Below are 72089 nucleotides of genomic sequence, written 5' to 3' on the forward strand. Positions count from 1 at the left end.
TAAGCCTAATTTTTTTTTGTTTTAAGAACACATTAGCACTCTGACAGTTTGCGCTGATATGGGACCCACCTCTCTGGAGGGGTATGTTCTCTGAGAATAAGCCAGATGTTAGAAAGACAGGGAGACCTCTGGTTTTGGGTGCAAGGTCTCTTATGTAGCAGGAGTGGCTCTGTACTTGCAAGTGTGTGGTCTGTGCTTGAGGCAGCATACTGTACCAGTGAATGATGCCTCTGGTCTCTGTTGTGCCTTACATAAACAAAAATACTTTGCATACTTTAATTAAACTGTATGCTGAATCATTTTGCACAGTAATATTAATCCTTCAGTCTATGACATTAGTGTGCTTTCCTTGTTTAGAATATTAATGATGTCATTGTGCATTTGCAAGTATGTTGGCAGTTTATGTGATAATTGTCTAATTGTCAAAACTAGAAATTGCCCCTGATAGCATGGGATGCAAAGGCTGCAAGATTTATTTTGTGCCTCTGAGCGGAGCATTTTATTTGACATGACCGTCTCCATAATTGTGGTCTCACTAAGGCATGCATCTTTAAGTTTGGGTGACTGAAAGAGGTCGCTGCACTTTCCAATGAAACTGGTGGGGTCTTTCTTCCAGGGAGATGGATTTTTGGAGAGTCCAGCTCATTGCTAGAGAGAGAATACAGGTTAGATCTTGATAGAAAAGACAGCTGTCCCACAATGAAGCTTTCCAAGTTCACATTCATGTATTTTATTTTCATAGTTCCACTGTACAAGTGGTGGAGGCAAACCATTAATTGCACTTAGTCTTTTCTTTAGCCCCTTGCTCTGACCTGATGCTCCAATATGTTCTGGCTCTTCTTGTCTATCAAGGTGTCTGTGATGGACAATGCGAGAGAAGCTCTCTCATCTACATCTTCACTTGCATACAGTGCTCTGTCTCTTCAGACCCTTTTAGGTTTTTTTTTTTCCCCTTTTATTTCCAGAAGAATAAACTTTCTTTTTCTAGCTTTCCTACAGACTTGCCTTTCACACCTTTCCTTTCACATACAGCAGGTTGGTTGTACCCAGATACTGCTCTTCAAGCTTTCCTCACTGTGTCATCACACAGCACCTTCACATTGAGCTCTTTGGTCTTTCCCATGCTCTCATGCACGTTCTTTGTGCCTGCTGAATACCTGCCTTTCTATTCCTATGAACGCTTGGAGCTAGACCAAAGTTCGGTTTTCTCTTCCAAAGGCTGAAATGGGGACAAAGTCTGAGACTTTGCTAGATCCTAAGCCAGCTTCTTACCACCTGGCAAAAAGAAATGAGATGCAGTTTTTCCACCTCACGCTTCCAAGCTTCATCTTGCACTGAATCCCAATTGCAATCTGCGGTTCGCCCTACATTCTTAGCAAAGACAGCAAACAACATCATTTCCATGGAAAGCCTATGCTCCGTGATGTCCTGGCGAAGTCTTTGGTATAAATGGGGTGGGTGTGCAAATTGCCACCTACTTTTAAAATACTTAATGGATTCCACGATTGCAGGTTGTAAATCAACTCCTTTGTTGAACTTGGTCTTATATACCAGTAATTTTCCTATATTGTGATGAAGAATAAACAATACTCAGGGAAATAAATGTGTATAAAAAGAATGAAACTAGGAATTACGTGTACAGCTAATATAGTGTACTAACGTTGTTCAGTGATAAAGTTAACCAATGGAGCCAAGACGTGAAAAGATGAATTACAGCATCGCCTGGCAAAAAACATACGATGAAAATTTGCCCTTGCCTTCAAAAATGTTCCAACTCAAGTTGCTTTTCTGGGGTTTATGGCTACATTTTGGAGCATTGTTCCCTAAATTTGAAGGTGTCCTTTGTTTCCGTGTGTGATTCTGAGCCCTGGAGCTGACTTCCAGAGTATATAGACTTCTACAGACTTCAGCAGGTTGACTTGCAGCCATAGCAAAGCCCTAGGTGAAAAGTCCTTGAACTTTCTATTCATTGTCTGTCGTCTTCTTTATTACATTTAAATTGATTGACTCTCCAATGCCATTATAAGTATAATATTTCCCAGGTTATTTAGCTGTGGTCTATTTTTGCTGGGGACTTGTAATATATTGAATACTCAGCCTGACAGACCCCCTTCTTTATCGAAGTCTGAGAGATTTCAGGTCACGGGTGCAAAGGTCTCCCTGATAAATACCTTTGTTTTGGGAAACCCATTTCACGTGTGTACTTATGACAGTGAAAAAAAGAAGAGAAGCGGAATCTGAAGAGTATGTTGTCTTGAGCTAAAAGATAACTATCGTGTCTAATTTAGTAATTGTTATAGAGACAATGTGAGTGCAATCAACAGATCTCTCCAGTCAGAGAGGAAATGTCATTGCGCAAATAAAGACCTCGGAATACTTTTGTTTGCTCTTGGGGCTCAGGCAACTCTACTTTGGAAATTAGTCTCAGCTATAGGCTGGTGTTATACAAATTACAACAAGAAAATTTCCCTTTTTCTCCCCCAGGCACCAGCATGCAGCACTGCCAGCACCCTGGGGTCCACACAGGCAGGGTTAGGGGTCCCCAGGCTTTGCTTTCCCACCTGAAATAGGCTTAGCTACCACCATTTCGTACGTTAGCAGGATGACAGCTAACAGACCAAACATAATGCTTAGATAATGTCATCTCTTGGTCAAAATAGTAGCCGTATGATCAAGTGTATTTCAGTGCACACAGCAATATACAGAACTGTTTGCTTGGGCTTTTTTTGTTGGGTTCTTTTTTTTTGTTTGTTGGTTTTTGGTTTTTTTTACATATAGCTGTAATAATGAAATATAAAAGTGACCCTTTTGGCTTGTTTGTTTGGACATACGTTTTAATCTTGACCCTCCTGACAAAGCAAAGACAATAACCAGGTACCACTGAGCACATTCTGCCTTTGCTTTATCTGTGCAGGTATCTGTCCTTCCCTTCCTCTGTGCATCCTCACATCTGTAAGACAGTTGACATTAACAAGACACACACACACACAAATTGCACTCAGAAGTGATTAAAAGGCATTGCATTATGTTTTAAAAGGTGGCTTAAGTCATTTAGTTACTTTCTGTAAATTCAGCTCTTGGATCTCCAAACTTTCCACCCCCTCATAGCCCCTGTGCTTTGCCAGTGGGAGCCACAGCAGCTTTCCCACCTCAGCCGAGGCGGGGGAGGGAGGGGGGAGCTGGAGAGGAGGTGCCGCGTGCCCCAGTGCGCACAGAGAGATCACCAAGTCTTTGAAAAATAAAAGTGGTACGATTTCAACTCAGCACAAAAATGTAAGAAAAAGTTGCTCTTTTTCTGACATATTTTTTACATCTCCACGTGAATACAGATGTGTGTGTGAGTCACCACAATGTAAATACACATCTTTTGGCTATAAGACAAAACTGACGTCTTGATCATTAAAGATTGCCTGACATTTTTAGAGTGGTACAGCTGTTAACCTTTATGTCTTCACTGGGTGCAAATGTGGGTAATTACATCGTAAGCGATTCTAAGATGGGCTGAGGGCTTCCTGACAGCGCCGAGCACTTCCAGTCCATGCCAACACCAGGATCCACTGGTCCGGCAGGACAGGGCTCTGCACTGAGCATCACTTCAGGAAAAGGTCTGTATTCATCTGAAACTATATAGTCAGCTTCAACTGGGGGCCCAATGTGTGCTGGCTTAAGTTTGACTTGGTTTAAGTTACAGGGGAACAATTATCTCCTGTGGAAAAGGCCCAGGTGATGAAGGAACGCCGTAACCATCTTGGCAGCTGCTGAGAAGCAAAGTCGGTGCCTGTTATTGCAACAGCGAGTGCATCAGACCATCTTATCACCAGCCAGAGCGGGTGAGATAATGCCGATAATCTCGAGTTTCTTGGTTATATCTGATGTGTTTTTAACACCTCGCCGAGTTTTGAGATGGAAAGAACCATGAGGGAAGAAAAAGATATGTACATATATGTATATGCAGAGTATCTTCTACCCTTTATTATGCAGGTATTTTCAGAAGTTTTAAATGCCGTCTTTGGAGCAGATGATTCAGATAGCACGTGGAGGGAAGGGAGAGAAGCTGGGAGGACCTTCTTTTCAAGCTGACTTGAAAGAGCACAATATAGGTAAATTAATTGCCACAACATTGCTGTCGGCCATGGATGAGATGATACCTTCCTCTGGTTGAGGGCCTGTAAGCCTCTATGGATGGTGCACGAGGCGTGCATGATTAAGGGCATCTCTAACAGCTTTTCTACTTTGGAAGACTGTGGATTCACAAGTGCCATCTTTACATCTGCTCGCTTTCGCTCACGTAGCGCTATGTTAATTGCAATACAATTTAGAAAATTCAAAAGTACCGTTTGAGCAAAGTCCTTTTTCCCTACTCAGGGTAACCTCCCGTGTGAGAGTACACTTGACTGCTGGGTTTTTTTAAATAAATTAGGACTGGTTTTAATAGGGTTTAAGCAATGAAAGCACCTGGTTCTGGGTATCACTGTGGCCAAGAGTAGCCTTACAAAGACATGCTGAGGAGAAGCTGCATTGGCTCTGAAGTTAACAGCCTTTCACCACAGCGTTTAAATTGAGATGTTTTTACCCTGTGTTTTCCTTCCCATATTTTATTTTATTCTTCTCTCATAGTTTCCTCATCCATGCAGTGATCAGCCCTGATATATGATAGGGATTTTCACTTGAAGGACTGTGCATCTTTAAAATGTCTTCCCTTTATTCTTCCTAGTTCTTACACATGTAATTTCCCCTTTAATTTGACATCATTTAACGGCACATTACACGTCAATGATGTGATCTGTGAATATTTACAATGTTCGTGTCATTTTTATTTTCTAATCCAATTTAAGTAGCTCTGCTTTTTATGACATCATGAATTCTTCAGTCTTTTTAGTCTTTTTGGAACTAATTATTCCATTAGTTCCTTTGAACTAGCTCCGTGTTGTCAGTCATTTTCTTCCCGTTTGATCATAAGACCTTTGCTGCCCTCCTTTGCATCTGCTGCCAGAGCTGGAGGAGGAGGTGACCACTGCTAATAACTGCGCCAGGGGCCTCACCCCCACCCCCAACACATTTTTACAACTGAAACAAAATTATATATAAAGTCTTTTAAATATATTTGACTGAGCAACTTTCTTCCGATTCAAACTTTTATGTCTTGACAGTAAATGTCGTTGTGTTGTACTTTATGAGGCACGGTCTCCAAGCTGTAGAGGACACTCTTCCCAGCTGTTTGGCTTTTTGCTTCTTCATCTACCCAGGGATGTAACAGAAAACAAAGCAACTGGTTTTGAGTGTAAAGTGGAGAAGAAAACACAAAATGAATTTAACTTGCTGCCATATGGCCCAGCTCATATATTATGACTCATGGTTATGCTTATTTCTAATATCTGGGTTTGAGAAATTAACAGAAGATAGCCTTAACTTATTAAGCAGTCCAGGATTCCCTAAGACTTTCCAAACCTGCTTGCCTGTTAGCATCCAAAGGAGGCTGAAACGTGTAATAAACGGTCTCGGACCACACACCAGCAAAGATCCCTGATCTGCCCACAGGACCAGCCTCTCCTATCTCCCTTGTTTACTGGGAATGTTTAACATTTCCTCTGTAATGCTAAAGAGCTCTGTTGTCTGTTGCTGCCCTCTGTAGTGATAGAGTAGAGACCACAAGATTTCTCTTGTGCAGCAATAACTCTGTTTATTAGCAGTTGCAAATACATTATGAAATTAACTGTCACTGCAGATCGAGGGTTTTCCTAGTTTTTGATTCTGTTGCTTGCTTTTGTTTGGGATTACTTGATCTCCACAAAATTACCAGGTTGATGGGTCTTTATGTTTGGTTTTTTTTTTTTAATTATTATTATTTTCCCAGTTAATGTTTAGAATAAGGCAGGTTGATATTTTTAGTATGTTGACCTGCTTTAAATACAGTATCTTAAAAAACATAAAAACTCAAATCATTTTACACAGACCATAGAAAAGAGAGAGGCTGCTGTAGATTTCACAACATAACATTTTTTTTTCTAAAAGAAAAGGGAAAATTCACAGAAAATCCCATTGCCTCATTTCTTCAAAACTTGTAACTAGATAAGTAACTTTTTTTGTAAAGTCGGATGTAAAATGCACACTACTTGGGGAATAAAAAGCAAATATTGACATGTCTGTTGTCTGGCCTCTTACATTGTTAAACAGATTTCTCCTCTGGACAGTGGCTCGCTGATAACCATCAGTATTTTATGGTAGCAGCAAGTGCAATATAAACTGTGTCTGCTGAGAAAATAATGCTACCAGGTAGTGTAACTACCCTACCTCCCCATATTGCACTAATTATTTTATTTTCTCGTGGTATAAAAACCAAGAATAATTAATCTTTGAATAGAGAAGAGTTTATAAAACTTTGAGTAAAATTAGACTGTGAATGATAAACAGCAATCCTCACAGTTGGTGGAAGTAGAAGTCTCCTATGCTGTTGTCTTAGAGAGATTTTCGAAGAGTGGTAGCTGTGGACTCTTAATTTTTGTATAATGGCAAATAACTTTATTTGCAAAAGACAATCTCGAAAGTCCACCCTGGCCATCTTCCAGGTAATACAGCAAACTTAACGTGAGCTAATGATTCATTTCCAAAGTCCAGAGTGTGTGGGTTCTGATGTTTGGAACACAGGCACTTTGTTGCATTCAATGACACAGGGTGTTTTCATCTGGAGATCAGAATGACTGCGCTCCTCAAAGGGGATCGTGTGTTGTGTCAGCCACACGTTAAAGAAGTTTAAGTGTCTGTGATGTCCATATGCTTGCAGCGTTTGAAATGGCTCTTCAGTGTCTGTGACTGGTGCAGTTGAAGTGGCAGAGTTCACATGTGGAAATGACTTTTAAGTTTAAACCACAATAGAGGAAAATTTACCTGAGAACTCCAGAACAACTGGTTTTTCTGTGTCTTTTTTTTCACAGCCCCCAGTTTTCTGCAAGATAAATTTCACACTCAGATCTTCTATTAAATTTCCTCTCTATTTCCATTGTCCTCCTCCAGTTCCACCTCTTTCCTCTGTTCTGACGTTACTCTTTTCTTCTCAATCTTTCATCTTTTATTCCCTCTTTGCTTACAAAAATGTTTTTCTTTTTATCTTCCTAAATGGTGCTAGTAGTTAGAAAGAAAAGCCACCTGTATCATTTATGGTGGCTCAACTTGTATTAGATGTAGATGCTGTCCATACTGCTGTCTTGCCCTCGTAGGTATAATACGTAGAAAACGAAGCGGTGTGGGGGGGTGGGGGATGAGGGGTGGGGTAGAAAAGAAAAAAAGGAGGGAAAGCAGAAAGCTTATAGTACTTTTCTTTCAATTTCTTTCTGTCTCCCTGAATGTACCAGCCAGGAACCTCTCTTTCTCCTGGTGAAAATGGTGATTCTCATGAGCTGCAGATCTTTGTCTATGGACGAGGGAGGGATGATATGTCTCCTTCAAGTTCTGCATGCTGCTGTGTCCCAGCTGCATCTCGTCTGCACCAGGGATCTGCTGCTCCTTTTTCCTTCCATGCTGCCTTGCCTGGTGAGCTCATGCTTGGCAGGCATTGAGAAGGTGAAGAAAGAGTGAATTTGTATGATTTGCCCACCGAGACAGTGTCTTTAGGCAGGTGAGGCCTGTTATTGAATAACCTACACGCAGAATGAAGAGAGATGGTGGACCAGACTCCTTCACCCAGAGCTGAGGTTGTTTTTATGGTGGGGTGGTGGGTATAAGCATCTTCTCGGAGGCTGTCATGATTTCCACCCACAGGTGAACCTTCTGTGGGCTGTGTCAGCGCTTTGGACTTTGCAGGCCAGGAGCAGCTTTCAGACCCCCCAGCCCAAGAGCATCTTGACATGCTTGTAGACCAGCCCAAAGCTTCTTAGGAACGTGTCTTCAAGGGTGTGTACAGATAGAGGTGCCCAACTTTGTCTGGGCTCCCAGGTGGTTGACTTTGCACCCAGTCCATCGTGGTCTGAAACGGGTGCAGGAGCTCCTGGACAGTGGCCTGACACCCAAAAGCAGGGCATGCCAGCTCCAGCCTGATATTTCCACTCATTGTCTCTTACAAGACTCATCAACTTAAGCTTTGCTGTCTTTGATTTAAAGCTATGAACATGTAACAACTACATAAAGAGTTCTTCTTGGCAGGGAAGTAGGTACATTGAGCAGTTGCCAGAAGTTCTCTTTCCAGTTCCCAGTTGAGCTTCCTCTTATTTTTGCTTGTACTACAGCAACAGCTACAATATTTAAGCATGTCCAGCATGTCCCTGTCGTTGGAAAACAGGATTTGTGTCCCCAGACGTTAACAACTAGACAAGATATAACATTTTCGCCAAAGCAATGTTCACGCTGGACTAAAGTCTAATTCTTCTCACTCTTAGACTGGTGCTCAGCCAGGAGAGCACATGGTCTCACAACAGACCACAGTACATCCAACACTGTTCTCCTCCTAAAGTAGTGGAGAAGAAAAGGGAATGTATGTCTGAATACTCAAGAGCAAGGTATCAAAAAACCCCAGATTTGGACAATTATCCTCAATCTTATAACATTATTTTAAAGATATCAAAAATTCAAATCTACAGGTATGTGAAAGCTAATGGTATTTTGAGGATTAAATAACATTCAACAATAAACCCCAGAAAACAATAATGCCAGACAAATAACTTTCCATATTAAGTAAATAAAGGAAATAAATTGTCATTATAGCATAGCTAGGTGTTAAATTTATATGCTAATAATTACGTAGTTGTTAGAAAGAATAGTTCAGTCTGATCATGTAGAATCAAAAGCAGTAAGATGCATTGTGGAAAGGGTTTTCTTTAATCCTCCTTGCCTAGCCTATATGTATGTGTGTGTTTGTGCTCTCTGGGAAAGAGTGATGCCCCCCACCAAGCAGAGTAGCTTCCTTTTCCTTTCAGGAGGTATCTTTTGAAATATTTCCTGTGCTCAGAAGTTTAAAAGAGAGCCACCAGATCCTACTGAATTTGTTAATAAATATGGAGAACAGGGTGGATTTTTTTTCCTCCACCAAATTGTCTGCAGTGGGAGTAGGAAAAGGAAAAAACAAACCCTCAACAGAATAAAATTTTTGTAACCGAGTTACAATGTCAAAATCTTTATTGATGACATATTGCAAAAATAACCCTGTGTGTTAGTCTTTCACGTGCAAATGGGAAAAAGCACATATGCTTCTTCTAAACTGAGGGTATTTAGTTTGTAATCATTTAGGAGCAATGAAGTGGAACTCCATTAGGTCCATGGCCATTTCAATGCAGCCATGCTGATGCTCAGGGTAGACAGTGCTCAGCACAGAGGCAGATTAAACAGAAAAAGAAATGACAGCAACTATCTTATAAAAAAGTCTATTTTGTGTCATTAACCCAGCTCTTGCATTCATAATAATCACTGTGATGGCCGCAGGTAAAGCAAGCTGCTTGGTTAAGTCCCTCTGTAAAATTTCCATGCGTTTACATTGGGTGTTTTGTGTTGAAAAATTATCAAACAATCTGGTGAACCCAACCTTCATCTCACATGGGACGAAGAGAAGTACCAAAAGTTAGTTTGGAATAAGACATTTTAAATTCAGGCAGTTATTGAATTCCTTTTCTGTGCTGTTTTGATGAAAACAGGATTACTAGGAGATCTAGACACCATAAGACCCATAAAATTTCTCTTAACTTAAGGGAAAGCTTATACGCATAAAATCGCACACGCATAAATCTAGCCAAAGCATTCAAGTATCCCAATTTTTAAATTTCAAATGTATTACAAATAATTTCTCGTATTATAAATCCAATCCTCAGCGTGCACTGAAATGCATTTATATTATCTGAATATCGATTGTTTTCCCAGAGGAATTGCAATCCGGATTTTTCGTTTTATATATATACCTGTCTCTGTATTTTGCTATTTATTGATTGAACCCACTGGCAAATTAACTGTATTTTTATTTCCCTGAAGTTATGTAAATTAGTCAGGAAAGTGTGAAAAGCAAACCATCACTTGGCTGCCCGTGGCTGGCTAGAAGAGCGAAATCCTGGATGGCTTTGGTATGCGGTGCCGTGCCAGAGGTCTGGCTGTGCGGCACAATGTGGGTCCGGGGCGGTGGGGCAGGTGGTTGGGGTGGTGGGGCAGGGGTGTGCCCTGGGGCACTGGGTATCCTTGGCACCTGTGTGTCCATCGGACCCCAGTGCTGGAGATAAGCTCATATGGGAGGGTGGGCCGCTTGTGCAGGGGTTTAAAGCATGTGCTTTGGACATGGGCGTGCTCTTAAGCAGTTTAATTATAAGCAGTTTAATTATTTGTGGTAGAGAGGATTTACTATTTTCCTCCTTAATGAAATAAATCGCTTTCCAGCCGGTCTGCCTGAAGGGCCCAGGGTGATCGAACGGTGCTGAAAGTTTTGAGGACGTTTTCTTGCAGTTTTCCTCAGCTGCAAAATGCATCAAATAAACAGTTTTCAACACTCCCAGCTTCAGGAAATGCTTGAATCTCAGAAAAGCATATAATTGAGTGTACCTGTGGTACAGGACTATGTCTAATCAGTCGGCTGTGTAGGTGGGTAGTGTCAAGTGCCATTCAACTGCTTCCCCTGAGGTCTGGGGAAACAAGGAGGAGGGGTAGTGATAAGACAAAGATATATAACCATGTTGACCACTGAAGTACATGGTTAACAACTTAATTATCTGAGTTCAGCTATCAGTCAGAAACAAACCTGTACAATTTAGACATACTTTATAATTTGCTATAAAAACGGCATGATAAGGACAGTGTTTCTAGAATTAGAATCTGCATTAAGTGTGTTTAATTTAATTTTTCTAATTATATTTCTAATAGCTTAAATATGTGCACTGATAAAATGGTTAGCCACCTGCATTTAAATGCCACCTGATGCGTTTATTTTGGAACAGTGGAAGATTGATATAATTTGAGCTCAAGTTCCTCTGAAAATTCCTTTATTAATGGGTGTTAAATGATTCTTTGTGGCTATGCTGCACGTGAAATTATAGAGCTGCTATCATTGTGGGAATTGCTGTGAAATGCTTTAAATCTGAAAACATTTATTATGTTTTCTGAGCTGTGGATATGAGTCTGTTTAATTAAAAACTAAAAGTTGCGTTGGCATTTCACAGTTCTTCAGTGTTCATTAATTGTGGGATTTTTTTTTTTTAATCAGGTGAGTTAAAATTTTTGTATAGTAGTATGCGGATTAAGTGTATTTCCATATTAAGCATCCCCATAAGACACAGATTTATCAAATTATTTTAATAGCCAAAAATACAACTAACTATATGTTACAGCTTCGGTGATAGCTGCCTGTGTTCATATGTTTGAGGTTTACTAAATAATTCCTCTTTTAAGGTGAAATTGTGCACTTTTGCCTAGATCTCTGCATCAGATCAAAGTGAGTATTAAAAAAGTGGTTAGAAAAACATGAAAAAAAATCTCTCTTCCTTTCATATGAGTAAATGAAAATTGACTTTTATAAAAACTTCTGCGCAGCTGATACTGAGAGAGGATGTCTCCAGGCCAATTTGAAAGGTATAATAAATTACAAATAAAATAATGATCTAGAAAACGTTATTTAAAAAAAAATCAAAATAACTTAATTTCATGAATTGTACACTGCAGATACTGTTTACAAGGCTATGAGAGAAACATAAATCCATAAAATCAATGTTTATTAATTGTTTATTTGTACGCTGAGCTCCATTTATTTTTCTGTATTTTACCACCAAATGATGAGGTTGTGCCGTGATTGCAACGTGGAGGAAACCCAGCAGAGCAGGTGCCTTTCTGCTGAGACAAATTAAACACAGAATTGGTGTGAAAGTAGAACTTAAGTTTTATGAAACAAGGTCAGATAAAAAAAAAAAAAAACAAACAACAAACCCAACTCTTTAACGAGTATCCTAAAAGACCTGACAAAATGAAACTAGGCACATCCTAGCAGCCCCCACAGCTGCCCTATGCACCTAGGCTGGGCTCTGCTGTGGTACCCATAATAACTGGTAAGCTGGTAACTGGTAATCATGGTTACTAGCTGCAGGCAGAGCTCAAGCAGGGCAGATGGGCGAAGCAATTGGTATCTGCTCCCAGGATGCTGCTGGAGAAGCTGTGCTCGTGCAACGAGGGGCCAGACCACACGCCCCTGGTCTTTCTTTGAAGTTAAATACTTATTTTCTGCTTTCCCCAGAGAACTTCACCATCTGATGTGGCCTCAGTGAACAGTTTTCTCTCTCTCTTGTGTCTTAGGGTGCTGGCTGGCTTGGTGCGGGAGCTGCTTGCTCCATTGGTTCTGCTGTGTGTCCATGTTCTTCATTTTTAAATGCTTGACATGGTGCAAGATTTTAAAAAAACACCCAGGAACTAACTTATTTGATTCAAGAGCCAGTGTTGGAAAAAGCCAAAGTGTGCAAATCTCATCTTAAGCACTTTAAACAAGAGGAACACTGATTTTTCAAAACAAAACATGACAAAACTGTGGGCTCCCTCTAAGCCCCTTGAAGTCACTGGGATTCCTTTTATTGACTTGGCTGAGCACTGGATAAGGCAGCAGAAGTGAATGCCACACGTACAAAAGGACCCCGACTACTTGGCATATGATTGTTTTCAATTTCATGGCCCTTTGATCTTGTATGGATTCCCTTAACATTTACCTTGATAGAAGAAGTATTTTCAGTTGCTTGCACCAGGGGCGTGTTAATCTTTACATATTTATATTTTGACTGAGGGTACATGCATAAGCTGCTGGGGGTGTTGGGGTACAAACCTGTGGCAAGGCAGTGGGGCATCAGCAGCTGTACCCGTATGTGGTGTCAGAATTCGGGGTACGGCGGAGGCAGCCCCAGCATCTCGCCCTGCCATGGGCAGGATGCTGTCCCTGTGTGCATGATCACCTCTGCCAGCCCAAACCCCTGCTTACTTTGCAGTATTTTCCTCATTTCCCTGCAGCCATGTTACAGTTTTTCTGGTTTTCTGGTCTATCGATATATTTTCTTTTCAAATCAATCCCATAGTTGGTTAAAATTGATAAACTCACTGGCAGAGACTAACGCTTTTTTTTTTTTTTCTGAGCCCTTAGCCAATCTTACCTATCATTGAAGTTCTGCCATAAAAGATCATGTAGAAGCCGATCTTTTGAGTGCGATGCCAGAATGTAATTGGCCATTATTATGCCCACACCTGGGTTTTCTGGGCTGCATGCAATGCTAGCCCATGGCACGGCATTAGAAAAAATAGGCAGTTTAGATCATCTGGCAGAGAAGGATGATAAACCATAACTAAGCTTTATTGTCTTTTTTTATGAATTATAATGAAATGAATTAATCTCCATAGAAAAGTAGAAGTTTTTATAGCTGTAAATGTATATCTGAAATGAACTACAAATTCGCCGAGCCTGGCATAGGGCAGGTGCTTTCTCACACCAAGGATTTTGCCTCCAGCCCTGTTACTGTTTGGTCATGTTCTCTGTCTTTTTGGCAGTAACATGCTTTATTTGAAAGACTTTATTAGATGATGCTTTATGCCTATGCAATATGGCCAACAGTGTCTGTCCTAAACACTTCCTACCAGAGAAGCTTTGAATCATTGCCAAAAAAATGGTTTGCATCTCAGGGTGCTGTTATCCAGGTATTACCAGGAGTTTAAACATCGGAGTGGAGCTGTGGTGTGGCATAGGCTTCCTCCCCAGCACCCAAGGGATGCTTTGCTGCAAGTTATCCCCAGCCGCGGGCTGACGCTAACAAATTCCCCAATGAGGACAAGGATGCTGGGGAACACGCTGCCTGTTGAAACGTGCTGAGCCGGGGGAAAGCCTTGGGTGTACATGGGATGTTTCCGCAGCTCAGCTGTGCTTAAATCCTTAACGATGTGATGTTGCTTTGCTCAGCGCCTTCTCTGCCCGCTGGCTAAACGATCCCTGTCCTGCGCTTCCGTGACAAACACTTTTATAATGCTTCATTATAACAGACGGCTGAGAGACAAGTGAGATGTACAAGTACAAGAAAATGAAATCAGTATTTAATTACTAAATATTCTACATCTAAAATAAAAAAAGCTTAAATAATTCAGTTTGATTTGGTCTAATTAGCCTGATTTCCTAGTATTTAGCCCTAATTATGTGATACATAAGCCCTAATTATGTGGTACGTATACAGTGTGCTCTCTAAAGTTAAAGATCAGAACGGATACTGACTTAAATGATAAAATATGTTAAATTATTAATTATAATTAATCTTACAAAATAGGCATAATTAGTTTAAGTACTTTAGATATTCTACTTAATAGCATTACGCATTATATGCAAGGTTTGAACATTTTACGAATACTGTATCAAATGGAAAATACTGGTGAGTACTTTGGTTTGATGATAATCTTCCCCTGTAGCAGGCTGGGCTGCTGCGGCGTGCCGGGCTCTCCCTGCTGAACTGGGCTGTGTGTCTGAACACCTTTGGTGCCCTGCCCTCTCCCACCGCTGACGAGGGCTTGCAAAGCCTGTTCTGTTTCCCCTCTCGGTTTATCAGATGGCGTTGTGTTAGAAAAGCCATGGAGGATACCAGCCTGCCTCGCAGTACCCAGTGTAGCAGGGCTCTAGGTGTTCAGAAACCACTCCTTCCTTTTGCTGCTTTCATTGAGGTTACGGCAGATTTGCTGGCGGCGGGAGGAGATCAGCTCACGAACGCCTTTAAATTCTTATTTACCGAAGCGACTTGTTGCTGATGCGTGCTCGGCATGCAGCCAGCGGGATTGCTCGAACTGGTACAGGCTTTACCTTTGAATCATTTGTCTCTTTGCTCAGGAAACAGCAGAGCTGCACCAGAGTTGAGGCTGAAAGGTAAAGCCCTAACCCCCCTGGGACGGGGAGCCCAGCAAGGCACAAGCTGAAGGCCATGGCAGCACCGGGTAGCATCGTCCAGGGGAGCCCCAGCCTGCAGAGGTGGGAACGGTCCCTCGAACAGGGCTTGTTCTTTACAACAACTGCAGGAGCTGCTGTTAGTTGAAATCAATCAGTGCACTAAAAAAAAATGGTGAGATATTTATAGTTCTTCTACTTAAAATGTGCTTTACAACTCGTTTCTCTAATATAATGTAGGCAAAATTGGGCTGGAATTACTGTGAAAACTATGTCTCACCAGAATTCTTTTTTTATAGTTCTGTCTTTTGATTAGGTCAGAAGTTTGTGGGGTCAGCTTTGCTGTGGTGCTTCAGCACAGCCCTTGTCAGGAGAATGCAGTAATATGCACTAGGGTCAAAAAGAGGGGATTCCAAAATCACCTGAAAAAGGGAAGGGGAGGGAAAAAAAAAAAAGTTATGAGGTTTTCCATTTCAACATTTTCAGAAACAAGGGCAGCAGGAATACATTCAAGAATATTTTTATAAACAGATTCGCTCCTTATTAAAACCAGTGTCAATGATTTACAACACTTTCGCTGCATTCGGGCAGTAACCCTTTGTGTACTTAATGAAAGATCGTAATGAGTTCACCTTACAAACAGTCACATTATGAATATTACAAAAGCTCTGTTTATTTTTTATCTTTAAATTGACTACTGTAAAAAAAAGACCCAAAATATGCTTGAAAACATTACTTGAAGATTTTCTTTTGTTAGATTTTGATTGCATTTATAGCAAAAAAATCCCACACTGTAATCCATTGCAACTTCCTTTCTTTTATGGCAAAACTTGTAAATAATTCTTTTCCTTTTTATCTTTTCATGAGTGCTTGCATACGTATCCTAACACAATGTAAAATGCACGTGCTTTGTATTGATATGTATTGCAAATTGTGCATGCATACAGCTAAATTCTCATCTCTACCATCATATCTTCATCTCAGGTAAGCAGGCAAAGCGGGCAGTACAGGCAAGCCAGGCTCAGAAGCCTGAAGATGTACTATAAAACATAAGGGATTTTATTTGCCATGCGTTTCTGTTTCCTATATAACAGCAAACAAAATTAAATTATGGTGCAGAAGACTTGCAGATAGGAAACTAAGTATAGTAACACTGTACGCGTATGTGTTAGAAATCGCTTTAAATAGTTCAGACTATTTATACCGATGCAAGATTCGAGGTGTTGGCAGTGCTGGGAGCGTGAAAGGGGGTGTGGGGGTCATTGGGAGGGGGTTCAGGACCTGGGACCCGTGGGTCAGCAACCAGCCTGGCCCAGGGCACCCAAGCCCCTGCCACTACTGGGACACCCTGGGAAGATCCCATGACCAGGGGAAATTGCTCACAAATACAATCTGTTGCACTTCTGGGAACATTAAACCTCAAATCTTTCGGATGTTGCAGAAGATATGAATAGCTTTCTTCTTATTTATTCAAAATTAGTAACAGTGTGGGGGCTAGATGCGGAAATCACAGAGTACTAGAAAGAGTGGTTTTGCAGAACTTGTTTTTCAAATATTATAAATGAGATTTTTTGTTACATATCCAGCTAAATTTTTACAGACTGAGGGTTTCACAGATGCACTTGAGTAAGTATAGAAAATACAGATTAACTAAAGGATGTGTTGAAACTGTTCCAATGGACCACGGAGTACATCCATGAGAAAAATAAATTTTCAAATAAATAAATTTTCAATAAATTTTCAACTTTGAAACACCTTCAAAGCTCCATTAAAAAGCACATCGTATGAGCTACATTTCCATATGAAGCCAATGCCACATGCACGCTCCTCTCGTGCCTGTTCTTCAGCTGGTTTTAGGCACCTGATTTACTAATGCACTTTCACTTGCATTATTTCCTGTGTGAGCTAAATTGAATTTTTCTGAAGAAAAATTATTTTTTAAAATGAGCTTCTGTACAGAGCAGTGTTCTGCCTGAAGTCCATCATGTCTTGCGGGGAACAGCCCATCCCCCCACCGTAAAGCCCACTGGGAGGTGATCTGTGGGACCGGGATGCAGTGCGGTGGTGCCAGGTGTGGTGATTTCTTCTGTCTGTATCTAGTGAAGGAACAATTTGTAGATAAAAAATTAAAGGCGCTAAAACTGTAGTAAAAATGCTTCGAGTGTATGACTAGATGATAAGCATTACTTTGAAGTTTTTGAAGATAAATTCAAGAGAGAGTTAAATGGCTCTGGGTTTCCTTTGCTATGAAAAAAATCTTCAAGACAAGGGGGACGACCTGTGGTTTAAGTGCAGTGGGCTTTTAAAAAATGGCTATTTAATGACTATCTTTGCTCCAAATCCCTTCCAATATTTGCAGTGGAGAGAGATGAGTGCATTTGGACTTGTGGGCTGGCCGTCCTCCCTTGGCTGATACTAGCAAAATGTTTTCCTTTAATTTTCTTTGGATATCTTTTAGTGCAAAGTAAGTCTCTGCTTCTTTGCAGTCATTACAATTTATTTGTCTGAACTGTGGTGATACCAGGGACTGTGACCCCATTGTGGTAGATCCTGCATGAGTAGACAGAGGAGACCGGGGGAGGCTCATGTTGAGCCTCTCTCTTGCATACAGTGTGCTCACTGGAAAATAATTTGGGAGCCAGTCAAACAGGGCATGATTTCCAGCTAAATGGCTCCTTTCTCCATTAGATACAGGTCGCAGCAGATGGGGCAAGTTGGAGATGCAGTGAGTGATGTCTTCTCCTGTCCAGAATGATGTGGAAGAAGGAAGAGTGAAGTGTTGCAAAGCAGCGTAAGGCAGTGAGATTCTGGGCTCAGGATGCTTTGGGCCAAAAAAAAAAAGCAAAACAAAAATAGCCTTGTTTAGTGGAATTAGACTGGGACTCTGTACTTTTGGCTTGGGATTTGGGAGAACTGGATTTAGCTCTCTCAGCAAACCTTGCCTATATGTTCTCTTTTCCTCCTCAATTTTTGTCCACTCTTTCATGAAACAGTTTGGTTTCATTAGAGTTGGTGTGAGTGTGGGTGGAAGTGAATTACATCCTGGAGAAGATGCCCACCCAGACACAGGGGCCACTGCTTCCCAGCATCCCTCCCTGCCGTGGTGCTGGCATCCTGCACAGCCGGGGACATCTACACGCACCAGTTCCTGAACAGTTCAGCAAATATGATATCGTTTCATACGATCCTTATCATATCCTTGCAGGGGTAACCCAGACAAATGCTAGCCCATTCTCTTTTTATTTTGCTGATGCCTTCCTGTTTCTGCTCCATGCCGTATTCACTGTCTTCTCACCCTGTAGCAATTTATGCATTTGAATAATGGAAGGGACACCTTAAATTACGTTGTCTTCAAATATTACATGGAAGGATAGGATTTGCCATTGTGGATCAGAGCACTGGTCGATCTCACCGGGGCTTCTGCCCTGCAGCAGCCGCTGGTGACCAAGGCACGGTGCCTCCTCCTTGTGTCTGCCGCCACAGCATCCTACCTGCCCCTGCGCAGCGATGGCACTGTGCAGGGGATCTGCTTTCCCAAAACATGCCACGAGCACCTCACGCCCTTCAGCAGGGTATGTATCTGTACTTTAAGACCTGTTTCTAAGCTGGTAATTTGACCCCAAATAGCTTCTCCTTCTTAATTAAGCTCTCTTTAGGATTTTCTCAGATGTTCACGATTTACAAAGTATTTCTTAATAATCTTTGCCCCGCATATACATTGATTTAATAGTTTAACTGAGTTGGATTTTCTGGCTTGTCCTTTTGCAATATGAACTGTATTTTCAAGCAGATGTAAAATAAATATGACAAACCAATACAGTGCTTTAAATTTTACTGGGAATACTGGTGAGTGAGCCTGCAACGGCTGACATGTCTGAACGTTTCTGCGCACATGGATGCACAAAAGGGCTCGTTGCAGTGTTACATGTAACACTTGATCTTTTCTGAATTTTCTCATTCCTATTTGGGTCTCTCTTCATCACCTCTTGCATAATGAAGTCTTTCTCTCCTCTGTCAAACCAATCTTTCCTTAGGCTTCAGCCCCTCCCATAGACGCTGGTGGAACTCCAACAAGAAGGCTTATTTGCCATGGGTTGGGTTTATGTTTCATATCCATTTCAGTTCTTTCCCTGTGCTGCAGAAGGCGAGCAGCGTGCACGGTGCTAAGCAGTGTATGGGAATCGAAGCTGCCTGCAGATTTGCTTTTTACCTTGAGAAAGAGAGAGGATTTCCTTAAAGTAGCTCTGATGAATGCTGATAAATGATTGAAGGAGTTTTCTTGCTGGGGTTTAAGATGGGCAGGGACTGTGTGGAGAAGTCGTCCCTAGTGTTAGCTCTGTCTTTGTTTTTCCCTGAGCAAAGCCCCTCTGTAGAAGCAGATGGCCATGTGCAGAGGGACGTGGTGCAGCACTGAGTGTGGGACTCCAGCTAAGACCATGTGTAAACACTGTCATAAGCTGTGCTTTACCGGGGCGCTAATCCATGAAGATATTAAAAATGTTACCTGCATCACGTTGCAGAGGTCTAATTGCTGATCGGGGCTGCTGTGTGCTCTGCGGGATGAGTCCCAGGCTTTCCGTCCTGCTGCTGCCCAGGGCAGGGGCTGTGCTTGCAGGCTGCCCGTGGTGAGGCGTGTACCTGGGCTTGGGCTGGGGTTTCTGCTGCCGTTCCTGATGGTCATCAATAGCCACCTCGTCACTGCGCGTCCCCCATGGGTGGTTCCTTTGCTCCCGCGGCTCTGCCAGGGGGCTGCAGCACCAGGGCAGCCACCTGCTGAGGACATGTTTTGGGAGTAGGCAAAGGTTTTAGAAGATGCAGCTTTTTCTTTATCTAGAATAAATATCTTATACCACTTTCTAATGTAGAGTGGCATAGCCAACACAAAGCTGCAGAGATGCAAATGCACACAAGTATTAAGTGAACCCACTACCAGGAGGGGATTCATACAGTCCCAGATATAAAAATTCCTTCCCATCCTCTCCCGCCCGCCCTCCTTGCCGTCTACATAGATTTTTATTTTCTTCTTTGTATAACAAATGCAATCCAATACAAGATGAGCAGAAACAGGAGTTTAATTATGTAAAATGTTGCGTACAGTCAACAAAACTTCAGGCTCCTCTGGCTGCAATTTTAAGTAGGAATTGTATGTAATTGGGGAGCTGTGTGCTGAAGTTCATGGCTCTTTGTCAATGTCCAAGCTAGAAACCCATACATGGCGTAAACTCCAGGTGAGGCCATCTCTGTAGTGTCTGTGAGCCGCCTTTGACATCATGGGTTGTTCGTCAACATCAGAGAGACATTAACAAGTTAGAGAGCTGCAGCGCACTTTTGTTAAACAATTTTGAGCTTTCCAGTCTCTGCTGGTTATTTATTTAAAGGAAAATAATTTTTCTCCTTGACAACTATATGCGACTACTCAAAGTCCATCTACAACTTGGGTAAATAAATATTAGTTGAGTGGGTTATCCCACAAACCAGACATGAAACCAAGCATCTGATCCAGTGGCACATTTGCAAATACCTGGGGCTGAACCAGGAAGCACGGCGACCAGAAGTTTACCTCTGTTTTAAAAAACAGAAGTAAATCGACTAACCAGCATTTTCAGCTTAGTGGGGTGTATTTTTCCACAAGTTTTGGACAGGATGGATTTATTTCAGTAAATATTTTCCACATTACTTGGATAGTAGCAGGTAGTAGCACATGATGGGCTCTTTGTTCTTGCCCACGGGGTGTCGGGTTACCGTCTTCCATGTGTTTATGTACTTTTTAATCTATTGTTTGTTTTATTAAGTGGATGAATATAACAAAGTGGGTTTTTTTGTTGTTTTATTGAAACTGCGTAAGAAAAATCATTTAAACCAATGCACAAAGGGATTTCTAAATCTTGGTTTAATTTTTTTTATATTCTGCATTACAATACAGAAAAAAATCTGTCCTTCTGTCTGACTAATGTTAGTTTGATGATTATAGTAATATTAACTGCTTTACTTGAGTAAGCAAAGAAAAAGTAAAATACCAGTCAGACCAGCTGCTAATTCACAGTGTGTTGTACTATGGTTATTAAAAATACCCCAAAGATGTACCTTTGTGATTCAGTCTTTTGAATTAGAAGCAGAATATTAATTTAGGCCTGAAGCATGATTAAACATTGTAAAACCCCTTAAGAATTTTCACCAAATTTTCTTGGATTTCTCTTTATTGGGTCTTCCTTGACTGTGTTTAGCTCTGTAATTGCTTTGCTCCTTTGTTGATAGGTTAAAGCACAATGTGATTTTCTCCATGTCATAATATTTAAGAGGATGGTTCAATGTTCCGCATGTATGATGTGCAGCTGAGGCACACGGAGACATGACGGGGGGAGTGGGCTTTAGGGTTTTTGTGTTTTTTTCCCTTTTCTTTTTTTAATTCTGGTTTTTGTTTTCCCCCTTCTATTTATGAAACTATGCAGAAGTTGCAAGATTTCTGCATTTGGGCCACAACACAGAAGATGGAATAAACATCTGGGGGGGGGGGGGGGGGGGAAAAGGAGAATCTGTGATGGTGCTTAGAGCTGGGGGGGTCAGTCCCCACCAGGAGGCACTTCCATGTCCCAGCCACTTCCCTGCCTGCCGCCTGCTTTCGCTTCCCCAGCCTGCTCAGGGGGACCGCTACTGGGCTGCAAATTTACCCACCCTTCCACTGCGGGTGCAGGCTTACTGGAAGTTCAGGAGGGCTTTTGTGGAACAGAGAAACTCCTAATGACAGATAAAATGGGGTAAAAAAATCCAGCTCCTTCCCTACTCTCAAGGATAAATTCAAAACATTACATTTTTTATATTCCTCAGTGAAAATGAAGAGTTCAAATGTAATTCTTGAAATCCATTGCTTGTATGCACCAAAACAACAACAAAAAATGTTATTTGGCATAAAGAAGATAAAAAAGATTGCAGAGCATGAATTGTATGCCACCAGTGCATAAAGCAAAATAATTTGGGGTCTAACACTGAGATAAGCAAACTGTTATGCCAGGACCTTCAGCGCGGGTGCAGCCTTCTCACCGTCCAGGCTTGGGGTGGCGGTGGCGGTGGTGGTGGTGGTCTGTACTCACAGAGCAAACATCTCACTGGGCTTCTGCCCCACCAGGAATGAGGTGAGAGAGGTGGGACTGCCCTCCTGGGCACAGGCTGTGGGTTGGGGACATCCAGGTTTCACCAGAGCTGCCTGGCTGGCCCCTGTGCAAGACAGAAGGTTGACAAGATCAAAATTTGCTACTCTGGAGCTGGATCTGTAAAATAGACATTGTCCATTGGAATGCTTAAGATACAAGCTTTGAGCAGGAGCTGCTGGCTCCTGGGGTATCAGTGGCTCGGGGAGAGGTGAGACCGTGCTGTAGATGCTTGGATTGGCCAGTGGTGCACAAGTACTGCCAGAGCAAGGGGTGGGAAAAGAACAAGCATCGGCTGGCAGACCTTCCCATCTCTCCAGGAAGGTGCCTGAGGGACATGGTCTTCAGCAAGAGCCTCGGTAACACCATGGAGGTCCAAGTAGTTTGGGAGAATGCATTGCAGCTTCTGTCACTGGCCGGCTGGGCGTGAAAGGAGCTGTCGCTAGGGCTTCCTGAATCCCTGAAGTGGTCCTGCCCGAGGAGGAGGGTTCTGCCCCATGATGCAGCTATTGCTCTTCAGCTCCAGTGCTTCTGCCAGCTTTTGCCGGGAAGCAGCTCGGAGAGTTGCTTCAGAGATTGCCAGGGAAGTTAGGATGAGATATGTGAGGTTGCAAGCTGAGGAGAGAGTTGGAAGAGAAATAAAGCATTGAGAGCTGGACCTGAGGCTGGTGGTGCTGGTGGCAAACACATGAGGGAGTCAGAGTTATCACATATTTTGCCCTTGTCAGGACTTCAGGTGAAAGCTTAGCTAGAAATCAGTTCACAAAAGTAATGTGTGTATGCCATGTATTTTTCTTCAGAGAAAAAGTGTAATCCTAAAAAGGTGAGGTATGATAGTTTAAATTTTAATGAGATTTTAAACATCCATATTCTTAGTGTTACAGAGGAGGCCTCATTAACAATAATGAGGGATATGCATGTATATCACTCCTTGATCCAGAATGGGTTTGAAAGGCCTAATATTTGGCTGTGGTTAGATAATTTATATATAGCACTACTAAAACTCTAATATGTCAGCAAAAATGTCAACATGGTTTTGGAGTACCATTAGATAAAGATATTCAGACATATTGATATCATTACTCAAGAAGGTAATAATCATCTTCTACGTGCATCCATAAAGACCTCCCTCTCCTCAGTTCTTAAAGAGCAACACTGTTTGCTAAAAATACTGGGATTTCCATTTTACACAATGCAAAAACAGAGAAATCTAATAAAAAGGGCTGCACTACATCTGAGATGTGCCCCAAGGCCACAAAATACATTTTATTTGAGCATCTCCCATGTAAGTTGATAAGAACAGTGAGGCTAAGCTGAAAGGAAAGGAATGCTGAATATTGAAGTATACCATCAGTATAGAGAATGAGCTAGCGATTCATTAATAGGTAATGGTTTATGGAGATAGCAGTGACCAAAAAAACCATATTTTGAGGCAGAGCACAAGAATAAGCCTTTTATTTAAATCCTTTATAAGTAAGGGAGGGAGGGAGGAAGGAAGGAGGAGGAGGAGGATGATATTAACTATGTGTAAAAGAAATTTAGAATCAAAAAGAAATTTGACCTGAATCAGGATACTAGTTTCTAACCAAGCAGAGGTTCTGCAGGAAGCAGTGGGTGACTGTGGTAAGTACTATTGATGCATCTTCAGTGCATCACAGCAAAAGCTCATCGAAGCTCAAAGCATAAAGTGTCAAAACCACTAGTGCGGGTTTCCGTGACTGCTCATGGAAGAGCAGCATGGACAGACGTGACCAGTAAACCTCAAGCACAGTCAGAAGAAAGAACTGGGTGTCATTCATGACTGTAACACTGTAATGAAGTTAACCTTGTTCTCTACAAAGTTGGCAGCAGCAATTAGGATTTCTATAAGCAAAGGAGTTGGGCTCATATAATTATAAAAATGCGGTGATGATAATTCCTGAAATCAAACAACCCGGGCAACCCAAAAAATATGTTGTCCTGGTCTAGCTAGCACAGATCAGCTAGTGCATTAATTAACAGTAAGACTAGTGCAGACGTTTCGCCCTCTGATTCAACAGTGAAATTAAAAACCTTCAGCTACCAGAATGTACCAGCTGCTTGTTGGAGTTTGAGATCAGTATCCTCAAACTTTATCTGCTTATGATTCATTCACATTTTGAGTCGCAGTTAAGTCATGAAATACCAGAAATTCATTTTTAAGTGCTAATATTATCTCAGTATGTTAAAATCAAACAAGCATTTTAATTTTTCAAGTTTCCTAAGACATAACAAGTAGTTTGTTTAAAATGTAATTAATAGCATTTTTTTTAAAATTTAATGTGATATATGTAATTGTGTAATTCTGGCATAACACTTGATTAGCTCATTTACCTATGTTAGCCTGTTTCCCTGTCCAGCTGCTCTGGAAGAGTGTTTCCTGAAAGCGTAGATCTTCACATTCACAGAATGACAAACCTTAGAAATACACTCATGAGATAATTTTGCATGAAGAATCCACAGTCAAGAAATATAATCTTCAAAACTCTCAAAAGTTTTTCTTTTCCTTTAGTAAGAGTGCACCATATGTTGTAAGTTACTGAGGCTGTATCTATTATTCGGTGATTTTGAATAATCAACATAAAAAATTGCTCATTGGGTTAGAGAATCCCTTCCCATAATACACAGGCTTCACTTTCACGAGCAGTTTTTGCAGTCTGAAGAATTTTCTTTATCTGAATTGTCATTGTAGGAAGGAAACCTTTTGCTCCCATTGATGGTTTGCATATAAAGTAAATTCTGAGCAAGTATGTTTAAAATAAAATAAGTCAAACTCAGTGAATGAAATACAGAAATCGATGCTTCGCGCTTCTTGGTGTTGTTTGAATCCAGCATTTCAGTAAAAAAGAATTTAGAAAAAACATTCTTGCATTGCTATATATATGCATCCTTATATTGCTACCGGTTTTGTCAGCAATACTTCTTTCACTTCCTTTGTTGACTTCTCGGTTATTCCAGTAATTTTTGCTGCATGTTTAATTCTGGCAGGCACTGGTTAATCAGGTCTGCGTTAACTAGATAATCTTTTCAGCAACTCCTGCCAGGTTATGGGGAGGACTCCTGCCTTCTACAGGGGTGCAGGCAGGGTCACTGCCTTCAGGGAAGGTGCTTGATTTGCTTCCCTACTATTTGAGATGCTAACGTTAATGATGAATGTTACGAATAACAATGCTGCTCGTACAGAACCACTCTGGAAACTTGCTGTCATCGTCATCTTTATACTTTATCGTTCTTCCATATGGGAGCTGGAAAATCACTCTGAATGTGTAACAGCAGATAAGTATTCTGGTCTTAGGTGTTTTCCTGAGATTGTTTACCAACTGCTTGGGCTGGAATTGCTAGATCTAATTGACTGGTAACAGTATGCAGCATCAGTGTGATTATTTTCGGAGTTATTGCACTAGGGCTGCTGTGGTGAGGAAAGGATGCTATAGATGGACGGTGACGTTTCTGCCACTTCAATTACGGCTGGTACCCGACTCAGCATGCAACTTGCCCCATTCTGCGCCGGTGCCAGCACAGCAGGCCAGCGGCCAGGGGAGCCATGGGTGAGGATGCTCGGCAGGAGCACGGCCGTGGGGATCAGTCCTGCTGTGTGTGGTGGCAGAGAGAGTTCCAGGGTGGGCCACTGCTGCCGCCCCAGAGCCAGTGGGGCATGCATCCCCCTTTGAGAGTGGTGGATTCCAGCTGGAAGGTCAAAAATCCGTGGATATTCAGGATTTCAGATTATGAAATATAGGTGGGACTTAAAAAAAATAGAAGTAAAAAAAAATGTATTTATTTGATTGTTTTCTGTATTTTCTGGCTCCCACCAACAAGGTGATAGCACCTATAGGATGCTTTGGGATGATCTGAGTTTATAAAAATGAAGTAATAAATAAAGCCTTGCAAAATTCTAGGAACCACTGTATTGGTGTCTTTTAAAATGGTTTTATTTTTAAGTGCAGAAAAAGTGGAGAACTGTGACCTATTGTACTACCTATAAATGAAAAGTAGGCACTAAATATTTTATTTTTCCCCACTGGTCTATTTATTCTTCTGACTTGCTTTTCAATCTTCATGTAAAGTTTGTGCATGAGTGTATGTGTACTTTCTCTCTATGAGCACATACAGTATCTGTAACCGTGGGCTGGATTTAATAATTCAAAGTAATATGAAACCTTGCCAGTATGGAAATAGGCTTGTCATTGGCTGTATCTGCTAGCTAGATAGGATGAAAAAATCTCATTTTTGGAAAAATAATCAAAGATTATCAGCTGCATCCAGGATTTTTTTGAGTCTTACAGAGAAGAGTTGCCGCCTCTGCCCACATGCGTTTAAACTTCCCCATTGACACACAAATATAGCGCTTATATTAAAAAGATATCTGCATATTTTTGTGTTATACTCATACATATATATATATATCTTTTTTTTCCCCAAGATACTAGTGAAAGGATGAGGTGAAATTGATGCTGTGGTAATTAGTAGACAGAGTCAGAGCATTGACAGAAACGTGGAGAGCACAATAAAGTGTAGGAAAACCCCCAAAACCTAGAGAGCAGAGACCTGGGCTTGACTTCCATCCCCTGCCCATCTTCCCCTGGCTTCAGCAATCACTTGGGTGCTCGCCTCTATTTTTGTCAGATAGAAATATGTTTAAGCATATGCTCAGTGTTAAACATATTTAAGCGCTTTGCGAAGTTGCAAGCCACTGGCCAGGCTCAGGGAAAGAAATGCCGCTTGTCACAAATATTAGCTGTAGTCCTTTAGCTTTAGCTCTCTTCGTGATGTACAGTAATATATTTGTAATCTCTTACGGATAAGCATTAATAACATTTTGCTACCAGAAAGAAATAATATTCAAGGAATATCACCTAAATTACAGCACGGATACACAACACATAAAACATATATTAAATATATATTTTTATATATATATATATGTACACACACAGAGTAATAGGCATTAGCTGCAGATCCCTGCACATCACAGAGAAAAAAGGTATCTGAGCACTGAGTAATGTGCTTCATTTTGAAATACTGCGGCCATCGTATTTTGAAGGAAAAATTAAACCAGTTAAAAAGTTATTGATCCAATTCAGATCCTCAAATTATAGTCCTGTTGCCCTTTATATTCCCTCCATTTTTTTAAAAATTCTTATATAAATATAGTTATAGAGCATCATGATTGGAATTCCCAGGGGGAATTTTTGTGGAACTTCAGAACAAATGTGGTTGACACTTGTTCTTTGTTACCCTTGGGCTACTGTTTTGATCATCCACTGAATGGATTTATTCTTGTCAGCACAATGAATTTTTCACTCTTGTCGTAAGTAAATTTTACAATCCTTTCTCATGTGTAAATGAAGTACAAGTATATTCAGGTGCTTTATGTTTCAACCAACTCTGGAAATTTAAAACAGGAATACCAGCAGATAGAAGAGATGAAACCTGGAATCCAAATCCCACTTTCATTAAGTGAGTCTGGGAAATGCATTGCGATTCAGAGGCCTGATTTTTTTTTTTTTTTTCATGTGGATGGTAGGCAAATGAAACTCTAAACAGCAATGGTGAAATAATTGGTATGAAGATGGAGAAGCTTAATTTTGATGAAGCAATTAGTAGTTGTTTCCTGATTGCTCTTACTACTGTGAAGAGGAGGTGAAGAAGATCGTGTCACCCCTTTCAATTCTGAACCATTTCACAGCTCCCAAGACCTTTTGCCCTGCTATTGGACACCAGCAAAAGTTGCTTTGAATTTTTTTAGAAAGTGTATTGCGACCATGGATTCTCAAGAAGGTTAAACATAAATTAATCATAAAGCCAACAAAAGAGAGAGGAAAAGATGAGGCTGTACGGTTATCGTCCGAATTTCTATGTTTTCAAAGTGCTAGTGTTTAATTAAAAAAAAAATAGAGCTAAATTATCTTGCTCTTTAGAATAATAATAATAATAATAATAATAATAAATGCTTTGGAAAACACTGCCATTTATAACCTTAAACATTAATGTGCAACGAGCTATGTAATGCTGCAGATCTGAGCAGTGTTTAAGACAACAAAGTGCTATTTGATAGCCTAGCCTTTCTGTGGAACAGCTCTTCTTCCTGCCTTTGATGTGTGGATGGTTTATTTAATCAATTATTAATCAAAGTTATGGCATTCTTCTTATATATTTAGGTAAAAACTAAAAGATGCCTTTTCTTGCTTTCTTGTTTAAATAAAAGTTTAAATAGAATGTGGAAATACTTGCTTTTGAACAAAAAAAAAAATCATCATATTGGAGAGCTTCCAGTTTCAAGTGTTTGAGCAGTATATTGCGTGTTTAGGAAAAAGGAGGAAAAAAAAGAAAAAGACATTTCTAAGTTCTGTAGCTCAGCCAAAGGCGCCAGAAGGTTTCTGCTAACCTGCCTTGATATAACAAAGAGCAGGACAAATAATTTGATTAGCGTTTTCTTCGCCCGGGTGCTGAACCCGACACGGAGGCACGAAGCGTGGCGGTGCTGGGGAGCAGGGTGGGCAGCCGGACACTCGGCGCAGGGAACATCTTGAGCAGTTGGTAACATTTGGCAGCTTAACATAGAAAAAATGACTGCTAGGGAAATCTCAACTGCTGCTAATTAGCAGCAATGAACTGTGGGTAAGGACAGTACATTTTAATGTGAGAAGAATTTTACAATAACCACCACGCTCAAAGAAATAGAAGGAAATGCTCCCTAGCTGACCCTTGTGGCAATCTAAGCTGCATATTGCAATAATCCTGTAAATTACTATGCTTTTTTATACAGTAACTTGGAGTTAATTAGTAATTTAACATTCCTCTACGCTATTAAGTGTCTTTCTTGCATTATATTATGTTGTTTCATGGTCTTACCTTAACACTAATGGGGTTTAGTTATATTTTCTCAAAACAGTAACAGTAAAATAAAACCGAGCTGGAAAATTAATTAGTTCTCTTTTACCTTTGATTTACCTGTTTGTAACAATTAAGTGGCAATGTACAGTTTTGGAGCAGTGCGAGGTTACGCAGAGATGAATGGACTCCCGGGATGTGCTGCTGGCGTGGGGAGGGGTGAAGATGAGGAGTGGGCGAAGGACTGGGGATGGTCCTGCGGCACCACGGCGGAGTGGGGCCTGGGCAGGCGGGGAGGCACCCCTGCCCCTCCCCCAGGTCACCCGTGTCTGGCCCCCGCGTCCGTGCCGTGCTCGGGGGTGGGAGGCGGGCAGAATTTGGCAGAGCATCACCAGGGGCTCGCGTGTGGGGGGAAGCATTTGTTGTGTAAAGCTGGAGCTACGTGCAATTTATTCCTTCTTCTGTGTCTTCGCAGCTGCAGGAATGTGTGGGCTAATTAGAGTAACCAACAACGATGAAACATGTGATCTGAATGAAAGTTTAGGATATAATTATGTGGGGCATCAGGTGAAAGAGTCTCTCCTAGATTAATCCAGCACAAATTAAAAGTTGGGCTGCTTTTTCATCTCCCTTCTTACTCAACAGTCATCTTTTCAGCTGCGATATTTGCTTCCTCGTAAAGCCACCGGAGTACTCAGGTTGATTAAGACAGGTTTCGTGCTGGCTGTTTACGAAACTTAAGTGTTTGGAAGTGATGGGAGGTGAGGGGGATGTTCTCATTTCCTATCGGAGAGATCAAGGTGGGCACCACAGTGGAGCGATTTGGTGGAAGCAGCTTTGGGAGGAAGGGAGAGCAAAAGGTGCACACTCGGGAAGGGCTGAATTCAACAGAAAACACTTCCTGAAGACTTTGTCTCTAGGGGCTCCTGCTAAAAGCAGCGCTGCTACCATTTAAAACCCCATTCTTTGCAGCTGGATTTGAGCATCCATAAAAAATTCATCCCTGCTTTAAGAGATTTCTGCTTTTCTGTCCTCCCCATTGTTAGACAAATTGAAGTGTGCACTCTGAAGGAGTGCGGCAGTGAACTGAGAATTTATTTACTCATTCGATTCTAATATTGAGAGAATCTGCTCTCCCCGTTCAAAGGGTAGAGCAACAATGCGAGTGACATCGGGTCAGCGGCACTTCACAGCTACCTGCGAGATAGAATTGTTCTCCTGGCAGATAGGAAGTGACTGAAACCTCTTTTTCTCATCAATGTCTATTATGATTGATGGCTCTATGGTCACACTGAATATGCCCTTTTTAAATAATTCACAATGTCATCATAGTACTAGTTTATAACTAGCCTGTTATTTTTACCTTTGTTCATTCACTAACAAGAGATTCGATAAATTAAGTACTATGGATTTTGGTAGCATTAGAACTGATTGAAACATTCATTTTTCCTTCTGTTTTCTTTTCTTTTCTTTTTTTTTTTTCTCTTTTTTTCTTTCAAGGCAAAGCCTTCCTGCACACAGTAGCAAAGGTTTTTTAAAAAGCCACAAGCTTCGTGTATGATAATTCCTTAAAATGCAGCTTACCAAATCAGTATTATTCTTGTTGATGACATTAAAATATAAAGAAATCACCAAAATAAAGTAGTTACCTTCACCTAGCTTGGATTCAAATTTGTCTAGCATTCAGAGTTCAGTGAGAATGTGTTTTAGACATCACAAATGCATATTCTAAGTTCAGGATGAGAACTGGTCATTAATTGATGCCGAGTATTACTCTTTGTGCACTGGATGTAGTCCAAATAAAGGGGGCTCAAATTGGATAGTTAAATTATTTTAGCAATTGTTAATGAGTAAAATATTTAACAGCATACTTTGCAAATCAGATTTTATTTGTTTAACTTTGAAATTGGGGCTTAGTAAGTCACATTAGATGGTAATGGAGTATTTATCATCTCTCACTTAACTGTAGAAACGCTAATAATTAATGGATGATAGGAATAATCTTATTGATTTCTTTGCCAATGCTTTTTGATCAGAAGGCTTTAAGCAATTTTTACATTGCTTCAATTTATTTTTTGTTAAATAGCTGTAAGTAAATGTCTAATTCATGCAAAATTTCTGAATTTTTGGTGCCATCCATCCTTTGTCGTAAGTCGTCATCATCCCCCCCCCCCCCAGTTATCGCCTTGTGCCTGTTCTGCAGGACCCCTGGAAGGCATAAAACTGTGTCAGGGCATTTGCAGCAAGTTCCTGACCAGGAGAAAAAGGTCACAAGAAGCTTTACTGGTTGACGTGGGAGCGTTGCCTTTCATGTGAATGCAAAGGATGAAGGTGCCCCTGGAAGAGGATGGACTCCACCGCTTCAGTGGGGCTGATACTGTACCCAGAATGTGAGTGCTGATGCCATTGCCCCTCAGCAACCCTTGCTGGGCCAGCTAGCAGGAGCATTCCTATGGCTGATAGGAATGGAAAAGCCTACAGATGCAGTGAGTACAGAACTAGCTAAGATCTGTGGAGCTGCTTCTCTGTGTAAGTTTCCTCTGTCTAAGTTACACTTGCTCGTTGGATTTTTACCTCTCCATGATGGCTTAGGTGTGAGCCTTAGGAGCACCAGTGTAGTAAAAAAAAAAAAAGAAAAAAAAAAAAAAAGTCTTATTCTTGATGATGGTTTCCAGAATCAATGTATTTGGTACTTTCTGTGTGTGCTGTGAGTGAGGCAGGATGCTTTCAAATAGGAGTGGGATTTTTTAAGACTCTGCAATTACAGTATAGCAAAGTTTTACATACTAAAGCAGACACTAAACTTTTGGAAAGTCAGCATAACTTCATCACTAAATATGTGGTTGAGACACCTGTTTTCACCATCTTGAAGGCACAGTTGTGGCCAGCCAGCTGGAAACATCCAGAATGTGCCTTCACCCAGTGGTGTTATTCTCTGTTTCACTCTGTATTTAGGCTCTATGCCTGGGAAACCCTTGTCAGCTCAGTAGGTTTGAGCACAGGCAAGTTGTTCTCTGGGCATGTGGAAGTTTCTCCAGCTTTGGAAATCACGAGGAGAAGGTCCCTGCAGGTGCAAAGCAGCACCCCTGTCCCCATGTGCTGTCCCCCCAAAGGATGCTGTGAAAGGAGCTGAGCTCCTGCTTTCCACTACTGATGCAGGCACAGCATGGAAAGGATAAACCTGAAACTGCAGGGGTTTTGAAGAAGTTGGAAATTTACTTTCTGGTGATGCATATGAGATCTCTTGACGTTTGATTTGCTGTTCAAATCTATTCAAGATACATGTCTAAAAATTCATTTTTTTCTTAATTCTTGGGGTATTTTTTGTTTGGGTTTTTTTTTGTTGTTGTTGTTTGTTTTTGCTTTGGTGTGTTGTTTTTGGTTTGGTTTGGTTTGGTTTGGTTTGGTTTGGCTTGGTTTTGGTTGGGTTTTTTTTCCATAAGAAGCCAGCTGCCTCTGCAAAGATTTAGATTTCAGAGATCTTCAATGATACCTCACAGGAGTGGAGATGATGCTGTAGCTCTGCAATTCCCTCTAGGATCCCATGGTAGTAATTAATAACAAGTCAAGTTCTAAACTAACTGTGACAAATTGGAAAGCTGTGAATTTGGAGATAAGAGCGGAAGGTCACAGTTTATTTGTAACTGGGTTATCGAATCATAATAAGCACTTATAGCAAAAAGCATCATAAAAGAAAATAGTAAGGTACAAGAACCCTAGAGTAATTGGGTTTTCCCACACAAATAAGATCCATGTAGCAAAAGAATTTCCCTTTGAAGAAACTGTTATAAATTTGGGGTCTACAGTTTCCATTAGCCCCTCATCGTTACTAGCCCATTGCAAGATAGATAAAATGCATGAAACATCCCCAACATTGATATCATAATCCTATTTAGTTATATTTCCTAACATTCCACAATGTGACTATAAAAAATGACAAAATGGCAGGAGGCATAATACAACATTTAGTCTCTTTCAGGAAGATATAAAAATGAGATTCTTTGTTCTTTTTAATATTTTTTTTATTTTTCAATATTTGGTGATTGATTTAAAAAAATATTACAGTTCCAGTTTTGTGGACCATAAACTTAGGGAGTTAACTAGAAAAACCGTGTTCATTCACAGATTTTAGTCTTCAGAGTTGTGGAATTTCTTCCTTCTATTTGGAGATAAAGGAATTAATAAATAAAAGTATAATAAGGAAAATAGTTTATTTTCTGGGGTCTTAAAAATGAAAGGTGAAGCGTTGACTGTATAGCAGATAACTGTAAAACTGCTATCAGATTTAAAAAAACTGCTCGGCTCTTGGACAAAAGATTTGGACTTTAATTCCATTTTTTCACCAGGATTTCAAAGCTAATCATTGCCAATACATATTTATTTGGGTGTATTCATGAAGAATTATTTACAAGGTCACTTTTAGGAAACCAGCTGTTTCCTGAAAAATTCAGTATAATTTTGAGAGCACCTGTGAACAACACATCTCTTATCAGCTGGTGGGAAAGGGAAGGGGAGGAGGAGAGGGTGCAGGTGAGGATGTCAAATCTCCCATCTCTTGGTGAAGCATCGTCCCAACACATCATAGTGCTTGCTTTAATTTTGCGAAAGCCTTTCTGTGTCCACCCCCCTTGTTGGATGCAGTGCCAAGGTGATTGTTGGTCTGCTTAATCTCTTTTCTGATGGCAGGTGCCATTGGATGCCACAGAAGTGTTCAGTCTGACCCAGAGAGTCCTCGCCCACCTTTCCTGTGCCTGCTTCAGCTCCAGCATCTTCTGCTATTTTGGTCTCTTGATGTTTTTCCTTATACAAGCAGTCTGGGGGGTGGTTTTTGTATGGTTGGCTCTGCAGCAGTGCCCTCTCACATCCTGCTTGACGTTACGTGGGCAGCAGCATGGTTATGAGGTTCCCATAGCCATGGGGCAACCTCAGCTCGTGGCTGGTACATGGTGAAACCGAATATCTTCTGTTCCTGGCTTTCTCCAGTGCGAAGCCCAGGTAACCCTGGACCTAAGAGGGAGCACTCCAGTTCCTGGGAAAATATCAGTCTTTCCAAGTATCTATTTGATTTCATTTGGTCTCATTCACATCGCCACACAGCCTGCCATGCCAGACTCCTCCTGATGCGGGCACAGCTATTGGTGCTTCTACTATTGTTATTTTTAATACAGTATTTGTGAAATAGGCTAATAGGAAATACCTGCAGTGGAGTACTGGACTCCTCCGCGGAGACAGAGCAGATCTCTTGCTGGGGAACTATAAGTTGCGTGGGGTGAATCACTCCTGCTTCACCAGCTCTGTGGAAAATCAGGCTGAGTTTTCAGAAGCATCAAGAATTTTTGGTTTTATTTTATTTATTGTATGGTATGGTATTGTTTTTTAATTTTGTGGGCGATAGGAAGGTGGAGATGTCTGTCCAAGGCAGCGGGCAGGGCAGTGCCCAGGGCTGCTGAGGGCTGGGCAGGGACTCTGCTGAGCACTGCAGTGAAGCAGCTGGGTCAGGGCAAGAAATGATGCTTTTTGGCAGGTACCTTCCGCCAGCTCCTGCATCAGCCATCCTGGACAAATGCACTTGCACCAAGGGAAAGGGCTTCAGATGTTAGTGCAAGTGAAGGAATTGTTCTTTGAATTACATCTTTAGGGCCAGGCAGGTGGAGCTGGCTGCCCTGGGTGGCGGCAGGTCTGTTGGGCAGAGGGGCAGCTCTTATACTGCCCGCGCATGGCAGGCTGGTAGGAACGGTTCTCCAAAGTTTAGGGCTTGGGAGAAGAGAAAAGGGATGATTTTGCTTGGTAAAGCTGGGAAACCAGCAAATGTGTTAAGCAATCAGCTAAAATATGTGGCAGACATTTGATTTTATTTTAAAGCCATCTCTGCAGGAGCCCCTTTGACTCACCATCACTCAGTGCCACGCACAAGCACCAGCTTTTCTGAGTCAGCCCTGTGATGACAGTGTTTGCAATGTTACTAAAACCATTTTCCACTCTTTTTTTTTTTTCATCCACAGCTTAGCAGGGCCCAAACAACAGAAGACTCCCATTTTAGGCTGAGATTTTCCCCTTCAGGAGCACAGATGAAGAGGTCACACCTCGCCTCCAACATGGACATGTGCCAGAGGTCTTGGAGGGCATGTCCAGCATTAATTGTGGTTCACCTTTCACTTTTATAAGATGCTATTCAGCATCTGTCTGAGAACTGTGGCAATACTGCAGATCCACCATTCATTCTGTTGCATACAGTCTGGGATAGAAGTTCAACATGCTTATGGTTAGATATACATACTCTATATAAAATTAGCCGGCATGCCCTAAGGAGGGATTTATCAGTAATAAAGAGCTCTGGGTAATGAAGTCTAAACAAATACCATCTTTCTAATAGATTTTTTGTTTGCCCAACGTGGCAGAAAATCTTTTATACCCACCCAAGCACGTGGCGGGGATGCCTTTTGAACGTGAAATGTTACCCAAGTGGTATGGGCAGATATGGTCATACCCCACTGCCACCACCTCTCTGAGCAGTTTGACTGATGGAAAAGGACACTTTCTTATTCTTCTGTGACTGTCCCACCTGTGGTAGCATCAAGCAGAGCTTCTCCCAGCCTGAGGGCTGGCAGAGCATCCTGGGGATGCTCCCTTGTGGCAGGGAGCGGGGTGATGGGGTGAGATGATGCCGGTGGCCATGGTCCTTCTGGCTGCTCACCAACCGTCCGGTGACAGAAAGAATAAAACACCCTCACTCATGAGAAATGCTCATGTTGCAGAGACTTGTGAAAAATCGGTGTTAGGTGGGGCTGCAGGGTCTGAATCGCAGTCTTTCGTTTATGAAAATTATAATTATTTTGATTTTTGTCCACAGACAGCTTGAAATGTTGCAAAACTCTGCAGGTGCTCTCTGTTATAACAAAACCCCAGAACAGATGGTGCAAGGTACCAGGCCAGCTCAAGGGATTAAACGCAAGGCTTTTGAAATTTAAAATTAAAGCTGGGTGATCTTGGGAAAATGTACCTGCCAAACAAGCTTGCTTAAAAAAAAAAGTTCTCCGAGGTCTCCATACAAGCTGATTTAAATTCAAATGAGACAAAAATTGGGCACTTTAAAAGTGCTTAAGAAAGGATTAAAAATCTGTGATCAAGAAAAAATGGGATCTATATGGATTATTCGTTGTTGCAGTAGGATTTTTTGTGTCCAAAAGTATATTTTTTCTTCATTTTCTCGGTAGCGCTTCAGTGGATGGTAGGGGAAAGGCTTTGCTAACCTTTCCTTTCCATTGTCTGCTGCTCCAAGTATGAACGAGAACAGTGAATACATTGAGCCGGGCAGCCTCACCAGGGTTGTTGGTAGCAGAAATGGTCCCCCCAGGTCCCGCACGAGGGGTGCTGGGCAGTGGGACCACCACCCTGGGAGCGATGGTGAGGGGACAGTGCCCTGTGCCGTCTCGCCTCTTGGCAGCCAGGAGTCTGAGGCTTTGCTCCATTTCCTGGGTGTAAAATTAATTCAGAAATTTTGCCATGGAAAGGCAAAGGGTTCTCCTTTTGAGCACGCTTCCCTTCCTTCCGCAGCAGAAAGGAGCGGCGCGGCAAGCAGTGGAGGGAAGGCAGTGCCCGCTGCGAGCCGAGCGCGGTGCCGTGCTCCAGATGTCCCCTTTGTTTCAGCAGCAGAGTTTCCCCTGCACGGAGCAATTTCAATTTCTCATTGGCACGGGACATTGTTTTCTGCATATTTATTTTTTTTTTTTTAAATCACTCTTAATCATGAGCCTAGTGGGGGCATTTAGGCTCACAATGAAGAAAAAGCCTACTGGGTGAAAAAGTGGCAATCTCCCTGGCTTTGATGGCCTTGTTGGCCAGAATTTGGGACTCCAGCAAACAGTTTGCTACAGCTCTATTTAAAACCGAAAGGGCTGGCAAATACTGTAATGCTGGACGGTGTTTGCTAAAGCCTTTGTTAATGTGTTAGATAACCTATTAATCACAACTTTTATATTCATATGCAAAATGTGCCTGGAGGACAATTTAATCATTTATTACAAGCACTTTATATATTTACTTTCCCTTTCCCTTCCCATCCGAAGAGCCATGCTCATTAAATGAGCATGCTGCGGGAAGGCAGCTGTGATGGGATGGTGCACCGAGCCCGCACCCAGACGAGAGCTGCATGGGAAGGGAAAACTGTAGAAAGTTTCAGCCCACGTGGTGTTTTGTTACGAACCTGAAAGCCAGCATGATTAAAGTAATTGAAAGATTCTCTCTTATTTTTCTTCCCTATTCCTGTCTAATCTTGTCATATTAAAGGTTTTTAAGGACTTTAATTAGGTATACTGGTTGCAGAGACGACAGAGAGCAACCCTTTCCACACCCAGACACTTGATGGAAGATGATCACTTTGGCAGGTACAGGCTGGCAAGCTGAACCGATATAAATTAACTAGGAAAGGTTAAATTAGACTAAAATGAGGATTGCAGACCAATCTAGGAAGCAAAGTAAATTCTGAGCAGGTGGCTTGTTCTGTCCACTGTGCTTAGTCATAGCTGCACGGACACCTTGGGATTAGGAAGGCATTCCACAGGGATCACCCTTAATTGTTTCTTTAAAAATAACTTCTGATGCAGAAGGATGAGTTAAGGTTGTGAACTGTTGGTGGAGGACAGTGCACCTCTAGTACAAAACTTCATTTTTAAAGCTGTGTAATGTTTTATGTAGTAAACTAACAAACCCTTGTAAAGGCTACCATCAGGTGAAGAGTGAAGGAAGCAAGAAGACCAGGGTGTGCTTCTGTGTGGCTGCCACCTGGACCTTAAGCCTGTACCCATGGTCACTGTCCTCCACCCTCAAGGACTCAAAATATGGCCAAAACATACCTCGTGTTTCATATACCCAGCTTTGCTCTTTGTACATGCTGGGGAGAGCAGGCAGTGCAGGACTGGGGGTCAGGGTGGTGGGATCCATCAGAGTGCTGGGTTTGGCAGGGAGCTGGGGGGGGCGGTTCTGGCCAACCTCCCTGCTCAAAGCTCAGCCAACTTGGGGATTTTGGGGCTGGCTTGCCCAGGGTCTGGTCCTGTCTCTCCATGACCTCCACCCTGTGAACTCCTCTGGGCTTACTGCAGCCTGTCCATGTCTTCCTCGTGTGGCCTCTCCTGCTCCGCTCCTCTCTACCCATCACCCTGGTATCCCTATGCAGGACTTTGCGCCCCCATTGCTTCACCTCAGGAGGTCCTCTGGGCCCTTTTCCCCACCCTGCCACTGCTTCCTAGTCACTGTGGGCAGCAATGTGACACATGGGATGTTACCCGACAGCATCCTGGTACCAAGGGACAACCTTGGCTGTCAGTCACCTCGAACGTCCTGCTGAGTCAGCACCAAGTGTTTTGGAGGGACGTAGTTGGTGTGTGTTTTTAGTGGTCAAGACTGATAAAAGTGGCAGTGTGATATCAATGTCTGAATGTTAACACGTTTAAATTATTATACAGTATGCAGCAAGACAGTATTACCTATAGTTTGTTCTAGATCGCTTTTGTAACACTCATGTAGTCTAATTGAACAATACAAACAAATAGGGATTAATCCTATCCTTTATCTGAATTTAAAAGAAAAAGCATTTTTGTGTTGTATCAGGATATCTGTTTGTTTTGGTATTCAATTACAGGGTTCATTAAATAAAGATCCCTATAGCTATATTTCATCTTCGCTTTGCAATACTAGATTGTGGTATATATTAGGTACATAGGGCATAAGGCAAAAACTAAGAGACTATCTTGTTGCCCACAGTTGAGAAATAACATTTGCTGCCTCAAATTGATGGAAAGTTGCAGTATTTTCAAAATGAGAGTCTCACACATTGCCAGTGCGTCTGCAGCCAGCATTTCAAGGAGGTGGGCTGCTTCCACAGCACCATTTTATGGAGCTATAATAGCCAGTAAAAATGTTTTTAATTTGGCAGTCTTTAATCTACCCCTTTGCTAGGGTGTTTGGTGTTGAAGTATTTTTTAAAGGACTTTGTGGTTGCTATAGATATTTTATTCCATAATAAGGATTACATTGCGTGTAATCCTATGTAAATATACAGTAATTAATTTGAAAATTGCTAAGGAGTTGATAAGTATTTAAAACCTTAATTACGTATAACCTTGTTTTTTCTTGCAGCTCATCAGATACAGTGTCTTTGAAGAGGGGGAACCGCCTTTTGCTGTGAAGCACTGGCGCCGACGATGCCTTGCTGCTGCCGGTCCACCCTGCCCGGCTCTTTGTGCATCTCCCAACAACTGGCCACAGTGCAAAGAGGCCAAATCCACTGTGGAGAGCTCGCAGGCACGGGGAAGTTGTTCTTTAAAGCTCTGGAGAAATGCAGTGCATTTATCAGCTTTGAGTGGATATCATTGTGTTTATAACAGAGTGGAGGCACCATGCAATTTTGCTCTTGAAATTGGTTTATATAGATGACTGGTTGCTGTGAAGTGTGTGTCAGAGTTGCATGCAGCCGTTATGAAGTAGTACAATTGTCATCGCTTCTTACATGGTTGTTGAGAAGAGCTTGAGAGCCCAGCTCAGTCAGCTGTTGAATAGATAACCCAACACAGTTAACGTGGCATACATTGTAAAGAATTACATGCCTGCTACAATGAGCTCTGGGCCTTTGGTCTAGATAATAATCCTGGTGGGTGTACCACGTGTAGTGGCTGTCTGATCGCTCAGATATGACTGACGAAACATAAAGAAAAATGTCAGTCGGCTAAAAGAAAAATGCTGCTGTAAGTTTGTTTAAGGTTCATGTAAACGGCTGTGCTTTTTTATTTAACCCCGAGTCTCCCAAAGACTTGGCTGTCAAGCTAAATGCAGCTGTATATGTAAGCTGTGGGTGAAACTCCATTTTAGATCACATTGAGATTTGTCAGCTGCGATAAAGGCTTTGGCCATCTCTTCCCATCGTGGTGGCCCTGTCTTCTTATTTCACAGCAAGCAAAGTCCTTTTGTCAGTTTACATTTGCAATGTGTGAGCCTAACACCACTAAAAAGCCTGAGCATTCGCGACTTTTTAAGTGCCGTGGCATAATTCATTTCAGTGAATGGAAGTAAGTCAGAATAATCAAGCTGGCAATATGGACTGGACTGGGGGAGCAGTAATTAATACTGCTAGCAAATTAAGAAAAAAAACAACGATCTGCCATATAAAAGCTACACAGCTGTTTGCCACTCAAAAGGGGCTTGGATATTGGAAAGATGAAGGTGAATGAGAAATATGTCCACGGCCCTGAGGCACCACCGAACTGTGGAGGCAGAGGAGATCAAGACCAAGGCTGATGTTGCTCTGGACTGCTGCAATGGCACCTATAGCCACCACACCTCACGTGAGGCTGCTTTGCACTGGTGTCTGGCAACTTTAACCACTTGTGCTGCTCCTGCAGTTTGCGACAGAGCATCTATGAATTGCAAAGGCTGGAGAGAGAGCTGAAGGAGCTGGTGTGGCCACCAAGGTGTAGTTACCCATTGCCTATGTGGTGCTGTAGGGGAAGGGAGGTTCAGGTCCTGCCAATCCTTGCATAAGTGGAATTTTCTTTTGTACTAGGAAATCAATGCTTTTTTTAAGTTGCTTGAATTTTGTGCATACACTCCTCTTTGGAGATAAAACAATTTTGCCCGTTCTGTAACTGCAGCTGGCATCCTCCTGTGACTTGCACACAGTTCAAGCAGGACGTTCAGACCTGGCCTCCCCAGAATGAGTGCAGGGACCCATGGTGGTGACATCTGTCCAGGAGATGCTAGTTTCAGAGGCTTCTCTTTATAACAGGACTAAAAACTGACTGGACCAACTTGACAACTGAAAATTAATTTCCAGATATTTTAACATCATGTATGTAGTTGTCTGAGGATCACTTTGATTTGCCCAAGTGACTGTACAATGGAGTTTGCTAGAAAGAAGGCACGCCTTCAAAAAGCTCAAGCAGGAAAAGCTCATTTTTGATGACGTAGTTTGCAGCCACTCAATTTAGGTATATTTTAAAGAGCAACATCACGGTGGTGGTGCTTGCGTCATGGAAGATTTGGGGCTATTCTAGGGTTATTTTAGTAAGAGCTGTTGTTGCAACACATAAACCCCTGTAGACTGCTTTGCTTCATTTTGGGCTTGTTTTTTTTTACACAGCAGTCAAATATTGGTGCTTTATTTATGACACCAATAATACTTCTGTGCCACAACAGGACACTTTTATTGCTGGTTTTGAAGTATTTGCATTTTTATTTAAAAGTCTGAGCCAAACAGCAATCTGAAAACAAACAAAAAAAAATCAAAGCGAATAAATAAGAATTTGACAAAATATGCATTGTGTGCCCCTAAAGAGCTGAGCAGAAGAGGAGAAGCTGCGTGCTGAAGGGACCCTCACCTTTCCACCCCAGGTGGCTGTGTGCCACGCCTGAGGAGCAGAGGGTGGTCAGCAATGGCCCTGCGGTTCTGGGGTGGGCTGCAGGGCAGAGGTCACCTCCACCTCACTCATCCCTGGGAGATGCTTTCAGAAACGGTGTGTTGTGACTGGGTTTTGCTGTTAAGAGGAAGCAAAGGTGTGCGTGTGTATTTCATCTCAGGCATGTTTCTGACCAGGTCTGCTTTAATGGATGGCTTGTTTCCATCTGTCCTTCTGAAAAGGCCACCTGGGCATCTCAGGTTTTAGCATTACGAATTTCAGGGTACCCGTCTTGTTCGAGAGCTGGAAGCTTCTTGCCCTGTGGAGACACTTTCAACAGCACCGGGAGGGTTTGGATTGAAGGAAGGTGAGGCAGACTGCGTGTGCCTTTGTAATTTTTGGTATTGTTCAATCCACAACTTTCTCACCTGAGATGCAAAAATATTCAGCACATCCTGTCCACACACACGGAGGGAAATACCAGATACAGCTTTTCCCTGCTTATTTATTTTCTCTCAGTTTAAGTGGCAGTCTTTTACTTATATTTTTTGAAACCTCATTTATTGCCCCCAGAGCTCACAGCAGCCCTATGGTAGCTCAGAGCAACTAATGAAGCATGAGCTACGTTGAGCAGAACAGGTATCTGCTCAGTCTGGGGCTGAACCAGCATCCTGCTGACACCAGGCTGAGCTTGGAGCAAAATAATTGGAAATCTTTTAATATTTCAAACGACCACTGTGTACTGGGGAGGGTGAGAAGAGGCAGAAATATCCCTCAGTACACTCTCAAAATATCCAGAGAACTGTATGGCTCAGAAAACAGGTTTGGACTTTTGGGTCTGAATTCAGCAGCATCACCTCAGAGCAGGAGAGAGGAGGCGACAAGGGACATGAGTTAGAGATGATGGATTTATTTTGCCCCACATTCTTCCATAATGTTTAGTCCTGAAAGCTCTCTACTCATAGCTGTTTGTGCAGGGTTCCTCACCCCCCGAGCCCACCAGAGCCACCACGAGCCTGGGGATATTTTCAGTGCAGCAAAACTTGACTCCTTCCGATGAGCAAAGTTCTTCCTGCACGGCAGCAGCCTCCGTTCCCTGGGCACGTATGATCTCGTTTTACTGTTGCCTGTCCTGTGTTGACTCACATTGGAATGTTGTGGTTGCTAGAGGATGCACAAAACCACGTGCCAGTTCTTCCTTTGTCGTTACATTTCCCATTAGCGCAGCACGGGCTGTAAATTGGTTTGCAGCAATTTTTCAGAAGACTTTTGTCACGTGGAAGTTACTTAGGGCTCTACTATAACCCCAAGTGTCTTCTAGATCTTTATTGTTGGGATGTGGTCAGTCATAATTTGGCCACTTTTCTTGCTTCTCTCCTCCCTCCACCTCCACCCCCTTCCTCCTGCCCCAAACTCTTTTTATTTTCTCTTTTAGAGAAAGTCTTTTCTTTTTGAGAAATTCTCTTCTTTTTGAGAAAGAAATCACCTTTCAGGAACTGTATCCAAAAATACCTAGTAATGAAGCTGCCAATCCACCTGGTTTTGGTAAAAGCATTATGCTTGAAGTAGTCTTTTATTGTCCACTTATTTGGCCCAGGAAAGGGTTCAAAGCTCATCCCTGGAGGTCAAAAAAATTCTTAAGAAAAAGAAAATCCAAACAGCCTTTATGTTAAATTCTAGTCTTACAGAAAAGGAAAGGCTGAGAGAAATTATTAGTGCTAAATAAGAGAAATATAGCAGCAGAATGTATCATTTTACAGCTAAGGAATATATATTCGCACAGGTGCAGGAGCTTTTCCCTTGCATGCGATAGATACCCATTCTTTAAACAGCCAAATTGGGGCTTTCTAGTTTAGATTCTCGGAATTGCCCTCTGGAGGCACCTGTCTGTTCCTCTGAATACTTTAACTGAAATCAATAGCGAAAGGATGCAGTTCAGTATCAGACCGAAAAATGTATGCCCTTCATATTTTTTTTCTTAGTAATCTTATGATATCCTAATTTTTAAAATTATGCTAGAGGATTTCGTTTATATATATGCACGACATATGTTTATGCATTTTAATATGAAATTCTTTATAATGGATCATATTCAAATTTCAGACTAATGATGCAATGTGTGCAGCATGAAATGCAGCAATTTTTCACAGTTTCTATCGCTACATTTTACTTATGGTACTAAAATTTCGACTCCCATTCAGAAACCTGGCACAAACCCATTAAAATAATCCAGAAAACATACTTTTAGATGAAGTCTTTGAACTATTTGCTTGATTTTCTTAATATAGAAGGAGTGGTTAGTTGGGGGGTTTGGATTTTTTTTTGTTTTGCTTTTGGCGTTTCTTCCACCACCAACTTAATACAAATATGCACGCAGCTGATTTTGGAAAATGTCCCCAGGGTGAGGGTGGGAGTCGCTGGCAGCTGGAGACCCCGTCCCCGGCAGCTCGTCCTGGATTCATTGCTGAGCCGCTGCCGCCAATGTGCTAATGCTCTAAAGGTTATGCTTCCCAGGCCCCGCGTGTGAGTGGGCATGAAGTTTGCTTTGCAGAGAGTACACAGTCTTGTTTAATGTTCAGGGTTCCTCCAGCGCCCTCCTGTTTGGAGCCAGCCTCCTGGGCCATGTTGGTTCGGAAGATGGGGCTAGGGAAATACAATCCAACGAGGAATACTTTGCAGAAATGGATAGGATATATGCCTCTCTATATGTATATTTATACATACATATCTATTTAAGAGAGCTGCCTACTCTGTTCTCTCCTGAGGGGAAACAGGCAGTGCATGTTTCATGCCCTCGAGGAGGCTCTGCGTTCAGCCAGTGGGAGAGCTGCATGCAGCCGTGCCCTGCCTGGGGACATACACGCTTTTTCCATCCTTGCCTTTTTCTTTCTCCCACTAACAAACCCTTGTTGTGTTTATCCTCTCAGAAAGCTGAATTATATTTGCATGCATGGAAAGATGGAGTTGCAGTGTCTCTGCTCCCCCTCTCCACTGCGTACGGGGGAAAGCTCCTGAAGCAGAAGGTCATGGGGTTCCTCCTTCGGGAAGGTGAGGGTCTTTGTGTCTCACCTCTCCCCCTCCGATGGAGGACTCCAGTTATGTGCCAGGCAAAACTGCCTGAGCCCAGTGCCTCTGTGAGGCACACAAAGCACCACGTGCTCCAGGAGTTACTACCTGGAGCAGGAGCCCCCTGTTTCCTTAAGCCCAGTACACAACAGCAATGTTCTCCACCCACCTTTTCTATTTTAGCCACCAAAGTAAAGGCACACCAAACATTGCATTACACCAAATATATGCATTACTTGGACAAATTTAGGCCAAATTTGAGTGGGACTGTGGTTTCCCCCCTCCTCCTGCCCCTGCAGCTGGCTGCTGCAGGCAGTCTAGCTGTAGCCCAGAGCCCAGAGATGCTCCTTGGTCCCATGGGTCCTGGGTTCCCACAGGAGCCCTTCAGCTCAGCACAGGGTGCCCAGGATACTGTTTTTAAAGCATGGTTAGAGAATTTATCCTATAAGAAGGGGGAAGAGTGCCTTTCTGCTGGACTGTCAGTGGCTGAATGGGAGCACAACTCCAAGGAAAATGAATTTTGTCTGGTACAACAGTGCAGGATGCATGCAGTGTGAAAACGTAGAAGCCTATTGTGGCTCTGAAATCTGGGAAATCAGTGAGTTCTATTATGTTTTTTTCAGCTTGAATATTTTGGGGATTTTGTTTGGGGTTTTTTTCCAGGTAAAGTAGTTTTATTTTAATAACTGTAACACACTTTGTTTGTGTCCTTTAGGTATAAATCCCCACAGTGATTATGTTTCTTTGCTAATGGAAATAAAAGGTGAGAGAACTAAAAATAATAATAAAAATACTTCAGGTCTCTACACTTGAATTCAATTAATGCCTCCATCTTAGTCTATCAAACACTTGAGAGAGCCACAATAAGAGGAAATATAGATATAAGTGCCTAAACAAAGTGGTCAACAGTTGCAAAGCCATATAAATCACCCCCTTTTCATGAATATGCTCAAAAAATCAAATGATCACTTTTATTTTCTCCATTTACTTTAATTACTTTCACCTTAAAAAAATGCAAAATAATATTAAAACCATATAAGTGACATTGCTGCTGCAAGAAGAAGGTGGGAGTCTGTCCTAGCTGTCGAGCAGGGGCCAGGGCTCTCCTCCCTGCCTGCGCATTTTGCAAGGAATTGTGATTTCCTCTTAGTGTTTGAAGGAAGCCTCTCCAAATTTACGTTGTTTGGGTGTTTTTTCTAAGTGTAAATCCCCCAGGATAAGTTGGAAAATGCTTCAGTGCTTTTAAAAATAGCATTTTGCTGGAGTGGTGGCTCGGCTGGTGCTGCAGACCATATAAATTTATTTATATAGAGGATCCCAGGCTGGAATCCTGACCCTGTATTGCTTCCTCTGAGTCCCTCCATTGCACCACGTGCCCCATTGCTCCTTGTTAAAAGTAATTCTAGTCCCTCTGTTTTCCTTTCAATGGCCATTATCCATTGGACAAACTAAACCCCAACAAAGCCATCCTCCCTTAAAGGGTAGTTATATTGGTTTATAATTATTCTATCTCAAATTTTCCTGTAGCACCAAGGAACGTATGGTTTGAATTGAGGGAGAATGATTGCCGTGATGTTGTATTGCTCCAAACTGGCAGAAAACACAGCAATGAGGACACCCTTCACCCACATCAAACCAGGGCTGAAGCTGAAGCCTAAGCATACATAGCGGTTTACTGACTTCTTCGATACTGTAATGCCTGGGACCTTTGATCACAGAATCACTTACATGATGTCCAGCACTGTACAAACACAGCACAGCAAATTCCTTTCTTCTCTGGGGGATTAAACCCGTGGGCAGCCCTGACCCCTGATGCCTCTTGCCACAAGCAGTGGTGGAGATGGTTCACTAGGAGCCAGTGGTGCCCCTTGGCACAGCCACAGGGTCCCAAGCTGAAAACCCACCCCTGTCTCTGTTGGTCCACGCTGCTCCTCTGAGCAGATGTCTTTGTGGAAGTGTCGTTGGTTTGCAAGCTCAGTGCAGTACATGAAAAAAATTGGTCTTCATACACTGTGCGTTGAGAAACTTGATGAAGAGGAAGGAGATGTTTGGCAACTCCCGTTGGCAAAACAAATAAACAAACAAAAAAACCCCAAAAACCAAAAAAAAAAAGACAAGAAAACACAACCAACCTGTGGTGCCAAAGTAGAGGTTTTGGGGAAGATGCTCTCCTCTAAATGTGGCCAGCTGGGTGCAGAAAGGCATCAGGACCAGCTCGGCGTGATGAGCCCGTGTTTGCTTCAGCAGAAGGAAGTGATTATTCGTACACTGTGTACCCAGATAAATGGAGTGTTTCCCATCCCTAGGTACCAGGCAGGCTTTAAAACAAGTAGAGAGGCTGTTAATGGTGCTGATGTTTTGCTTGCATGTTACCATTGCCTCCAGGCAGCTTGGGCGTTTGTCTTTAGAAAACATATTTTACTTGGAATATCCAAAAAATACATGTGAACACAAATACTTACATTTGTGTTTACAGCTGAAACACACCCACTGTCCAAACAGAGGAGAAGCTGGAGCTCCTTCTGTCTGACCCTGGCCTCCTGACATCCTGAAAATAATTCAGGAATCAAGGCTCTGACTGGCAGCTTAACTTAATTGTCCCACCTTTTGGAAGACAACTTGGCTGTGAGCATGGTAAATGGCTTTTCTGTGTCTTGTACATGCAGGCTACTGTACTGAATGATATTGGAACCATGATTTTCGGAGCTGCCTGGCATCCCTGGTGGCATGGCCAGCCAGGCTTCCCTCCTCGGCATGGCTTGCTGCCAACCGGCAAGGAGCAGCTATTTGGGTCTGGACCCCTTCCCCAGGCACAATGTTAAACTGTGCCAGTGCTAGGGGTGCTCACAAATGCTGACACGTTTATTTTAATTTTCCAGTGTGAAGATTTCTATGAAGTATTTTAACAAAAATGCCACTGATTTATTGACTGGGATAATTCGAAAAATATTTTTGTTAAGAAAAATTCATTTTGGTGTGAAATTGTACATTTATTCCAGAAGAAAGCACCATAGGGGGTGATAAAAGTATCTCTGAAAATACTGTGTAGAATACAAAAAGGCAAAGGCATTAGGTTTTCTTTCTTTAAAGGCCAGGCTTGAGCACAAAAGGACTGAAAATTCGTGGCCAGTGCTGCCCAGTGGGGCTCGACGCGGCTGGGACCGCTGCTGGGTTCAGGGGAGGGTGCAGATGTGCTGCCCCCTCCCCGCGCGTCTCCTGTGCATCTTTCTGTGGTACCTGCAGGGTCAGACGTTTCAGCTATAAACCCCTTATGTACACCATATTTGTGAAGAAGGCATCTATATGTAGGCAAGCGTACATGTATTTATACACGTATGTATCCATCACAACTTGAATTTTCATGAGATAAATGCATGTTTGCAGTTTGCAAGAAAAATGCCTAAATGTCACTGAAATATTTCTTACCTGCTACTAACAATTATTATTTTTAGTACGATCATTATGCAGTAGGGTACTTTCTCCTGAAAAGACCGGTTTAACTGAAATATTTCTCTCTTGTAGAAAAAAACCACAGGTCAATACCTTTTAAGGTTGGGTTGGTGGAGTTTTTTTATCTCATTCTGAACTCCTGCATCATTGATTTAAGTGTCCTCTGTAATCTGTTATTGTAAAAACATTTTGAAAAATTAAAATGCTTACGCACTTGTACCCATTCGTTACTACTGAGGTGTTAAAATAATTTATTCCATTATATTAACGATTGCTTGATGCATCAAAAGATAATTTGCCATGTAATTTTGTTAAACCTGAAACTGTAGCATATTTTCTTGATAATACCATTAATATATCAAGAGTAAATAAAATGTTTAGTGGTAGGCACATTAATTATCGCCTTCATCTACTGGTGTTTAAAACTAAGAAATAATTAAATGCGCTTTAATAAGATATGGTTCTGGGAAAGCAGGATCATTTATGAATTGCTAGAGGTGCGTACAGCTGCCTTTCCCTTGAGAGGAGGAATTTATGCCGAACACCCCGCTGATTGTTCAGGAGGTAAAGAACCAATAGCTGCGTGTACAGAGGTTTAATTTAAAGTGTGTTTCTCACTAGGCTGCTCACAACACTTAATTAAACTCTGCTGTTTTGGCAATGACAAATGCTGTAGTGCAAAAGGAACCAGAGTAGCAGTGACTGAGAAGCTTTCGTAATTTCTTTCATGTGCACTGGCAGCCAGATCCAGGTCAGGAGAGAAGGAAAGAATAAAAGAAGATTTATTTAAGGTGTTTGAAGGAAGTTGCCACTTTCCAGCCCCCGTGTTGATTCCCAAAGAAGGTTTCCTTACGTGTGAGTTTCATCAACCTGCGTTTGCAGATATTACGATGTGCGGCCACGGGAAAAAATTTGCGGCTGTTTCTCAGGCTTTTCATCCAAGATGCTCCTATTCATCATGCTGGGCTCATGGTTAAAAAAGTCAAAATTAGAGGCAGCTGGCACGTGCCTGGCTATTCCTTCCCTTCCCTTACAACTCCCTTTGACTTCAGATGGGCCCATTAATACCGCGCTGGAGTATGCAGGGCTTATATACTGAAGAGGTGGTGATCACACATGGTACAGATAATCGTGCTTTTAGACAGATACTGTCATTGTCTATTCAGATAGATATTTAAATAGCAAGTGTCTTTCAAGTCAATAAAAAAATCTAATTTTTTTTACATTTCTGCTATGAAATACCAACCTGAAATGTGAGGAAACACTCTTTCATAGATATTTTTAGCTTTAAGTCCTTTATTTTAGGCATACATGGACATAAATGGTATTGAATGTTAAACCACAGTCTCTTCTGCTTTTAATTCACTGTTCCCCCGTACACCTGTCCACACAGTTTAAGAAGGCTAATGTAAATTGTCAGTAATATATAGTCTCGTTTAGCACTTGCATTAATAAAAAAAGCAGTGAAACAGCTATCACTGATAATAATGTGGTTTGGTGGGTTTTTTTCTTCTCTCTCTCCCTCCATATCTCAAATCATAACCCACAGTGTTGCAAGGACACATATTTTGGGAAACTGTCCCTCTGTTAAGTCTGTATTGAAGCTGACAATTTCGGAGACAAAAAAAGCACTAAGGTCTTTTGCAGTGAAAACCTGTATTGCAATAAATTAGAATTTTAAAGAATGCCAGATAGGGCTTAAATTTCCTCTGTGGAGGTTAAAAAAAAAAAAAAAAAAAAGGAGAAAATAATTTGGACCAGCTTCCTTAAGTCTGTGTGCATGGAGGGAAGGAGGCAGGAGGGAGGCGAGCTGTGTTTAGCCTGTGATTGTGCCATGAAAGAGATCTGCACGCATCTGAAAAGTTATGTCTGAGGAGAAGCCTTTGCAGGCTGTAAGCCTGTATAATATTCTCTTTCATTTACTGAGGGTCTCCAGAAGAATTAAAGGCAGTGTTTCCTACGGGCTGGGGGCAAGCTCCTGCTAAGTGCTTGCCACGTGGTGCTTGAGCAGAGCAAAGAAAATGGTTTCTCACTGTGTTCACCGGAGTCGTGAGGACACGTCAGATATGGTGGCGATATTTATAAAAATATCACACTAGTTAAAGTGTGGGTTTTTTTCCTTTGAAGGGTATTTTTGATGAACTCTAATGTAAACCATTTTGTTAATTAAATTGATTTTTCTCTTTTTAGTATAGACTTAAATAAAATCTCACACGAGTCCCCAAAGGCTGGTGGTTCTCTTTGATCTGGGTGAGCTCTTCCCCTGCTCTCTCCCATGCTTTATCATGCCTTTCTTCCTTCTTCCTGCTACTTTTTCTCTGTTAGAAACTCTCTGTAACCCTTTGCACCCATCAGATTGCTTCCTGCCACCCTTCCCCTCTTCTGCATTCTCCCCTTTGCAGTTGTGAGGATCCCCCAGTGTTTCTCCATCATAAGTAGGGGAAGCATTCTCTGGCTCTCCACCCTAACTGGGACCACCTGCCCACAAATTCCCCCTGACCAGCCCTGATTCTTCACAGCCTTGCCCCTCCCTGCCCTTTTGGGTACTTGGCTGGTGGCTGAGGTGCTTGTGCTCCCCTTCCCAGCACTTCTCCATCAGTAGTAGCTGCTCCACCTCTGAAACCTTTGAACTGTCTGGGTTCAGTCATGAGAGTGCTGATATACCCTCTGCCTATCTGCTGTGGTTCCTGAGCGTCTTTGAAGTATTAAGGTAAAACTTCATATAATACCTTTTACTGGAGATAAAGCAATTCAGCCGGGGCCTATTTACCCTACCCATTTATTTAAAAGTCCAACAATAAAACCAGTCCATTCTGAATGGTAGATAAAATGCAGCGTAATTGATGAATGCCTTTTGGCAAGTGCAGTTGAGTTTCCATGGGGTTTTATACATTATTGACACTGTCAGTGATTTCAGTGATTGTGGCTACAGCTGGGATATTATTATTACCATGTTGCAGTACTTCTGTCAGGAGGCTATTGCAAAGGCACAGCTGGAAGTGCTAGTGGTACTTGATGTTCATGACCTGCAGTAATTGTACCATTTTATAATGGGAATTTAGGAAATTCACAGTGAAGAATTAAAGGGTGGCCAGCCTGGTGGCTCTGGCTCGCAGGCAAGGGAAGGGGCTGTGCCCTGGCTGGCTCCTGCACTGCAGTGCAGGAAGGGCTCGGCAGGACCCAAAGGGCTTTCTGTAGCCCCGTGCATTTCCATCACATCCAGAAGGCCAGCACACCCAGTGGCAAATATCACTAGGAGAGCCCTTCAGCTGCCCTTTCTCTCCCATGGTAATGGATGCTGTTACATATGGGTTGTACAAATTGCCTGCTCACCTGTAGGAGCTCCAGCTGGCACTGCATGGAACAAAGACTAAAAACATTTTCTCCCTGATTGCTCATGTACTGACAAATGAGCCATTTAAAGAAAAACAAACACGTTGCAACTTTTTGCTCTGTGGAGACCCCTCTTGCTGTGTGCAGGTTGTGGCATCATGGGCGATACGTGGTGTCGCTGGCTGCGATGGGGCTGAGCTGTGCAGCAACATGCACATGCTGCAGCTGCTGCGTGGAAAGCGTGTGCATATCTTTTCCCTGGCAGGTGGTGTGGTGATGATTTTAAATCTTTTTAGAGCAGTGGAGAATCCTTATATAAGAAATTCCCACAACTGACCAGATAACAGACATAACTGCAGCCTGCCGAAGCAATGTGCATTCATTGTATATCCTTTGTCCAGTAGTGCTTAAGTAGTTATGTGGCCCTTTTGTATGCTACTCCTAACAGCAAATATCTTAAACCTGTCTTGATGATTTTGCAAAAGCAGTTTTTTTCAGGGCCTTTAGGAGGACATGGAGCTGTGGGAACAAGCCTAGTGGGGACCATGGAGATGGGCAGGGGCTGGAGCCCCTCTTCTGGGAAGCCGGGCTGGGAGAGCTGGGGATGTTCAGCCTGGAGAAGAGCAGGCTCCGGGGGGGCCTTAGAGCAGCTCCCAGCGCCTGAAGGGGCCAGCAGGAAAGCTGGGGGGGGCTTCTTACAGGGGCACGTGTGACAGGGCACGGGGGTGGCTTTGAGCGCAGAGAGGGCAGATTCAGGTCAGAGATCAGGAAGAACCTCTCCCCGTGAGGGCGGCGAGGCGGTGGGCCAGGCTGCCCAGAGCAGCTGTGGGTGCCCCATCCCTGGCAGTGCTCCAGGCCAGGCTGGATGGGGCTGGGAGCAGCCTGGGCTGGGGGGGTCCCTGCCCGGGGCAGGTGGTTAGAATTCTACAATCCTATCTGTGTGCTCTGATGTGATGCTGCTCTCTTTGGAAGGGGACTGTAAATCAGCCCAGCCTACAGTCTTACCTGCATTTCATAGCCACGGTGAGAAGTCCAAAACCCCAATGGTATTTACCTGCAAACAGCATCTCCAGTAATTCAGAGCTAGATAGCTTCTTGCATGGAAGCAACACTGTCAGGAAATACCTTCTCATGCCAGCAAAGCCAATGCTGTTGGTTGTTCCTTATTCAACATGGTTTGAGTTTTTCTTGCTTGTGCATAGCTGCTGAGCATCATGGTTGCACACTGAGGTGCTTCTTACAGCCTTGAACACGGATGATCAATCTCTCCCAAAGATACCAGGGAAGGGGCTCGTCGCTGGTGTTTGTGGAGAGGGGCCCAGGGGAATCCCTTGTGGGCAGGGGGATGGACTAGTCCTGGGAAATCACAAGATTTGCTCTGTGGAAGAGCTCCTAGTTGCTGGTTAGGATGAACTTCACGGAGCCAGGACTAGTGCTGCAAGTCTGTGGCATCTTGCAGAGAGTAAGAGAATTTCAGGATGTTCAACAAAGAACTACCAAAAGATCATTCCCTGTGTATTCCCATAGGACTACTAAAACCATTTGCAAGGACGCTATGCTCCATTAAATGGTGTAGGATGTCTCCATAGCCACCTGAAATGTGTCTGAGCCACCCATGAGCAGAGAGGATTGATTGCTCGCCTCTCTTTGGGACAACACCTCTGGCCACCACCTCCAACCTATGCCATGCTCGGGGGGGGGCCCTGGCTGCCTTGCAGGCAGAGCTGAGTGTGGGGTGAGAGGTGGGGGTGACGGTCCCTCTCTCTACCCTCATTCTCTTTCCAAGGTTACATAAAGCTCAGCAGAAATTTGTTTTTTCCTTTTCTGCTGCTGCTCTTCTTTAAGCAGTTCCTTATGAAATAGTTTAAAAGAAAATGATAACCTGAGGGCTGATGGGTTTGTTTTTTTCTTTCTGTGGTGGCATTTTTTTTTGGGGGGGTGGGGGGGTGGTTTTTAGGGTTATTTTGGTTTTTTAATCATCCAAACTTTAAGAGGAATTTCTATCGCTGCTGTGGTCCTCCGTATAGAGCTGAACGACCCTACAGAAAGTATTGTACTTTCTCGTAAACTAGCCTCTTTGTCAAATCTGTGTCCTGTTACATTTATATGAAGTTTCATAGCATTGAAGATCTCTGAGCTCAGTGCTGTATTTACACTGGCTGCACCATATCCCACCTTTTACATGAAGCAGGTTGCATTTGCTGCAGTGACTCTGGTGCTTCAGTGCTGGGGTCTGACTGCCTGGGGCTTCTTGTGGGCATGGACCACAGTAAAACAACCACGGTGACTATTATTTTGGCATGGGAAATTACACTGCCATACTTAAACCTGTAGATTTAACATACGTACTTGCTTTGTAGACATATACTTTGCTTGTGAATCTAAATGTTTGCTCTGAATCTTTGGCCACTTTTCTCCCCTTCTTTCATTTTATCTCCTGCCTTTGACTAGTTACAGTCTCAAGATGTTTGCCAAATATTCTACAGTACAGCAAGAAATCCATGTTGAGAGATACCAAATTCCTGTTAGCTGTTGAGGTTGGAAGAGGTGTGTTAGGTAGCCCATCACATAAAGCTTGATAAAAATCCCTGAGTAAATGCCACAGGAACCCTCCAGGAATAGAGCCTTTAATCTTTAGATTGTCTAAAAGGAGCCTGGTGACATGACTTGGCTTATTGCAGAAAGCTAATTTCAGTGACTCTTGTGATATTGTGAAGATCCTCAAGTCCTTCACCCCATCCTGTTCTAAGAGGCAGAAAGGCTCGTGAATTTTTTTTTTTTTCCTGATGCTAAAATACTACAAAATACAAAGTGATGAAAAAGACTTGGTCATGCCTAAGCATCCTTTGCCTTTTCTGAAGCACTGGACGTGGCTGTTGTTTCCCCTTACCTGGCACAAGAGCATCCCTGGTACTGTGTGGCTCAGGACATGGTATTTTGAGTGCTGAGGAAGGCCTATCCATTTTGTTGTCTGCTGGAAAATGAGGTCCCTCTTCTGCTGATTTAACTTCCCTCAAAGCTGGGTAAAGAGGAGAGGATGGCTCACTGGAATAACGGGTGGGCTGATCACGGGGAAAGTAATGTCCTAAGGAAGAAACTACAGCAGGTGAGAGCAGAGGTTTTCTTCCATTTGTGGTTTTAGTATCTTATTGTGGCATCTGAATATTTTATTTTAAATGACATTATGAAGGAAAAAAACAGCAAAGTAAACACCTGGAAAAGTAACTTTGCTCTTATTAAAAACTGATGGGACCAGCATGCCCAGTTCTCGTTAACTTGAGATGTTTTATTTCTCAGTATTTTTCTCAATAAGTAATAGAACTTGGCAAATCATTTATTAGTACTGTTTCTTGAAATAATGTTTGATCAGTGGGGAATATATAGAAAAACTGTTTTATGATGTGGTGTGATTCCTCATGGGTCTGCACCCAGGATATGTGTGTTATCCAGCTCTGCTGCTCAGCCCTCTCTGGTCTTGCTCTCCTGGCTGCCTGGACTCACGTTTTGAAGTCACCATGGATGAAGGGGAATCAAAAAAAAAATTAAAAAAATTTCTATTTTATACCAAGTCAGTAGCCTGCATGCAAACTTTCAAATTTTCTTTTTTTTTTTTTTTTTTTCTACCTGGTCAGGGTAATGTGGTTTGATCTGATCCTGCCACTATTTTGTTCCTGTCTACAAGCTTACACATATAGAAAATCCTCTGTGGCTTTGTGTGGCTGCTGCTTTTCAGAGCAATGTTTTTGGGAGGAGGAGGAACCACTACTGCCGCTCTGCATTTTTATGGGCTAATTTATTTTGCAACTAAATGTGCAAGGCTTTTTCCCACCCCCACCCCCTCCCCCCCTTTTTTTTTACAGGTAAATAAAATGAAAGAGTAAAGCTTCAGGAGGTGTAAACACTTTAGTAGCTGAACCTAAAATACCTACTGAAGTATAAAACAAAATCTGTCAGCGTTGATATAGCTTGTATGACCCACTGGCATTGCTGAGCACCGTACGAATGCCCAGGGCCAGTGCTCTGGGTTTGATGTGACCCTGTGGGGATTTGGGGCTGGGTGAGGAACAGAGCGATGTTCTGTCCTAGCAATGCTTCAGACCATTGGTGTGTTACATCTTCCCTTGAATCTCAGTTGTGTTGGATTCCGAATTATGGTTTCCATTTTGTCCTGCATTATTAAAAAAAAGATTGTACTAATGGCTAGCTTATAGCTGAGAATTAAATCAGTCAAGAGAAAAGAAGCTGGAAAAAAAGTGGATTTTCTGCAGTGACATTTCACTTGAAGACAAAATATGGCGATTGACATTAAGGTGCGCGGTCGGTACCATGCTGACTATTGTACCGACACCCAGAAACTTTCACCCATAACTGAGATGGTGAAGAATGGACTGTTGATCTTAGTTTTCCAGAAGTTCAAGATTGTATAGAATAAATCAGACTTTTGGTAGTTTCTTGGTTCAATCCACTGCGGGTATGTGGTTAAGAAAAAAGATGAAGTTTTAAATATGCATAAGCTACTCTTATTTATTTTTACACATACAGGCTAGAGAATGGAAAGCTAGCAAATGATAGGGAAACTGCACATACATATTCTTTGGTGGTGGTGATCCTCTTTGTCACTTAAAATAGGTCAATTGAATGCCCACCCTCTGGAGTGTCCTTGCCTCACCGCCAGTGAGGGGCTGGTCCAGCTCCTGTTGAACACAGCAAAGATGCTATTTGGTATCGCAGGTTTGGCACCAACTCTGCGCGGGTCCTTCGCTTGGGATTGAGGTGCCATAGCATCACGTCTTCCCATTTAAACCTTCTGGTAGTGCTCTACTGCTAAATTAATTTCAAGACAAGCTCTAAGAACCTGTCATTAACAGCACCGACACTTCGTTCTACTTCCATCCAGAGAATTTTAATCAGCTGAGAAAGCAAAGAGTAGTACTATTAGGAAGAGTGGGTGAAACTTGAGTGTTGGAACCTCCAGTTCCAGTGAGTGCTGCAAAAGAATTGCTGGTGAGGGAGGGAGAGCCCAGAAAGGGGACGCTCTCCCCACCCTCCTGCTGGGCTTGGTCTTTTCCCCTGCCCAGGGGCAGCAGCCCTGGTGCTTCATCTGATTTATTGATTTTATTTTATTTTTACACTTTCAAATTGGATGCATCACAGCTGCCTGAGGCTGGCTGGTAGTGTATTAAGGCTATTGCTGTCACTTTTGTGACAACCAAGAGAAATCGTCCCTGGCTAGGGGTCCAAGGGGAAAAAGTTGGGAGGAAGCTGCTGGAAAGGTGAGATTCAAAAATTCAGGTGCTGAGTTAAGTGGATGAAGAAGAAGAGGCTACCAGGTAAAGAAAGGAGGCAGAAAAGAATAATCACAGTTTGGGGGTGGAAGAGGTCAAGTACTGGAAAAGGATCCAGGGTTGCAGGAAGGATGCATGGGAGGAAACGTGTGGGTGCTGGGACATTGCTGTCCAGAAAAAAGCAGCTGGGTGCTGCACAAAGCCAGTGGCTTTGGGGCAGGCTGTCCTTGGGGGAGGCAGGCCTGAGGTGCACGGAGAAGTCTGGATGAGCAGCCCGTGCTCCTGGGAGGAGAGCAGGCTGCTCAAGAAGATCGGAGAGATGGAAGAAGCCACCATGCAAGCTGGCAGGGAACATGTAGATAACTTGAGTGTACAAGTGTTTGCCCCCAGGACCCAATAAATACATGTGCTATAGCCTTTTTCTGCAGCTGGGCAGTTCTGAGCCCCAGGGTGACAGGGGCAGAGACAGTGCCACCAGTGACCTGTGCCACCCTGGGAGATGCCCAGCCCTGTCCCACCCGAGTCTTTTAGGGGCAGAAATCTACCTACAAAGCTGCCCACTCCAATTTTGTACCTCTTGGACATTGAAAATGGCATGGTTGTATTAAGACAATGCTCATCTTGGGTTAATTAGTTCCTTTGCAGGGCTAATTAGCTCAAGCTGAGCGCTGTGCTAACACACCTGTATTGCTTTTACAACAGAGGCAGTTTGTCTGGGAGGAGGTCAGCTGTAATTTCTTTTTATACTCCAGATTCAATCAAAGTTTGTGTCTAGGTTCATTCTGAGCCTGGGAATAAAATTCAGGACAGTTCTTATTTTATGTCAATTGGTTCTTATCTTCTTAATCTGAAACTTCAATGTTTGCCCGGCAGAAGCAGTTAGCTGTTATAAAAGGACTTGTGCTTCTGTGGGAGATGATGGGAATTTTCCTTTCAATTTTGGTGGAAGTAGACGAAAGCTGTGTAACATTAATCTTATATCAAGACATAATCTAGGCACATCTAGGTGCTGAATGGGTGTTTTGTGCAAAAATTGATAAACAGTTGATCGACAGAAATAGTCAAATCTTACTTCTGCTGCTCTGACCTGCAGCAGGGGCTCCATAATTCACTTCTTCCCACCCTTCCTCCTGAATTACCTCCCCTGTAAGATGGTGATAAAGTGAATGTCTAAGTGGTGTAAGTTGTTAATTTTTTTTATTAATATTATTGTGATTTGGAAATTCAAATGCAAATGCCAGGAATAGCTGACATAAAATACATTGAGGGTAAACATGACTGTACATTGGAAGTGCACCAGGATCCTTGTGGAGCTGCACAGGGTCTGGCTGGGAGTCAGGGAACCCCACCCTGGCAAATTCCCTTTGTGCAGTGTTCCAAGCCATAGTATTTAATTGACCATTTCTTCTTTTGACAAAGCATGTAAATTGGAGTCACTTTTTCAGAATAAAAAAAATTATTCTTATGCAATTACATTTTAAAAAGTTTAATTTAATTATTTCATAGCAAAATTACTTCTATGTGAACTTTAAGGGACATCGTTCATTTTAAGAGCAAAACATACTTTGCAAATATTTCCTGTAATACACGTAGTAAAGATGGACTCCGGTTCCTCAGCTGGTATCACACTCAAAATAAAAGTAAATATGGAAATATTTCCATTTCACAAGGATAAAACCATTTGATCCACAGTAATATAGCACTGCTCTGAAAAATTTAAATAATAATAAATATTGCATACTGAACAACATTTTTTGAAGGTGCTGCCGGTATTCTTATAACAGTTAATAAAGCAGTCACAAATGATTCTGCCCACTTTTGTCCCAAAGAGGATCATATTTAATGCTCCATTTAATTTGCTCAAATGTCAGGGAACATCAAAAGGGGAAATTTATTGTATTAGTCACTGAAAGAGATATAGTAGGAGCATCATGCTATCTAAAGATGATTAATAAAAATAGCTATTGATTTTGCAAAGTCAATAAATCCAGCTGTTCAAATGATCGTATTAGTCAGTCGAAGGGACTAGTTTAGTTTGTTTGGGTCTCTGCAGATATATCTGCAGCCTTTGATGCTCTTCCAACCAGGGAAGGACGAGACAGAGCTGCACCGGCTCGTCTGCTCTCTGGGATCAGAAGTGGATCTGTGTCAACCACTGATGGGAAGGTTTGAACCACAGCACAAACACAGAGTCTCACTTGTTCTGTTCAAAGATGAGTGCAAAAAAACCTGCTCTGTTGCACTCGCCAGCCTCCTGATGAGGTTTTGGGTGAGACAGGCTGGGTAAATACACCACTGAAGCATGTTCAAGCCATTGAAAAGGGAGATATGAGTAAAAAGATGTAAGAAAATGTCTAGATAGCAATTGTAAAATCTGGTGGGTGTTTTGTTGGTTTTTTTTTTGGTCCTGTTACTTGTCACTCATTGGTTTTCACCAGTGTGCAGACCTGTGGGCACTACACTAAGGCACATCCCGTGCGTTGGCTGCAGCCCTTCTCCTCCAGATGCTCAGAGTGGGCTGTGCTGCCAGTGCAGCATGGTGCTGCTCCAGCCCTCCAGCTCCCCCTGCTCTCCCCTTGACCAGGGTTCAAGGTTTCATGGGTTTACAACATCTTTAACAATGCTTGTTTTAAGATCTTTTTTTTTCCCTTCAGTTTTATGCATAGAAATGTTCCTTAACTTCTCACTCTGGCTGGCCTTGCTGCTATAATTTTAATTTCTGGAGCAGCCCTTGCTGGTATTTAGAGAAACAAGAACCTTGTTCCCTCACTCCCCCATGTAACAAGGCTTCTGGAAAACAATTTCAACAATGAGTTTTTGTGGACCACAACTTTTTCCTCTCTGAATAACTTTTACGGGAACAAATTCCAAGAAAAACACCCTGACCACATTTGCAGAGTAACTCTTGCAAATGGCCAACCCAGGCTCACTGTATTCATCTTCCAGTGGCGTAAGCCTTGAACTCTGTTTAATACTTTGGAAGAAACCTAAAATAAGTCAGTATTTGGCATCAGAAAGTGGAAAGCACTGGCTGATTTCAACACTTCTTTCTTCTGTTTATTTTCTCAGCGAGGCCAGACGTCATCATGCTAATTTTTCTTGGGTTGATGATGGGAAAAAATTAAGGATGCTAACTTTAGTTTAAAAATATTTCTTCAGCTAGATAATTTCTACATTTCCTTTCTAAACTCTCAAGCAGATGAGTTTCATTTGCAAAAATGTTCATTACAAATTTGCAGATAGTGCAGAGATTGCTGCTGACAGATAACAATGAGCAGATTTACTTAGTTCTTTTTTTTTTTTGGGGGGGGGGGGGAAGACTCTGTAATCTAAATACTAAAATCACTTACCAATGAAATGCAAAATAAATTATAGGATGGGGTAGATCGCAGCAGCCTGGAAGATTTCAGGATGATACTGCTTGATTTCTGAGGCTCTACCATGATGCTGTGATCACAGTTTTAATAAACAATAAGTAATCATAAGCCATTGGTACCTCTTACAAACAGATGGGCTGAATTATCTGTCACCTGAAGTATTTAACCAGAGAAGAGACACATTCCTTAAAAAGTCCTTTGGTTAGTAATTACTGTGCTCCATTCCAGAATGGAGGAGATCTACTGAGTAGCCTGTATGTTACAGGAGGAAGGTTAAACGATGGCTGTATGTTTGTTTGATTTCATAGAATCACAGGATGCTTTGGGCTGGAAGGGACCTTAAAGCCCACCCAGTTCCCAGCCCTGCCCCGGGCAGGGACCCCCCCCAAGCCCAGGCTGCTCCCAGCCCCATCCAGCCTGGCCTGGAGCACTGCCAGGGATGGGGCACCCACAGCTGCTCTGGGCAGCCTGGCCCACCGCCTCGCCGCCCTCACGGGGAGAGGTTCTTCCTGATATCTGACCTGCATCTGCCCTCTTTCTGCTTAAAGCCATTCCCCCTTGCCCTGTCACTACATGCCCTTGCAAAAAGTCCCTCTCAAGACTTCATTTCTGATGGGAGCTTTCCTCATGTCCTTAGGAAAATCACCCATTGTTGAAATTCTTGAAAGCTGCTACCGTGCCCTCGCTGCGGTCTGTGGGAAGCACCCTGGGAAGCTGGGAGCTGCTATAAACCTCCTTGCTTGCTCCCCTGGTTAGCCTGGTTTGCACTGCATTGCTCTGCTTAACATGACCCAAACCTTTCCAGGTTGGGCTGGCATTTGATATATCTTCAGATTTTTAAGTTTTCCCTTTTCCTGTTTAAGAATATAGGCTATTACAAGAAACAAGCATTAAAATATCCAGGTAGCCTCCAGGTCACAAGCTCGCATTTTTCAAGCACCTGAAAGCTCAGCCAAGGCATGCAGTGTGCATTTGCAGGGGGTGCTTCGTGTCTATTCTGCCTACCAGGGTAACCAGCAAAGTCCAGGTCTCATCTAGGAACAAGGTCTAGACAAGGCTGGATCTGCCTCTTAAACTCACCCGGTGTGACTGGAAAATATATCCTGCCCAGCCCATCAAGTAGGACCCGGTATGACGTGAAGTCTTCTATTCCTGAACCAGTTGTGTACCTTTATCTTGGGCATTAATCTGCACGGCAAAACCTTGTCGAATGTCTTTTTGAAAATTTAGGTATAGTACATCTACTGAATTTCCCTTATCTACTGTGGCAGTAGTATCTTCAAAGAACGCTGGGGATTAGTTAAGCACCATGCAGCATGACGAGAGCCGTGCTGCTGTCCTTAATCACAGCTGCCTCCTCCTCCTCCTCGCTCTGCCTCCTCCTCCTCCTCACTCTGCCTCCTCCTCCTCCTTGCCCTGCCTCCCTCGGGAGGGTTTCCCATAGTTTCCCTTCCTCAGATGTGAAACTCCAATGTGGTCTACAGTTGCCAGTTTGGCTTTTTAAAATTACTGAGCTGTGTTTGACAGGTTCAGAGCCTCTGTAATCTCACCCAAAAGTTTATGAGCTCTTTAAAATGTCCATTAAAGATTCACAAGTTGCCCTGCTCATTATTTGACATTACTATTTAAGCATATCCATTCTCCTATCATTTTAGGTGGGGTTTTTGGTTGTTGGTTTGGGTTTTTTTTAAGCTTTTCCTCTTTATGGAAGTGTGCTTATAAAAACTCCGTGGTAGCTAGTTTCTTGCTGCCGGTGTACTAAAGCAGGCAGAGAGGATGCATGGGCATGCGATGCTGTAACGGGAAGGCTGTTGTCCTCCATGATACCCATGAGCTCTGGATTGCCAGGAAGAATGAAGGACCCATCATAGGTGAGCCCAAAGTGCTCTTCACCCCGGGTAGTCTCACATTTCCCTTTTAAACCATCCCCTGAACTTCGGCTGGAGCCCCACAATGCCCCCACAGCTCGGCTGTGCACCAAGCTCTGATACTGGGAAGAGGACCGAGCTGAAGGAGCTCATTGTGGTGTGCAGGGGGAGGAGGAGAGTGGAAGGAGGGGGTGCAGGGCAGGGGGTCCTCCCCACAAAGGGAAGGATGGTGGCAAGGCGGAAATGTTGGTCCATTATGCCAGAGAGCAGATAATGTCTCCTGCATGGGTATTAGTCTCGGTGGGTGCTGAACCGCGGCAGCTTCTGAAGCAGGCACCCAAGGAGTCCTAATCTGGTGGTGAATGGAGACATTAGTGAACATGCTTCTTTGTAAAAGTGTTCTTATCTCAGACCTTGCATATGTACTGTGGGCTTCTGCAGTGCCCATGATAAGTAGTACTCCTTGTTTCATTGAATGGCGGAGTAAATAGTCACATAAAACCCATATAATTTGCTGGCTTGTAAGTTAAAGCCCCAGGCAGTCTTATCACTTCTTTTGTCATGTCCCTTACGCTTCTAGGGCAATTCTGTGTCAAATTGCTCTACATTTTGCACCCTGACCCAGCAAAAGTGGAAGCCTGCAAAAAACTTACCATCTCTACATCTTTTTTTTCTTTCTTTCTTTTTACGTTTTGTACCTTATGAACGGAACTATTTTTTCCTTCCAAAGAGCTAAGTGTATCTCTGTAGCTGCACCAAGAGCACATTGTTTCACCAGGGCTCATCTATGTTATCAAAGTACAAAAGAAAAATACCAGTGTCTGACTAACTTTAAAAGTGAAGATATTAATTATTGAGCAGCAGAGGAGATCTTACCTTAATACTGATGTTCAGGCAGATACCATATTTATCTTAAAGTACCCCAGAACAAAGAACCTGGGAGGAAGATGGTTACCTTTGCAACCATATTTATCATGTAAATAGCTCAGAAAAGGATACTGCCAGTTACATCTTTAAAATACAAAAATGCATGCATTTCACTATTTTGTAAATGCCAGAGAGATGCAGCATCCGTTAGAGTTAACGGTGCGGCACTTTTGTGTTCAGTAGCATGAATCATTAATCATGAGGCAGGCCATATTCTTGTACTGCTTCTGCTTTCATTACTTGGCCTAATTAAACAGTTCTCTGAACTGGAATCTCAGATTCCTCTGTTACAGATTATCATTAATTATGGTGAAAGTGCTCAGAGATGTTGGACTCAATTATATTCTGCTCAACTCTGGCACTGCGTGATTCATTGCACAGCCTGCTTTGCAGATGTACTCTTTTCTTATCTTGCACTCCCACTTTTGTAAATTGGGCTCTGCCAGCCAACAAACTAAGAGTTATGTGCTGCATTTTCATTAAAAACATGTTGGAGAAGCACACACCAATTAAGGATTCTGTATTTTATGCCGAACAAGGAACTGAGCGCTGGGTTTGGGAGGAAGAGCTGAGCGAAGCAGCCGCTCCGCTCCACTCCACGGCTCCATTTGTGTGTGCTGCTGTGGGCTACCTCGTCTCAGGTTTGGGTTGGGCTTGTTCCTCTCTCCACTTCCCTGTGGTGCAACTTCTCCCGGGAGAACTGACAGGGGAATGGGCGCTTTGCCGGTGTCACACAGCACCGCAGCCAGGGGATGTTTGCAGACGTTGACCCTCTTCCTCCATTGCGTTAGCGATTAAAACACTGTTAATAATCCAAGCGGCTGGAATTTTTTCTTGTGATTTACGCAAAAGGTAGCAATACCGGTAGTGTAACACTCTTGATACATAACTGGCCTTAACAGCTCTTACTTCTACCAGACACAGTTTAATAAATTAACATATGAAGTAAATGCATGGTTTTGCAGTTTGGCATTTTAAAATATTTTATTTTCTTAAATGAGCCAAAATGTAAAATGATAAGCATCAGGAATAATAATAATAAAAAAGGAACTGAAATACATCAGTGATGCAAAAAAAAAAAAAAAAAAAAAAGAAGTTTGATTTTTCTTCCCTTTATACTTTTGTCAAATTCAGACTTTTAAAAATTAGTGGTTATATCTGCTAGCTGTACTTCATGAATATCTATAAGGTGACATTGTGGTCAATTAAGTCCCCTTGCATTGGGTAAAGATATATCATGCTAAAAGTGATGTGATCTGACTCGCGGATGAGAAATGTAAACAGCCGTGTGTCATTCCTCACCGAAAGCACCCACTGAGGAGTGCTGATGGGGCGAGGTGCCTGGCACTGCTCACAATGCCGGCTCCGATAACAAAAGTAACATTGCGATACCCCCAATGAGCATGTCTGCAAACACGTTTGGGAGCAGCAGAGATGAGCCATCCCTCCTGCTTTCCTGCCATGAATCCTGAGCTAATGCCGAAGTGATCTGCTTTAGAGCTCAGCTGTTCATAAAGTAAAATAGATTGCCAACAAAATTGCTTATACTGCTTATACATTGTCAACATATAAGTATTTACAGATTGCAGGTTAACATGGCTTACATGAGAGAGCCTAGGCTAGAAAAAATTTAAAATTCAGTGTGTGGAGAATTTATATTAATCACCATCTTTACGCCAAGCACGAGTTGTGATTTTACTGGTATATGATTAGCTAATTCACCTGCGGTAAGTGGATTTGTTTCTCCGTGTCAAAATATACACTGGATTTTATCTACAGGTAGATTGAAGCAGAGAGTTCTTGATTAAGTTATCAGGAGAGCAGCACAGTTTGTACTTGGTGTTTGATTGCAATGACAAAAGCCATCTAATACACAAATAATTGGCGGCAGGACTGAAAGGGACCTGGGGTTCCCACTGTTTTGCCCCAGAAATGTGGGCTCAAAACCCTGCCACGAGGGAAAATGAATCTGGCTGTCTCATCCTCCTCCCTGTTTCTCTGAAGATAAACTGGCACCACCACCCGGCTGGGCTGGTGGTGATGGGGAGGAGGAGTGGGTACCTGCTTCTGCAGGTCCCCCTTCCTCCCTCAGCCTGTGCTGGGCACGTGTGGCTCAAACCCGTTGTTATTGGGGTGCCCCCATACGCTGGATGCCCAGGGGTACGAGGGGTCACGGTGGCGTAGGGTTGTATTTGCAGACCCTGGCAGAACATCCCCCTTCGTCCCTGCATGGAGAGAGTGCCTGGGTTACAGCAAAGCCCGAAACTTGGGCATGGCAGCTTTTGGGCATCACTGCATGCAGAGTCTCGTTTTCCACAGGAGTTGTGGGTTTTAATATATATGAAAATCAGTAGTCTTGTATCTTTGCATATGTGCCTTTTGTAATATAATTTTGACAGATGGTGAGCTAGATAAATCTAGCTCCTCGCTATAGAAAACCTTGGCTTGACTTGCGCTCTCTGAAAACTTGCTTTAAACTGCTTTTGCATTTTATTTTTTAATATACATGCATATTTTTTTCCTGATATGCCTTTGTTTTTATTTTTTATGTATCTGCCAAGAATTTCCACCCCTGATTTCCACCCGATTTCCACATACAAATTGCAACCCAGCTCTGATATTTTTTTTTTTAGCTCTATTCAGTGCATAATGCCAGTGACTTTGCTATTCTGCATGTCTCCTTATTAAAAATAAATATGCTACCCTGTCCCTGTTTGCACCGTCTACCATTACTGACAACAATCCTGACAAATTCTTACTATTTAAGGGTGGTGAAAAAACTCAACCAGGAAGCAGTTTCCTCTCCTGCCAGCTCCAGACAGACTGCTCATTGAAAATGTAATACACTGCTGCCATGTCACAGGTCAGCTGGCAAATGGCAATCTGAATTTTAAAAGGAATATGAATAAAATTCTGTTTTATTTTGAAAATGAACTTTGTGCCCTCCATCATGAATCCAATATATGTCTTAATCTTCTATGCTCTTGAAGCCTGCGGCTCCTGGCTGAGTCCTTTGACTCCTGAACCTAATAAGGAAATAGGTTGTTTTCTCATCCTCGCCTCATTTTTAGAGGGGCTGAAACAAACAGTCCCTATTTCAAATGTAATTGGCAAACCATAAAAACATGTGTGTTATATAATTTTTAGGTTTATGACGGAGCTCAGCGCTGGGATGTTTTATTTTAAAATTTGATTAAGATGTTATACCTTTGGCAATACGCTGTCAAGATTCCAAATCAGAATTTACCAACGGCAGCGTTTCATGTTTACCTTGCGGCTGCCCACGTGAAGCTGATAAGGGATGAAAGGGCCTGCAGCCCCTTCAGCCGGGACACTCTTCATTTAACCTGGGCTTTATATACAGCCGGATACCAGGAGCTCTGTGTTAGCAGCAAATCTTGGTCTTTAAAAATCGCAGAGGCGTGGAAGGAGGGATGCTCTCGCTGATGACTTAATGACATCTGATGGGTTTTTTAAGGGCTTTTTGTCTAAGATGCTGCCTATATGGCTTTGTACTCATGGGGTGTGCATATATATAGATATTTACATTTAGGATGGTTTCCTGTTCCCAGGTGACACCACCCGGCTGTTGCTGCTCCCTGCTCAGGGATGCCCAAGCATCCCTCGCCTCCCCGTGTACAGATGTGCGCAGCCGCTGAATAGGCGCAATCAGGCATCCGGGTGCTCTTCTCGTACCTCAGCTCCTAATCACATCTGTGTGGCATCGCAGTCCTGCTGATCAGCTCCGAGAAATTAATGCTGGCATTTGCCTGTGTGTGTTAGAAAAATACCGGGGTGGCTTTTCTCCCAAAGCTGCCTTGCTGATTTGCTGTGCTAGGTGGTGGTGCAGGGTCCGACCTGAAAGCAGAACGGGCATTTCTGTGAAATAGGGGCATTTTCTCTCTTATTAAACTGGGGTATATGTTTGAAAGTTCACGCTGGATTTGGGGAATTTCACTTCAAATGCAGGAGAAAAATATCCCCCAGCCCAAGAGGAGTTATCTATCGATCGATCGATCTATTTATATATCTATATATCACTATACAGAGATCTCTATATAACTATATATATATAGATACATCTATAGATGGGTATTCTATATAGGTATAGATAAACATACAGACATACATATCTCTGTGTTTGTTTATATATGTATATATGCATATGCATGTATGTAACCAGTTAATGTTTTCTAGTTCACCCAGGAAGTCAAACACGCAACCTTTTCTGATTTTTCTCTCTCACAAACATTGATCATACAGCAAGTAGCCAAATGTGGAGGCTTGTTGGTGGAGCACGAGTGTTGCAGTGGCAGGGTCCCAGCTCAGCAGGGCACTTGAGCAAGTGTCTAGCATGAAGGAGGAGACTGATCCCCCCAGGAGTACTTGCACGCGTGAAGTGAAGCATTTACTTGAGTGCTTTGTTGATCAGAGCCTAAATGAGTTTACTGCAGCAAAGCCTGGGGTAGGTGCCTGCCTGGCACTCATTTCTGTGCAGTCCCTCTGGTGTGGCAGGGATCTGAGGTGGCTGAACCCCAGCAGAATATCAGCCTCTGCTTCCAAAACCCTCACCGGCAGCCTCTTGACTTTGTATGCCGAGCCTTTCCTCTGCCCTTTCAGACTTTGCTGGCAGGTTGCTTCCCATGCAATGTACTTCTCCTCCAAAGGAAACTTCTCTGGGGCTGTGGAATGGGGACACGGTGAGCTGGTGGGTGCCAACACCCACGGTCGCTGCCCTGTGCCCAGGTCACAGCATCACCGCTGCCCGAGCCTGCCACTCCCTGCTGGGTCCCTCTTTACCCACTCCCTGTAGATAGTGAGGCTTTGAGGTACCTTGGTCCAGGTCCTTGGAGGTAATTTTTTTCATCATTAACTAGAAAATTAAAAGAAGGCTTTAGTTTATCTGCATTTTCTGGATCCAGACTTGTAACAGGTTGTGGTTTCTCGCACGTGCAGTGTCCTGCAGGTTTGCCAGTGAGCAAAGCGGAGCCACTGCTGCAGGAAAGGCTGAGCCGGGTGCACAGCGTAGTGGGAGATGGGGATGTGCGAGCAGGACAGCCCCAGCAGTGCAGGGCCCGGCTGGGAGGGGGGACAGCAGCAAGTGGCAAGAGAAACAACCAAAATGAAGTGTCTGGGTGAGAGAGAATGACTGGGGGGTACCCACAGGACCAGTTTTATTTTTCTCGCGGTTCTATTTCTACCAAAGGAAACCATTAACATTTTGTTTCCCGTATGATGCTGCTGGGGGCCAGGAAACTGCCTGTGGGGAAGAGGAGCAGCCCAAAGTCATGCCGGTGATGTTGAACCATGCCAGCTTAGGCAATCTGAGCACTGGGAAGCGCTGCCTGTGAAATGGTGATTTATTTTTCAGAAACGGATGTGTGATGCTGGGGAGAGGAGGTTGCATTTTTTTTTCCTGCTTTTCTTTCGCACATTTTGAGATTCTACAATGACTTTTGAGTTCATGTGATCCCAACATGGCTTATACAGAACTATCCCCCGATCTTTACAAGTAGCACATTCCACTCAGTCTTGAAATACAGCTAAAATGTACTTAAGTGTGGATGCTGAGCCCATTCTCATAACTTCAAGAGATTCTTCATAAAAACTTCACCAGATTTTTTAAAATTTAAAATAACACCTGAAGTCGGAATTGAGGTTCTTTCCCAGACTCAATTAAAAGACTTAAGCAAATTTCATGCATGGATCTTTGAGGGCTCCCTTACAAGTTGTGGCAGGAAGGAGCTAGGAGAGGGTAATCAGGAGAATATTGCATCTGGTCTGATAGGAAAATAAACCTGTGCCGGGTGGAAAGTCCCCTGTCAGCCTTTCTCTGATCCCATGTGCAGGAGCATGTTAAAAAAAAAACCAAACCAACAAAAACCCGACACAAAACCATCCTAAAACCTTGTCCTAGGAGCCTTGAGGGACTTGTGTGGTGTTCAAGTTACGGATGTGGATGGAAATGTTGGGGTAAGCCACAATAAACAGTGCTAGGGAGACTATTGTGGTATCAAAACCTCGAAGATCCCAATAGAACTCAATTTGGTCAAAGGTATTTAATTTACTAAAGTATATGTGGACACACCAGAAGACTGGGGGAGACACAAACTCTTTAGGAAGAAGAAGGAATGAAGGTTCTTGGCACACAGGGATCATTGGAATTGTATTGGATCAGCTTTAAGAAGTAGCTGTAACACTAAATATCATATTGCTTAAAAGTATCCAGACATATTAACAATTATTTTCTAAAATGATCACACTTTCAGGAAATCTGGGTGCTCAGCATGCCTAATTTCAACAGGTACTGGATAGTTTCCTTTTGAAGAAGGGGAGGATATATTATTCTCATCAGAACCATTCTGTTGCCCAATGAAGGTGTGACTGTTGCTGCATTAATCAGATAAATCTTCGTACTTGAAGATTTAATCCGCGCCCCGTCCCCCCCCCCCCCCCAAAAAAAAAAAAAGGTTTTGCTTATCAGAATTGCTATAGTGAGCACATTTGAGAAACTGCCATGTGTGTTACTCAGCATGAGCATGGATGTGAGCGCCGGCACAGGTAGGACTGTGCCATGAGTCCTTGCGGGCTGTGCTGAAAGGAAGCTGCTGCTCAGAGGAAGCATTGAGCAGAACTCAGGAACAATAATAATAATAAAAATACAGATTTTTGGATGGTATATATTTTCAAATTGAAAAATAGAAAGGAAAGTCACCAAGTTAGAGATTAGCTGGAATTTCCACGGTGCCTTAGGCAATGCAAGAATTATGGCTGTAATATATCCAGCAGTGATGTAAAACATGGAAACCCCACCGTACCTGACATGCTGTAAGAAGGTCAGATATTTGGGGGCTGGGGAGCGTCCCTGGGCTGCGAAGCAAAGCAATTATTTCATTACCCATCCATCTCTCATTTAGAACCAGCTCCTGTTTGTGTTTGATTGCTGTACTGATAATGATGATGTTGAGAATTGCTGTGATGAGAAATTGCAATCAGCTAAATAGCAGCAGAGGTTCCCCCAGGGAAAGGGGCTTATGTAATCCCACACCAGATTGTTTTGGGTTTCTACCTCTTTGTCTGGTTGAAAGCGAGCCTGGTGGAAACTGAGGTGCTGAGGTTAAGGTGCTGAACGAGAGTAACCCACAGGCAGGGTAAGTGGCTTCGGAGTTTTCTGCATTTTCTGTCATTTCTCTGTATGCCAGCACTTCGGTGTGCAGGCACGTGTAGTGAAAATGCATCTGTACATACGAACCATTTCGACTCTTGGGGAAAGCCGATGCAGGACGCGCCGTTATCTCGTCTCTCGCAGCATATGGGATGGCACCCACCTCCTTGTAAGGTGTGGGAAAAGTGTTATATTTCTGCACTAGTTTAGGGCGTCTCCATACTTAGTATGACATGGAAGCAATAACTAAATAGATCAACCTGCCAGCATGCATCCCTCTTACGACTGCTCCTACAAACTACCGGACTGTTGCTATAGCAATGCTAGCTTTTGAGGACACCCTTTACTAAAATTCTCCCTTCAGATGCACTGAGTTCCTTATCAAACCTTCCTTTGTGCTGTCCCTGGCCTGCTCTGCCCCTGCCAGTGCTGCTCCTCATCGAGAGGAGTGAAACAAGGATGATGCTAAAACTAAACTAAAAACTCAACTGAACTAAAACCTGTTGAGAATCTTTTAGAAAGCTTGGTTTACTTTTTCTGGGTAATGAATAAAAAGCTAATTTCAGTAGTGAATGAAATTAATGACAAGTTCTAAAATAGAATTACTTGCAGGTATTACTTAAAAGTTGCATCCCAGTAATCAATTACTACCCTTGCCCTGTACCTTGAGAAATCCTGTGTATAAAATACTTGGATGACCCTGCAGATGTGATGTTGTCAGGCACTGGCAGCAGCAGATCACCACCACATCTTCAGTCCACTGTAGCACTGGAAACCACAGCACTGCCACTTGGCATGAGATGAAAAGCTGAAACTTTCATTTAATGTGGCCAAATCCCCCATCCCCAGGCTGAGGAAATGCCCACTTTATTGCTCGGTTCTTCATGCCGTTTCCCCATGGACTGCTGCTGGTGGTATTTTCAGCAGCTTCTCATCACACTGCAGTCACTGCCACCACTTTCACACATCCACAGGTCCCCACAGGGAATCAGAATCACAGAACGGTTTGAGTTGGAAAGGACCTTAAACATTATCTAGTTCCAATCCCCTGCTGTGGGGAGGGACATTTTACAAGGGCCTGTAACGATAGGACAAGGGGTAACGGTTTTAAATTGAAAGAGAGTAGATTTAGATTAGACATAAGGAAGAAATTTTCCCATGAGGGCTGGGCCAGGCTGCCCAGAGCAGCTGTGGGTGCCCTGTCCCTGGCAGTGCTCCAGGCCAGGCTGGATGGGGCTGGGAGCAGCCTGGGCTGGGGGGAGGAAGCTCAAGGTTTTAAAGGAGCCTTGTCCTGGGACCTCACTAACTATGTATGGGCAGACATCTCCTGAGCATCCCTCCTGCCCACCCACTGGCACTATCGACACGACCTTCCTGCCCAGGCTGTGGAGGAGCTGCTGGGGGCTGTTCTCTTGACCAAACACCAGAGTGTTTTTTCTTGCTGCCTTCAACTTCCTGTGTTCACGACCATCATGGGGAATGGTCATCAACATCTGCCACTGACCTTGTGGTCAAGCATGAAGTAAAGTAAAAGTCTTCTGGTCACCAGGGAGGACACCAGGCTAGACCAGAAGAGAAGAAAATCCTAAAGAAGACAAAGCTCACACTTCAAAAATAATCTTCTGTAGCTTAAGCCTTCTGCTGTGAGATGGACCAGCAGCCCCATTCACGGCTTCCTTGGGATTGCCCGAGCACAGCTCTGTGTTATTTAGAATGGGGCCGTTATTCAACCAAATAGAGATTAAATGGCCTCAAGGATGAGATCTGGAGAGGCAATGGGGGGAAATCCCCCATTTTGAGGATATGGGAAGCCAGTGGAACATGAATCATGGGCTTGCAAGGTGGACTGGGCACAATTCAGAAGTACAAACAGTTTGCTGACATTAATGAAGCAAATGTGTTGCTATTTTTTGCACATATTCTCTTGTGCTTTCCCACCTCGTTTACTCACATGCGTAGATGTACAATTGATTGTTTTCCTGAGGAAGTAAGTAACAACAATAAGATTCTGAGATTTATTAAAAGTTCCCTAAAACAGCAGGTTTGTGTTCAAGCAGAATGCTTTATGTGGGGGTCCAGCATCCACTATGGGCTTGGTTCTTACACTTGTGACTGTGCAAAAAAACATTCACGCTGTTACTGTTTGTAGAAGAGATAGGTCTGATGCTTCCTGCCGCTTCCATTTCTTTACTCTTTACTTTTGTTATGGTTTGAATTCCTATTCCTTATAAAATACATGTCACACTTGAACGTGAGCATGGTGTGAGAAATCTGCCTGGTGGTAAGTGAAAGCAGCTTTAAAAAAGAAATCCTACTAAAGCAGAGATGGAAGTCAGTGTTGTATCTCTTACTCATTTTGCACGTTTTGTGGCATCTTTTCACCTATATAGTAC

This window comes from Falco rusticolus, chromosome 8, assembly GCF_015220075.1.
Source record: "Falco rusticolus isolate bFalRus1 chromosome 8, bFalRus1.pri, whole genome shotgun sequence".
Taxonomy (NCBI): domain Eukaryota; kingdom Metazoa; phylum Chordata; class Aves; order Falconiformes; family Falconidae; genus Falco; species Falco rusticolus.